At 43.2% G+C, this 50,551-nt stretch overlaps 1 long non-coding RNA gene across 2 annotated transcripts; it reads left to right on the top strand.

The window, feature by feature from the left end:
- The first annotated feature begins 297 nt into the window (after positions 1-297).
- On the top strand, positions 298-36,239 carry LOC139538830 (uncharacterized). 2 transcript variants are annotated; one of them, XR_011667817.1, is made up of 4 exons: positions 298-953; positions 29,198-29,305; positions 29,494-29,651; positions 33,868-36,239. It is a non-coding gene; the product is annotated as an uncharacterized lncRNA (long non-coding RNA). The 2 variants fall into 2 exon arrangements; XR_011667816.1 differs by lacking the exon at positions 33,868-36,239 and adding an exon at positions 32,558-32,624 and having other exon boundaries at positions 313-953.
- The last annotated feature ends 14,312 nt before the right edge of the window (positions 36,240-50,551 follow it).

Raw genomic sequence — 50,551 nt, 5'->3', positions numbered from 1 at the left:
AACTGAACGAATGTTGTTGCTAGCATGAAAAAAAGTATCCTAGCTGTGCGATCTGTTATAATACAATATGATAAACATACAACCCTATTATGTTACTAGCTACTCACAGAGCGAATATATAGCCACAGATATTTCTATAGCCTCGAGTCAAGACAGGACCGTGTTATTATTATCATTATTACCAAGCCCCTCACAGCGTGTGCTGCCTGCTGGTCGCCCTCGGGCACTTTTAACCGAGTTCACCACATGCACGCCTCACGGAGAGGATAGGAATACTAATCAACTGGTTTTCTTTGCGACTCGCTAACAGAGCGCAGCAAGCAGCAACAGCTCGCAACTTGGAGATCCTCCGATTCAAATGTGTTCTGATTGATTTTAGATGTTTTATTTAGTCTTTATCCATCACTATGTTCATTGTTGGATTCATCAGTATTGTTGACTGTGAATTTCATACATGGAGATACCGTTTTGTTTAATAGACAGAGACAGCGGATTCATAACGACTATGTAACAGAGCGGACTTCTGGTGGATTTATGGATTTCTGCCCGAGCTGCTTGCTTGTGTGTGTGTGGGTGTTTAGGTGACTGTGTGAATAATTGTGTGAGGATTCCGCACGTCTATTCTCAACAGTTAATGCTGGCAGAGAGCAGAGAAGTGTGTTATTGAGACACTTAGCGTGGAAACACACACACAGAAACCTACACACACACACTCAGTGCTGTCACACACTGTCTGCCGATGAGCTCTGTCATGCAGTCGTTTCTCTCTCCAGTGAACAAGGCTATTCTAGTAGCTCTGTTCATCTTCGCCATCCTCCTCATCCTCTATGTGATCCTCTGGTACATCTGTAGAGACGTGGACTGCGACCACGGCATCTGATCTGATTAACATCGGGAACACCACCGAATAACCTAACGGTGGAGAGTGACCCGTCTGAAAGAGGGTCACCCTGGTAAGTCAGCGCGTCTCCTCTGCTTCACGTTCCTGTGTTTGTGTGTATGTGTGTGGCTCTGTAGTGTCAGAACAAGTGAAACAGAAACAGACACAGTCCCGCGCATAACCTGGTTCCCGGTTGCGCCTCCAGGTTCCGGTCCGTTATGAAATGTATGTATAATCTTATTTACCAGATCTGTCTTGAGGCTAAAATTCTCTTTTTGGAGATAGAAATCTGGCAAGAAGGTCAGTTGGGAATTATATATATTATATATATTTTTCGGCCATTCACAATACAAAACGAGGAGCATAAATGTGTCTTCGTTTTGGTTTATTGGGGTCTTATTCGCATGTAATGCCCCAAAATAACAGTAACAGTATGTGGGCTGGCCACAGAGCCTAACGTGACACAATGTCCCCCCGACAGGAATGTTCTGTTATATTCTCAAATTTGAGCGGAGAGGTAGCGGATAGAATACCAGATGAGCGCACGAGAACAGGCAATGACACTGCGCGGGAACCGGCGCTGTCCCAGTGGGCAAGTTTGGGCTGTGGCGATACCAATGTATCATCGCTGTGTGTGTGTGTGTGTGTGTGTGTGTGTGTGTGTGTGTGTGTGTGTGTGTGTGTGTGTGTGTGTGTGTGTGTGTGTGTGTGTGTGTGTGTGTGTGTGTGTGTGTGTGTGTTCGCCCGTGCATCCGTGTGTTGAGCATATGAGCTGCATAGTCCTATATGATCTGACATTGGCATTAACATCGAACATTTTTACATTTAGCAGACGCTCTTATTCAGAGCAACGTTCACATAGTCGGCTCGGTATTTAGAACCAGTGACCTTTCGGTTACTGTCTCAACGCTTTTAACTACTAGGCTACCTGCCGCCTAACACGATCAAACAAGAAGATCAAAAAAACAAGATTGTTCTCCACCCTATTGAATCCAATTTCTTACCTGAGCTTTTCTTGTGTCATGCATTAATAATTTGATGTTTGTCGCTGGTACTCTATACCCTGACGCTGACAAGCGCGTTCGTTTGTGACTGCTGCTGCCCAATACAAAATATGTCTTTCAGTGTGGGATTAATATCTTCTATCATATGCCTTTACAACCCTGCACCCAAATACATTTGTTACAAGAATAGCAATGAGCATGCCATTTATTCCTCTAATCATCATAGCCATGCTGAGTCAATGTTGCGTGGTTGTATTCAATACATAATACACCTTTAGGCATATCCACCACTGGCAGTGTGTGTGTCTGAGTGTGTGTGTGTGAGAAGCACCTTTGGCAGCGATTACAGCATCCTAGTCTTCTTGGGTATGATACTACAAGCTTGGCACACCTGTATTTGTGGAGTTTCTCCCATTCTTCTCTGCAGATCGTCTCAAGCTCTGTCAAGTTGGATGGGGAGCTTTGCTGCACATCTATTTTCAGATGTTGGATCACGTTCAAGTCCGGGGTCTGGGTGGGCCACTCGAGGACATTCAGAGACTTGTCCTGAAGCTACTCCTGTGTTGTCTTGTCTGTGTGCTTAGGGTTGTTGTCCTGTTGGAAGGTGAAACTTTGCCCCAGTCAGTTTCATCAGACTAGAGAATCTTGTTTCTCATGGTTTGAGAGTCTTTAGGTGCCTTTTGGCAAACTCCAAGGAGGCTGTCATGTGCTTTTTACTGAGGAGTGGCTTCCGTCTGGCCACTCCTCAGTAAAAGGCCTGATTGGTGGAGCGCTGCAGAGATGGTTGTCCTTCTGGAAGTTTATTTCATCTCCACAGAGGAACTCTAGAGCTCTGTCAGGGTGACCATCAGGTTCTTGGTCACCTCCCTGACCAAGGCCCTTCTCCCCCGATTGCTGCCGGGCGGTCAGCTCTAGGAGGAGTCTTGGTGGTTCCGAACATCTTCCATTTAAGAATGATGGAGGCCACTGTGTTCTTGGGGACATTCAATGCTCAAGATAAATCAATGTGTCTGTAGAAAATTCCTCACACACCCTTGAAATTTTTCTTTGTATTTGTCCATATACTTAAATAATAGGCCAACTTAAAGAAAGTATAAATAGATCAACAGTCCGACAGTGTTCTGATCCAGCTGAACCTGTATAAACTGACTGACAGAATAACGGCTTCTATCCTGCCTGGAAGAAACAGATAAACCATCCAGAATAGCAACATGAGGGGCTGAAGGACACATCAAGGACACAACATATAGCCGCCCTTCTCTGTGTGTGTGGATGTGTGTGCGCGCGTGTGTGTAAGATAGTGTATTTCTAGATTGAGGGTCAGTGAAGCGGTCCATCCTTGTGTGTGTGGAGATAACATGGGCCGAGACTAAGTGTACGTGTCACACAGTGTCACGTTCCTGACCTGTTTTCCTTTGTCTTGTATTTATTTAGTTGGTCAGGGCGTGAGTTGGGTGGGTTTGTCTATGTGTGATTTTCTATGTTGGGATTTTTGTGTTCGGCCTGGTATGATTCTCAATCAGAGGCAGCTGTCAATCGTTGTCCCTGATTGAGAATCATACTTAGGCAGCCTGGGTTTCACGTGTGTTTTGTGGGTGTTTGTTTCCGTGTTTGTGTTTTCACCACACGGTACTGTATAGGTTTCTGCACTTCGTTTATTTGTTTTTGTAATTCAGTGTTCAAGTTTCGTTAAAATAAATAATAAATCAACATGAACACTAACCACTCTGCTTATTGGTCCGATCCGTCTCGCATCTCCTCGTCCGAGGAGGAGGAAGAATATGAAAGCCGTTACACACAGGAAGATGACAGTTTCGGGAACAGATGTCTTTAGATTACTAACACTACAACTAGGTTATGGTATGTGAGACAGTCTGTGAAATATGAAATATTTTTACACAAAAAAACATAGTTTATCAAGTCAACATGGAACAGGCTCCATTATTTTATACAGATGAGCTTCGACATAGACAGTGTTCTGACTGGGCTACGAGTGATTGAAGTTGCTTCTCTAGGAGTCAGGCTGGTCAACCTATCATGGTCAACTATAGATGGTCTAGACATACACACACACAAACACACACACAAACCGTCTGTGTCATCATACTCGAACTCTGTAGTTATTATTATCAAACATTCAGTGGTAGAGTCCTGTACTGTGTGTGACTCATAGTATTTTTTGAGATGTCAGTATAAAGTGGCCCCCCACGGTTTCCTCTTTGTCTGTGCTATGAGCTCAAGGTCCCTGTGATGTGACTTGTCATTATCCTCTCCTTCCCTCCCCCTCTCTCCTTCTGTCACTCCATCTCCTTCTTTACTCCCTTCAAATCAAATCAAGTTGTATTTGTCACACACTTCGTAAACAACAGGTGTAGAATAACAGTAAAATGCTTAGTTATGGGCCCTTCCCAACAATGCAGAGAAAAAATGTTAAATAATAGAAAAAATAATAACACAAGGAATACACAATGAGTAATGATAACTTGGCTATATACAATGTCGATGGCAGGGGTAAGAGGTCATTGAGGTAGATATTCCTTCCTCTCCCTCTGTCCCCCCCTCTCTTTCTCCCTCCTTTCTCCTTCCTTACAGACGGTACCTCCTTCTCAATCTCTTTAACCCAGGCTAAAACTGTCCCAGGGCTAGTTTACCCTCCTTGCACACAGGTATTTGTTAACTCAAGGACTAACGCTGACCAGGGTTAAAGGTCGGCTCACACGTGTTCCCTGAATTTTTAAATGTTTTATGATAAAGAGAGTAGAAACAGCCAGGTAATAGAAAGAGAAGGTTGTGTGTGGGAATAGCGGTGGGACGGTGATTCAATCCAACACTCGATCATATTGATGTACATACACCAAAGGTGTTGGCAGTAACCACTAGACCAAACCACAGGGCCACACTGGTTGTCTTGGGTGATTTCCGGGGAAAGATTCTAAAAGTCGGTACTACTAACCCTAATCTGGAGCAGGTCCGGCTAAGCCCTGGGCTAAGGTTGGGGTTATTCCACTTTCAAACCTCCCTTAGCCCAGGGCTTCGAGGCTCCATTAGCCATTGGAAGTTCTTAGACCTGGGCTAAGCTGAATGTATTCTCTGTGCTGGATAGCACACATACCCTCAAGTCCTGTCATGCTCCATGTCCACTGTACTTATCTTTGAGTTATGCAACATGTAGCACACACACACACACACACACACACACACACACACACACACACACACACACACACACACACACACACACACACACACACACACACACACGCACGCACACACGCACGCACACACACACGCACACACACACACACACACACACACACACACACACACACACACACACACACACACACACACACACACACACACACACACACACACACACACACACACACACACACACACACAGCAACACAGAGCTGTGATAAGTCTGTCTATGATCTTATTAGTACACATTGCTGAATAATAATCACAATCCGAAGGGATGTGTGTGTTTCGTGTTCATTTGTGTGATTGTGTGAAAATGTGGTTGTGTATGTATTCATGTGTGCATGTGTGTATGCGATAGTGTGTGTGTACACGCCCGCGAAGCTATCACAATACTGTCCCATCATCCTAAATAATCCCACAGTCATGCGTGAGATGCGATTTCCAATACAGAGGGGTGGGCCACCTCACTGACCCTCAACCTAGAAGCTCACTTAGTCACTCACTCACTCACTCACTCACACTCTCTCTCTCTTTCTCAATGTATGTAAATTGTAAAGTCTTTTGTCTGTAATGTCTATTTTCGCTAATGGGGATCCTAATAAATAAAATACACACACGCAGGTTAAGTCTTACATAGGAGGAACTTCTTGGTGCAATTAAAGCCTTTAAGTCTGGGAAAAGTCCAGGGCTGAATGGCATACCAGTGGAGAAGGGTTGGGTATGTTACTTTCTAAATGTAATCCATTACAGTTACAAGTTACCTGTATAAAATTGTAATCGGTAACGTAACTTTTGGATTACCCAAACTCAGTAACGTAATCTGATTAAATTCCGCTACTTTTAGATTAGACAGACATCTATTGAGGGATAAATCAATGTTAAAGTTTACATAGTGGCCATATATGGATGTTACATTTTACTTTATGAGTTGTTTATGTAGGCTTCTTCTAACCCATCGCTTTCTACTACGTATAATAATACAATTAAATGATATTTTTACATTAAAACCAAACTCTATCAGAATTCCAGTAATTTCAATAAATGTTATATCCCTTGATCTTCAAGAATAGGACTTGGAAATATGGAAGTATAGATTAGCCAAATTGTTTTACCTGAGCATGACCCCAAAATTAAGGACTTATTAGCCAGCCTTACTCCGTTGTTTATGATTTTGTTGTCATGGAGGACTGATTGGGCTCATTGTTTTGAGTTGAAAAATAAATGCTGCGCTCATGGAATGGCATGCTTTGCAAGCGTGTGTAAAGCTGTCATCAAGGCAAACGATGGCTACTTTGAAGAATCTCAAATCTCAAATATATTTTGATTTGTGCAACACTTTTTTGGTTACTACATGATTCCTTATGTGTTATTTCGTAGTTTTAAGTTATTCACTATTATTCTACAAAGTAGAATATATATAAATGCCTGGAATATTTCAATGTTGGAGAATCTCTTATAAAATGGGTTAAAGTTATGTATAGTAACCCTAGGTGTAAAATAGTAAATAATAGCTACTTCTCATGAAGTTATAAACTGTCAAAGGAGTAAAACAACGTTGTCCACTATTGACATATCTATTTATTATTACCATCAAAATGTTAGCTGTTAAAATCAGATCCAACAATAATATTAAGGGATTAGAAATCCAGGGCTTAAAAACAAAGGTGTCATTGTAAGCTGATGATTCATATTTTCTTTTAAATCCACAATTAGAATCCATCCACAGCCTCAGAGGATCTAGAGGATCAGAGGATCTACTTTTTCTAACCTCTCTGGATTAAACCCAAATTATGATAAATCTATTATATTACGTATTGGATCACAAAAAAATACAACTTTCACATTACCAGATAGTTTACCAATAAAATGGTCTGACGGGATGTGGACATACTCGGTAAACATATCCCGAAAGAAAAAAATGATCTCACTCCAATAAATTTAAAAAGAAAGATACGATCTTGCTACCATGGAAAGGAAAACACCTGTCTATACGTGGAACTCTTTAGTTATGTCACAGTTCACCTATTTTCTTATGGTTTTGCCTACACCTAGAGACCTGTTTTTTTAATTATATGAGCAAACAATATTCAATTTAATTTGGAATGGCAAGCGAGACAAAATTTAAAGGGTACATTTATATTATGAATATGAATTCGGAGGGCATAAATGATAAAATATTAAAGCATTAGACCTCTCATTAAAGACGTCAGTCATACAAAAGTTATACTTAAATTAGTCTCACCCCATGTTCAAGAATGGCCTTTTTCCCTTTATTCAGATTCCAACCGCCCACTTACGGTTATTTGAAAACGAATCTCCAAAATATCGTTATTTTTTTAAACAAGCCGTAGAAAGTTGGTTGCAATTTCATTTTAATCCACCAGTAAAGACAGAACAAATAATACAACAAATATTGTGGTTAAACTCAAATATACTAATTGATAAATACCTAGGTGTCTGGCTACACTGTAAACTCTCCTTCCAGACTCATATTAAGCATCTCCAATCCAAAATTAAATCTAGAATCGGCTTCCAATTTTGCAACAAAGCCTCCTTCACTCATGCTGCCAAACATACCCTCGTAAAACTGACTATCCTGCCGATCCTTGACTTCGGCGATGTAATTTAAAAAATAGCCTCCAACACTCTACTCAGCAAATTGGATGCAGTCTATCACAGTGCCATCCATTTTGTCACCAAAGCCCCATATACTACCCACCATTGTGACCTGCATGTTCACGTTGGCTGGTCCTTGCTACATATTCGTCGCCAAACCCACTGGCTCCAGATCATCTACAAGTCTTTGCTAGGTAAAGCCCCGCCTTATCTCAGCTCACTGGTCACCGTAGCAACACCGTAGCATGCGCTCCAGCAGGTATATTTCACTGGTCATCCCCAAAGCCAACACCTCCTTTGGCCGCCTTTCCTTCCAGTTCTCTGCTGCCAATGACTGGAACAAATTGCAAAAATCACTGAAGTTGGAGACTTATATCTCCCTCACTAACTTCAAGCATCGGCTATCAGAGCAGCTTACCGATCGCTGCAGCTGTACACAGCCCATCTGTAAATAGCCCATCCAACTAACTACCTACCTCATCCCCATATTTGTTTTTGTTTTTTTCTGCTCTTTTGCACTCCAGTATTTCTACTTGCACATCCTCATCTGCACATCTATCACTCCAGTGTAAATTGCTCAATTTTAATTACTTCGCCACTATGGCCTATTTATTGCCTTAACTCCTTACTTCATTTGCACACACTGTATACAGATTTTCTATTGTGTTATTGACTGTACCTTTGTTTATCCCATGTGTAACTCTGTGTTGTTGTTTTTGTCGCACTGCTTTGCTTTATCTTGGCCAGGTCGCAGTTGTAAATGAGAACTTGTTCTCAACTGGCCTACCTGCTTAAATAAAGGTGAAATAAAAATAAATAAATACATTTAAATATATATATTTAATGTTTATAAAAGTTATGATATTTGTAAATTATATCATAAATAGGACTGGTGGAGTTATGTCACACATGCAGCTAACACAAATATATATGGAAACGTCTGCTCTACCCAACATTTCAACCAACTAATTGCAGCATCACCACAAAAATGGAAGAGGCAAGTGGAAGGGGGAAAAAGTAAGGAACTTGTCCGTTGGCCCTGCATTAAAGACCAAAACTGGTTAAAAAAAAATATATATATATATACCAGTTTCATTTAAGGACCAAAACATTGACAGCTGTGCCATAATGTTCTCTGCATCACACTAGGGCCAAAGTCAGAGAGCATCAACGTGGTTCAGGAGAAAACCACAGACCCCAATGGAGCTCTCTTAACAACCATGCTGGGTGACAAAAGTAAGTCAGATTTCAGCTAGATTGTGGTGCTAGTTGTAATGTTATCCCTGCAAACCTCACAAAAGACAGTCACCTAGAGCCCTGCAGTCAGGTATTGGTGATGTATAACAAGAGTACTCTGGGGAAGTGTACACTTAAAGTGATCAATCCACGTAATAAGAAAACCTACAGAGTTCAGTTCATCGTAGTCAATAATAACGTGCACAGGCCCATTCTAGGCAGTAAGGCTATCCATACAATGGAGTTGATTACAGTGCAGCACCACAACATCCTGGCCATCAAGAAAACAACAGGATCCTGGACTAAAGAGCAAATAAAACAGGATTACGCTGATGTATTCCAGGGAGACGGCTGCTTACCCGGCAAACTGAAGCTGGAAATGGATGAGCGAGTGAGGCCTGTCCAGCTGCCAAAGAGAAGTGCCAGTAGCGCTATATAAACCACTCGAAGAGGAGCTTGGTGGTCTAGAGAAAAGAAGGATGATAAAATCAGTTGAAAAAAGCCCAGATTGGATTAGCAGCCTGATTGTAGTGCAGAAACCGTCTGAAAAACTAAGAGTGTGTATTGATCTAAAACCTCTCAAGGCGCTCTAGAGGAGCCATTACCCACTTCCCACTATTGAAGACGTGCTGCCAGACCTGAACAGAGCACCTGTGTTCTCTGTTTGTGATGTGAAAAACTGATTTTGGCATGTGGAACTGGAGTATGAATCCAGCTATCTCACCACGTTCTCTACTCCCATGGGACGCTACAGGTGGCTGCGCATGCCAATGGGAATCAGTCCAGCCCCAGAGATCTTTCAGAGGAAGTTGAACCAGGCAATGGAAGGTCTTCCAGGAGTCAAAATCATTGCAGATGACATCCTGATTGTGGGAGAAGGAGACAATGATGAAGCAGCGACTCTGGACCATGACAAGAACCTGAGAATGCTCCTGGACAGATGCAGGAAGCTCAATATCAAGTTGAATCTGGCGAAGCTGCAGCTCAGGCTGAAGGACGTGCCCTACATTGGCCACCTGCTAACATCAGAGGGGTTGAAAGTGTACCCAGGAAAAGTGACAGCCATCAGACAGATGCCTAGGCCTACAGATGTGCAGGGGGTGCAGCGCTTCCTGGGCATGGTACACTACCTAGCCAAGTTCTGCAGCCACGCCACGGAGTTCTGTGAGCCACTGCTTCAGCTAACACACAAGGACTCACTGTCGGAGTGGTCAGAGAGACACGAGCTGGCTTTCAAGAAAATCAGGGATACCATTGCACAGACCCCTGTGCTGAAATGCTACAACCCAACAGAACAGCTTGTACTACAATGTGATGCTTCAGAAAGTGGGTTAGGAGCAGCCTTGATGCAGGGAGGACAACCAATAGCATATACCAGCAGAGTCCTGACAGACTGAAAAGAGGTATGCACAGATAGAGAAGGAGCTGTTTTCAGTGGTGTTTGGCATGAAGAGGTTCCAAAAATGCACATATGGACGAACTGTGGAAGTGCAGTCAGATCACAAGCCTCTAGAGAGCATCATGACAAAGCCTCTCCTCAACAGACTAAAAAGACTACAACGCATGATCATGAGACTCCAAAACTACAAGGTCAGTCTCCCATACGTTCCTGGAAGACAAGTGGTGCTGCCCGACCTGCCTGTGTCAACCGAGAGAATAAAGGCCATTCAGAGAGACACTGATCTGGACCAGGAGCTCCAGAAACTGAAAATGTTGATCCTGCAGGGGTGCCTGAAGTGAAAGAACATGTACCCTTTGAAGTAGCCATGTAATTTCACAACAGAGATGAGCCGAGTGTGCAAAATGTTGTTATCTTCAGAGGTGAGCGAGTCGTTGTGCCTGCTGCCCTCAGGTCAGAGATAATGCAGAGAATCCATTCCTCACACAGGAATTGAGGGATGTCTGAGAAGAGCTCGCAAGTGTGTCTACTGGCCAGGCATGAATGGAACAATGTAGCACCTGCACAGCATGGGGTGTGAAGCAGCAGAAAGAGATGCTGAGGCCACACGAAGCACCAAAGCTCCATGGGGAAAAATAGGGATTGACCTGTTCCACATCAACGACAGAGACCACATGGTCACAGTTGAATACCTCTCAAACTGTTGGGAAGTGGACCATTTGGAGAACACACAGTCGAAAAAGGTCATTCCAAAACCGAAAACACACTTTGCACGCTATGGGATACCTGACATCCTTTACTCAGACAATGGCCCCCAGTACTCTTTCAGCAAGGCTTACGACTTCAAACACAAAACATAATTGTTACCGGAATTTATATGCTTAAAGTAATGACTAGAATATTCCACCCTGAAACCATATAATTGTATGAAATTGATTAGGATCATACAATATTATTAATGATGTGTGTAGTTTTAGTCAGTAAAAGTATAACTAATGATGTGTGTAGTTTTAGTCAGAATTAGAACAAGGACCTTTTGTTCCTTTTTAGTATGTATACAGGGTGCATGTGGGAAACAAATGATAAGAGGATCTATCGACAGACAAGCTGGACCACTGTGTTCCTTACTGTCACGTTCTGACCTTAGTTCCTTTGTTATGTCTTTATTTTAGTTTGGTCAGGGCGTGAGTTGGGGTGGGCATTCTATGTTGTTTTTCTATGTTTTTGTTCTGTTGGTAGATTTCTATGTGTTGGGCCTAGTATGGTTCTCAATCAGAGGCAGGTGTCAGTCGTTGTCTCTGATTGGGAGCCATATTTAGGTAGCCTGTTTTTCAGTGTGTTTTGTGGGTGATTATTTTCTGTTCTGTGTTTTTGCTTCACCGTACAGGACTGTTCGTTTTTTTTTTTTTGTTCAGTGTTCAGTATTCCTATTAAATCAATATGGACACTTACCACGCTGCGTATTGGTCCTCCTCTTCTTCCACCCACGACGAGTGTTACAGAATCACCCACCAACTAAGGACCAAGCAGCGTGGTATCGGGCAGCAGCGAGTTCTGGACTCCTGGACATGGGAGGAGATTTTGGACGGTAAAGGACCCTGGGCACAGGCTGGGGAATATCGCAGCCCTAAGGCAGAGCTGGAGGAAGCGAAAGCTGAGCGGCGGCGATATGAGGAGGCAGCACGGCAGCGCGACAGGTACGAGAGGCAGCCCCCCCAAAAAATTGTGTGGGGGGTGGAACACGGGGAGTGTGGCAGGTTGGAGACCTGAGCCCACTCCTCGTGCTTATTGTAAGCAGCGCGTTACTGGTCAGGCACCGTGTTATGCGGTTAAGCGCATGGTGTCGCCAGTACGCGCCCATAGCCCGGTGCGCTATAGGACAGCCCCCCGAAAGTGTCATGCGAGTGTGGGCATCCAGCCAGGGCGTATTGTGCCTGCTCAGCGTGTCTGGTCTCCGGTACGCCGTTTCGGTCCAGGGTATCCTGCGACGGCTCTGCGTGCTGTGTCTCCGGGGCGCTGGGAGGGTGCAGTGCGTCCTATGCCTGCGCTCCGCTCGTGCCGGGCGAATGTGGGAATTGAGCCCAAGGGGGAGGTGCGCGTAGTATGCACCAGAACTCCAGTGCTCACCCACAGCCCAGTTCAACCTCTGCCTGCACTCTGGAGGGTCCGGGCTAGAGTAGTCATCCAGCCTGGGGGAGTGGTGCCAAGGCTGTGCACTAGAGCTCCAGTGCTCCCCCACAGCCCGGTCCTTCCGGTGCCTCCTCCAAGCACCAGGCCTCCTGTAGGTCTCCCCAGCCTGGTGGGTCCTGTGGCAGCCCCACGCACCAAGCCGTCTCCTCCCTACAGGTGCTCCCGTCTGTCCTGAGCTGCCTGAGCCGCCCGTCTGTCCTGAGCCGCCTGAGCCGCCCGCCTGTCCTGAGCCGCCTGAGCCGCACGTCTGTCTGGAGCCGCCTGAGTCGCCCGTCAGTCAGGAGCCGCCTGAGTCGCCCGTCAGTCAGGAGCCGCCTGAGTCGCCCGTCAGTCAGGAGCCGCCTGAGTCGCCCATCAGTCAGGAGCCGCCTGAGCCGCCCGTCAGTCAGGAGCCGCCTGAGCCGCCCGTCAGTCAGGAGCCGCCTGAGCCGCACGTCAGTCAGGAGCCGCCTGAGGCGCCCGTCAGTACATAGGCGCCCATCAGTCCAGTGGTGCCCTTTACTAGGGTCTCCAATCCAGGGTCGGTGACGAGGGTTGCCGCTCCTAAGGTGTCACAGAAGTGGGCCGAGACTATGGTGGAGTGGGGTCCGCGTCCCGCTCCAGAGCCGCCACCGCGGTAAATGCCCACCCAGACCCTCCCCTATAGGTTCAGGTTTTGCGGCCGGAGTCCGCACCTTTGGGGGGGTGGGGAAGGGTACTGTCACGTTCTGACCTTAGTTCCTTTGTTATGTCTTTATTTTAGTTTGGTCTGGGCGTGAGTTGGGGTGGGCATTCTATGTTGTTTTTCTATGTTTTTGCTCTGTTGGTTGATTTCTATGTGTTGGGCCTAGTATGGTTCTCAATCAGAGGCAGGTGTCAGTCGTTGTCTCTGATTGGGAGCCATATTTAGGTAGCCTGTTTTTCAGTGTGTTTTGTGGGTGATTATTTTCTGTTCTGTGTTTTTGCTTCACCGTACAGGACTGTTTGTTTTATCGTTTTATTGTTTTTGTTCAGTGTTCAGTATTCCTATTAAATCAATATGGACACTTACCACGCTTCTTCCACCCACGACGAGCGTTACACTTACAGGACATTCTGTCTCCACCCGGGGAGGGGAGAAACTGTTAGGCTTGCAGAGGATTATGAAACATGTTGCAGAATTAGGGTAAAACAATATATCGGTACAATATGTTTTTATAGTATCTTAAACACAGACTGTCTGAGCAAAATTCAGTGCCGACCTGGCTAGGGGCCTCTGAGAGATTGGTGAGAGGACGGGAAGTACTTCCCACGGTCTCCCTATCTTGAGGGAGAACGGGGAGTCATTCTCACGGCCGCCTCCCTAATCTTTGTCGGCTGGGTAGTAGGACAGTATGTGCGTAGGATACCTACTGTTTGTGTGTGTATGTATGTGCGTAGGATACCTAATGTTAGTGTGTGAATGTAAGTAAGGAGCCAGTATAAAATGAATGGTTTTGTACAACGGACTAGCGCTATCGTAAATAACCTTTCTGACTATCGTAGCTGGGCCTCTGTCTGTTTCATTCAACCAGTATCTTACACATTCTGGGATGCAGACCGAGTAGTTAAATTGAATTGAGTTATGAACACTGAGAACATAATTCTCGTGACAATAATCTCCAGAATACCTGCAAAGTAATGAGAAAGTTGAATTGGCTGTGAAAACAGCCAAAAGACTAATGGCAAAAGGAAAGAGAGCAGGTACTGACCCATACCTGGCCATGTTGGATCACAGAAATACCCATCACAAGGAACATACAGCAGCCCTGTAATGGCGCTCATGGGGAGAGATACAAAGACACTACTGGTAATGAGTGAAAATCTACTGAGACCGGTGATGACAAACTGTCAGCAGGAGAAGTTCAAAGAAAGACAGCAGAGACAGGCAAAGTACTACAACACCTCTGCTAAAGATCTAACAGTGCTGCAACAAGATGACAGGGTGAGAGTTCAGCCACTCACAGGACAGAAACAGTGGTGGCAGAGAGCCACAGTAGTCAGACCTGTGGCGCAAAGGTCCTACGAGGTGAAGACAGGACGGGGACAAATCTTCAGGAGGAACAGGAAACACCTTGAGGAAATAGAAATAGAGGATTTCCTCACTGTTGAGGAGCCTGGCACAGAGCCAGTAAACAGAGCACCAGCTGCTGCCCAGCAGGGTGCGGAACACAACCTAGAGGTGGACGCTGCACCTCAACAATAAGATCCAAACATCTCAGGTCAAGCACCTCCTGATGTAATCAACACTCCCCACACAAGGTCTGGTAGGGCCATCCGAAGACCTATACACCTGAAAGACTTTGTGTGAATGTAAATAAAATAAAAACATAATGTAATGTAATGGACAGTCAGACATTAAACAACCGTTCAGTTCAAATTCCAATTTATTGCAGACATGGACTAAAAGCCAAAGTTAGATAGACTCTGCATCTCTTGTAAAAAATAAAAAGAGAACATGTAGCAATATTGATCAAATCGCATTTTATTTGTCACATGCGCCGAATACAACAGTTAGATCTTACCGTGAAATGCTTACTTACAAGCCCTTAATCAACAATGCAGTTTTAATAAAATAGAGTTAAGAAAATATTTACAGTACAAAAGAAACTAAAGTAAAACATTTTAAAAATGTAATCAACCTTCTCTCTCTCTCCCCCGCTACTCCCTCCTCTTCCATCCTATCATCTCTTCCCTCTGCTCAAACCTTCTCCAACCTATCTCCTGATTCTGCCTCCTCAACCCTCCTCTCCTCCCTTTCTGCATCCTTTGACTCTCTATGTCCCCTATCCTCCAGGCCGGCTCGGTCCTCCCCTCCTGCTCCGTGGCTCGACGACTCATTGCGAGCTCACAGAACAGGGCTCCGGGCAGCCGAGCGGAAATGGAGGAAAACTCGCCTCCCTGCGGACCTGGCATCCTTTCACTCCCTCCTCTCTACATTCTCCTCTTCTGTCTCTGCTGCTAAAGCCACTTTCTACCACTCTAAATTCCAAGCATCTGCCTCTAACCCTAGGAAGCTCTTTGCCACCTTCTCCTCCCTCCTGAATCCTCCTCCCCCTCCCCCCCCTCCTCCCTCTCTGCGGATGACTTCGTCAACCATTTTGAAAAGAAGGTCGACGACATCCGATCATCGTTTGCTAAGTCAAACGACACCGCTGGTTCTGCTCACACTGCCCTACCCTGTGCTTTGACCTCTTTCTCCCCTCTCTCTCCAGATGAAATCTCGCGTCTTGTGACGGCCGGCCGCCCAACAACCTGCCCGCTTGACCCTATCCCCTCCTCTCTTCTCCAGACCATTTCCGGAGACCTTCTCCCCTACCTCACCTCGCTCATCAACTCATCCTTGACCGCTGGCTACGTCCCTTCCGCCTTCAAGAGAGCGAGAGTTGCACCCCTTCTGAAAAAACCTACACTCGATCCCTCTGATGTCAACAACTACAGACCAGTATCCCTTCTTTCTTTTCTCTCCAAAACTCTTGAACGTGCCGTCCTTGGCCAGCTCTCCTGCTATCTCTCTCAGAATGACCTTCTTGATCCAAATCAGTCAGGTTTCAAGACTAGTCATTCAACTGAGACTGCTCTTCTCTGTGTCACGGAGGCGCTCCGCACTGCTAAAGCTAACTCTCTCTCCTCTGCTCTCATCCTTCTAGACCTATCGGCTGCCTTTGATACTGTGAACCATCAGATCCTCCTCTCCACCCTCTCCGAGTTGGGCATCTCCGGCGCGGCCCACGCTTGGATTGCGTCCTACCTGACAGGTCGCTCCTACCAGGTGGCGTGGCGAGAATCTGTCTCCGCACCACGTGCTCTCACCACTGGTGTCCCCCAGGGCTCTGTTCTAGGCCCTCTCCTATTCTCGCTATACACTAAGTCACTTGGCTCTGTCATATCCTCACATGGTCTCTCCTATCATTGCTATGCAGACGACACACAATTAATCTTCTCCTTTCCCCCTTCTGATAACCAGGTGGCGAATCGCATCTCTGCATGTCTGGCAGACATATCAGTGTGGATGACGGATCACCACCTCAAGCTGAACCTCGGCAAGACGGAGCTGCTCTTCCTCCCGGGGAAGGACTGCCCGTTCCATGATCTTGCCATCACGGTTGACAACTCCATTGTGTCCTCCTCCCAGAGCGCTAAGAACCTTGGCGTGATCCTGGACAACACCCTGTCGTTCTCAACCAACATCAAGGCGGTGACCCGTTCCTGTAGGTTCATGCTCTACAACATTCGCAGAGTACGACCCTGCCTCACACAGGAAGCGGCGCAGGTCCTAATCCAGGCACTTGTCATCTCCCGTCTGGATTACTGCAACTCGCTGTTGGCTGGGCTCCCTGCCTGTGCGATTAAACCCCTACAACTCATCCAGAACGCCGCAGCCCGTCTGGTGTTCAACCTTCCCAAGTTCTCTCACGTCACCCCGCTCCTCCGCTCTCTCCACTGGCTTCCAGTTGAAGCTCGCATCCGCTACAAGACCATGGTGCTTGCCTACGGAGCTGTGAGGGGAACGGCACCTCCGTACCTTCAGGCTCTGATCAGGCCCTACACCCAAACAAGGGCACTGCGTTCATCCACCTCTGGCCTGCTCGCCTCCCTACCTCTGAGGAAGTACAGCTCCCGCTCAGCCCAGTCAAAACTGTTCGCTGCTCTGGCACCCCAATGGTGGAACAAACTCCCCCACGACGCCAGGTCAGCGGAATCAATCACCACCTTCCGGAGACACCTGAAACCCCACCTCTTTAAGGAATACCTAGGATAGGATAAAGTAATCCTTCTAAAACCCCCCCCCCCCCCCTTAGAGTTAGATGCACTATTGTAAAGTGGTTGTTCCACTGGACATCATAAGGTGAATGCACCAACTTGTAAGTCGCTCTGGATAAGAGCGTCTGCTAAATGACTTAAATGTAAATGTAAATGTAATCAAGTAACACAATAGAATAACAATAATGAGGCTATATACAGGGGGTACCAGTACCGAATCAATGTGCGGGGGTACAGGTTAGTTGAGGTAATTTTACATGTACAGTAGGTAGGGGTAAAGTGACTATGCTTAGATAATAAACAGTGAGTAGCGGCACTGTAAAAACGAATGGGAGGGGTGTCAATGCAAATAGTCCGGGTGGCCATTTGATTAATTGTTCAACAGTCTACGAATTGGGTGACTGGAGTCTTTGACAATTATTTGGGCCTCCCTCTGACACCACCTAGAATGTAGGACTGGATGGCAGGAAGCTTGGCCCCATTGATTTACTGGGCCGTACGCATTACCTTCTGTAGTGCCTTACGGTCTGATGCTGAGCAGTTGCCATACCAGGCAGTGATGTTACTCATATTAATGTTACACAGGGAACTGCAACAATTGTTACTTAGGATCTTGTACTTGAGGTGCTGGTTAACAACATGCATAGAAAAGTTTACTTAACTATACTGTACCAGTAAAACATTTAAACACACCTACTCATTCAAGGGTTTTTCTTTATTTTTTCTAAATTGTAGAATAATAGTGAAAACATCACAATTATGAAATAACACATATGGAATCATGTAGCAACCAAAAAAGTGCCAAATAAATCCAAATATATTTTTGATTTTATATTCTTCAAAGTAGCCACCCTTTGCCTTGATGACAGCTTTGCACACTCTTGGCATTCTCTCAACCAGCTTCACCTGGAATGCTTTTCCAACAGTTTGAAGGAGTTCCCACATATGCTGAACACTTGTTGGCTGCTTTTCCTTCACTCTGTGGTCCAACTCATCCCAAACTATCTCAATTGGGTTGAGGTTTGGTGATTGTGGAGGCTAGGTCATCTGATGCAGCACTCCATCACTCCATTCTTGGTCGAATAGCCCTTGCACAGCCTGGAGGTGTGTTGGGTCATTGTCCTGTTGAAAAACAAATGATAGTCCCACTAAGCACAAACCAGATGGGATGGTGTATCGCTGCAGAATGCTGTGGTAGCCATGCTGGTTAAATTGAATTCTAAATAAATCAGTGTCACCAGCAAAGCACCCCCACACTATCACACCTCCTCCTCCATGCTTCACGGTGTGAACCACAAATGCAGAGAGCATGCGTTTACCTACTCTGCGTCTCACAAAGACACGGCGCTTGGAACCAAAAATCTCACATTTGGACTCATCAGACAAAAGACAGATTTCCACCGGTCTAATGTCCATTGCTCATGTTTCTTGACCCAAGCAAGTCTCTTCTTCTTATTGGTGTCCTTTAGTAGTGGTTTCTTTGCAGTAATTTGACCATGAAGGCCTGATTCACGCAGTCTCCTCTGAACAGTTGATGTTGAGATGTGTCTGTTACTTGAACTCTGTGAAGCATTTATTTGGGCTGCAATTTTTGAGGCTGGTAACTCAAATGAACTTATCTTCTGCAGCAGAGGTAACTCTTCCTTTCATGTGGCGGTCCTGATGAGAGCCAGGTTCATCATAGCGCTTGACGGTTTTTGCGACTGTTTTTGGAATCATCCGGATTGAGTGACCTTCATGTCTTAAAGTAATGATGGACTGTTGTTTTTCTTTGCTTATTTGAGCTGTTCTTGCCATAATATGGACTCGGTCTTTTACCAAATAGGGCTACCTTCTGGATACCAACCCTACCTTGTCACAACACAACTGATTGGCTCAAATGAACTAAGAAGGAAAGAAATTCCACAGATTAACTTTTAACAAGGCACACTTGTTAATTGAAATGCATTCCATGTGACTACCTCAAGAAGCTGGTTGAGAGAATTCCAGGAGTGTGCAAATACTGTATGTCATGGTGGCTACTTTGAAGACTCACAGATTTAAAATATATTTTGATTTGTTTAACACTTTTATGGTTACTATATGATTCCATATGTGCTATTTCATCGTTTTGATTTCTTCACTATTATTTTACAATGTAGAAAATAGTAAAAATAAAGAAAAACCTTGGAATGAGTAGGTGTGTCCAAACGTTTGATTAGTACTGTATACATTTGTCTGTTGTGATTACAACACAAAGCATATTGAAACGGGTTCAAACTGCACACTACTTGCATAGCCCCGATTCATGTGGACAAGATTGGGTTGAAACTAAAGCCTGCACATTGCACACCCTGTGTAAAGGGAATTGTTAAGCCTGTGAGCTAAGGCCTGTCACACACATACTAAACTATCATGTCAATCATGTTGTAAACTACTGTCCAAATCATATAATTATATACTGTAGAATAATTCATGGTTCACTCTAATTATTTTGTCCCAACTCTACTACTGAGCATGCACACACACACAAACACACCATCTCGAGAGGTGGTCTGAGTTCGGTTCGCTTGAATTCCGCGGTCCGGTTCCCTTTTTTAGGGCAATGTGAACACAAAGCTCCCCAGTTTATTCCCTCACCACACACTAGACTACTGCAACACCATTTTCCCTGCCATAACCCCTCACATTGGTGCCACAAATGAGAGAAGAAGATCATGTGTAGGTTCGCAGAAAGAAACGTGTGCTGTTTTTGGATATTGATTAGCAATTGTCAAGGATGCACAGAAATTCCAAAATATGAGTGGAGTTTTCAGTTCAGATTATTTGTTTTCAATATGTGATCTATCGGCTAATAGAGCTTCATAAGCTGTTTATTGATGGTGGGGTTTGAATAGGCTGAGAGACAACATATTTGGTGAGAATCACAACATAGAATAGATTTTGTACACTAACTCAATTCTATTCTAGAGACAGTTGCCTAGATTGGGTGTACAATTTTCAATTACAGCATAATTTATCTGCAGTTATTCTTCTGCTATTTATTCTGTTACTGATAAAATAATTTTTATTTAGTTTATATATAGTTTAAAGAAAATTATTAAATAATTCCACTCTGAAACCATATAATTGTATGAAATGTATTAGAATCATAAAACTATAATCTGATGACGTGTGTAGTTTTAGTCAGAATTAGAACAAGGACCCTTTGTTCCTTTTTAGTATGTAAGCAGGGTGCAAGTGTGAAACAAATGATAAGAGGAGCTATCAACAGACAAGCTGGACTACTGTGTTCCTTGCAGGACATTCTGTCTCCACCCGTGGAGGGGAGAAACTGTTAGGCTTGCAGAAAATTATGAAACATGTTGCAGATTAAAGAATGTACAGTATCTGTATAGTGGAAAAACACAGACGGTCTGAGCAGGGCTTAGTTTAAGAATTGAACTTGTATGTATGTGCGTAGGATATCTACTGTTTGTGTGAAGGTATGTGCGTAAGGAGCCAGTATAAAATGGATGTTTTTGTATTCTGGACTTCAGAACGTTCTCGTGAATAAACATTTTGACTATTGTAAACTGAGACTCTTGTCTGCTTCATTCAACCAGAATCTTACAAACTCTGGGTTGCAGACTGAGTAGATTAATTGAAGTTTATGAACATTGATAACAAAATTCTCATAACAATTTAGTCCTTCGAGCTGGATTCCAATACCTGTCCCTGTCGTCCGAAGGTAACACGCCGAAAACCGTACACGGGCGGGTCGTTGACCCGTAAATTAAAGACCTGTCCCCTGACATTGGGGTTCCATAACAGGCCGGTATATATCTAAGGTCGACAGAGACAGTGACGGAATCCAACCAACATTGCTTTTCCCAGCCTGCAAGACGAACGTCACTAAATCTTTATTCACGAATTTGGGGGAATATTTTAAGACATCTTGGACTTGATATTCTAAACACCTAAACACCTAAACACCTAGAATTAATCAAGGATAGGAACATAGGTATTCTAAACAGATTCACCGTGACGGTTTATACTTTGTGTATAACGAAATCAATCAGGTCCGCGAAGACCTGAGGTACGAAGACCTGAGGTACATGTGCACTACCATAAATAAAACTAGCTTAATAATTGAGGTCTGTGAGAAAAGGCAGAGAGGTTATTAACAAGGGATATAAAATAGGTGCTGTGAGATAGGACGGTGATTTTGGGCAAATAGGATCATTTAAATGGTTAATTAACATGTGGTAAATTAACCATAGATCCGATTCAAAAGACATACCCAAATAAAGTCCTAAATTGAGGAGAGGCGAGGATATAAAATAGGTTTTGTGAGATAGGACGGTAATTCTATGCGAACAAAATAACTCAAATGGTCAATTAACAAGAGTGAATTGACCATAGATCCAATTCAAAAGACAATACTGAAATAAAGTCCAAAAAGGAGGAGAGGCGAGAGATTTGAATTAAACAAAACGAGGTAACCTAATCATAGATCCAAATTAATAGTCATAACACAACAAAACCAGGTTAAAATGGGAAGTAAAGGTTCTAAGGGATGTGGAAAACTTACGGGCGATGAACGATGTATGGGGTTAAAAGATAAACGAAATATCGATTATGGCCTAAAATGGAGAAAGAAATATGGGTTTGAAGGTCGCCTGGACGTGGGGAAATTGGAGTCTATGATTACACAAATGCATTAGGAATGTGGAAAGGATGAGAATAAGCAGAGAGAACAAGGTTTTTACTAATAATGGGAGGTAAATCCTCAAAGGAGGTCCCGGAATTAACCGGAGATGAGAGGTAAATCTAATGCCCAAAATGGAGAAAGAAGTACGAATTTGAGAGACGTCTAGATGTAGAAAAATTTGAATAAATGATAAAGTAGATACATAAGACATGTGTAGATAGTCAAGGGAAACAGCGGGTCGAGGGTTAGATACCTGGCTGTCTGAAGCCCGGAAAAGAAGGTAAGAAGGCAAGTGTAGAGAAAGGGTGAGAGAAAGTTATAAGAAGGATATCAAGTCAATCAATCAATCAAGTTTATTTTATATAGCCCTTCGTACATCAGCTAATATCTCGAAGTGCTGTACAGAAACCCAGCCTAAAACCCCAAACAGCAAGCAATGCAGGTGTAGAAGCACGAGGAAATGTGAGTGTGAGTGTGAGACCTAATAACTTATCAAATGTCACAATAGTAATTATTCCTAAATTCTGAGTAGGAGATAGAGAGAGTGAAAAAGTCAAGAGAGGAAAGGAAGAGAGAGATAGTAAGGAGAATCATTGCTGGAGAAATGCCTGGACCTTTAAATTATGGCTATTTTCTGGGAATTGTCTCGGTAGAACTCGGTAAGATTTTACGACTACAGACAATTATAAATAGGGTTATTTGCGAGGAGTCTTCTGTATTCCAATATCTTTGGTGGACCAGCAGTATAATTCTCACCTACCACAAGGGAGACCCAGGTTCGTATCCCAGCCTATGCACCAATAGACAAACATTTGGGATTCTGATTGTAATTCAACTATTGATATGTTTTGCCTGGAAAGAGGCGGTTGTTAGTGATTGTTTAATATATAAACTGAACGTTTTAATAGCTTGTTTAGGTTAAATTGAAAGACTAATTCATTCTAAATAATAGCGAGGGGATTTCAATGTAATACGTCTGGAATAACGTATTGAGAATGGAGTTGTATTTAAATTACTGAATCATAGAAGAGACAGTTACCTAAATCTAATGAATTCTAAATAATAGCAGAGAGATAATTGCGATAAAGTTGTGCCCACCGAAACTTGTTTTCATTCTTATGGATTGACTGATGTAGGTTATACATTTTGACGATTTACATGTTACTTTTAAGTCTTGGACATTTCAGAAGTGTGAAGCCGAAAGAGAAGAGAAAGTTGAAAAGTTTGGTTTTACTCTTACGATAGAGGTAAGGCAGAACGTTGTTTGAGTAGGGGTTATATTTTCGCCTACTGGAAAGAATAGGTGAGTTAGTTGTGCTCACTGGGCTATATTTGGCTGTAAGGGATTCAGGTCTGAATAGTTGAATCGTAAAAGTTTTGTGATAGTTTCTGGTTGTTGATTCTTGGTTTGATTGTTTAGGTAACACCAGTGAATTTGAACAGGAAGTTAATGTATTCTAACATTATAATCTGTTTCCATTACGTGGAACAATGCCAGGTCAGTAAAGTGGATTGCAGGTTGAGTTAAGTTTATTTTACAGGGACAGCGCACATTAATCACAGTTGTGTGTGTCTAATGGCAGGGTATTCCTATCAAGCACTTTGAGGGACTGTTTGCAGACAGAATGAATGGGTTTTAATGTTGCAAAGCAAGCTTGGGCCAAACTAGTCAAGTAGTATGTTAAGTAGGGGTATTTCATAGATTTGAAGTACAGTATTGTATCCAAGGGTAGCGCATGTTCAATCAAGTACATATAACCATTGAGGAAGTTTAAAACTAATGATTGGAGGGAGTACAATGGAATTATCATTATTATTAGGTTTTGTTTGTAGTCAACGGTTGGGTTTCTGAATCGGTGTACTATAATGAAATGCTGACCAAGTGGGTGTGGGTTTGTTTTTTTTCCTGGGAAAAGGAGTGTTTCATTGTCTCTCTTTGGAATGTTTTCTGGGGCTGTAATCTTGAAGGGAGCGAGTGAGATAGAGGCATATTTCTACCAAATTGAAAAGGCCTGGAAATGTTTTGTTTGTTTTTAACCTAGGGGTTTGAAGAGATTTCCATTTTTTCTAGAGCCACGATATCTTACACACACACACATGGAATTTTAGAAGTTTTATTTTCTGAGTTTTAACACATGAATTCTTTTGATAAGGGAATGTTCTGGGAACCTGGGATACAACATGTAGAAAATGTTTGACGGTTTCTTTAATATGTCTAATAATAGAAAGAAACACTTATTTGAAGGGGTGGTATTACTTTTTACCTCTATCATGGCTTTCCTTTGTGGTCTGATCAGCCTCATGGGAGGGCCATTTGAATAATGAATTTAAGGTAATTTGTAATACTGATTTAAGGTAATTTGTGTAATTGATAATTATGATGGAGTTTATAGTTCTTTGACATATTTGTAATTTGAACCAATGAGAAGAAAGAAGAGGGCATAACCTCTGACTAAGGGTAGACTTCCTTAAGTCTCTCTTCCTATGGCCATAAGGGTACAATAATCTTTGTGGAGAGTTTCAGAGTAGGGATTTTGATCTGATTATGTAATTTGAAACTTTGTTTTATCTTTTGACCAGTAGTAGTATTTTTTATGCAATACTCTCATGGAGAATTATGAGTTAAAAACGGGGCGAAGGTGGGTAAAAAACTGTCAAAAGGTTATTTTGAAACTCCCACTCTTTTGGCTTAACTAATGCTTAGTAATCTAGCAAAGTTTTATTTTCCCTTAGGTAATCAGCTGTTGTTGTTTGCAGTGTAAGAAATTTAACACAACAAGGCTGTGAAATTGATATAATAGTATTATTATATTTTGTTGTTGAACAAGGTTATAAAGTTAGCAAGAATAAGTTTAATAATGGTAGACTTATGTTAAGTATTTAGGACATATTCTAAGCCAACAGGACAGGGATATATGACATCTGTGGTGATTCAGGATCATTGAGAGTAATCCAGATAAACTTTAGCAACTAGGTAAAAATCTTAGAGATTACTACCATGGACATGTTGATTTTTCAAAAAATCCATGAGTGCAGACAGGGAGACAGTGAGACATTTAGTCAATATTTGGAAACAACCCATATTTGATACTGCCTGTTATAAGAAAGAGATAGAAGGAAGGGCAGACGGAGAAGCCCTCCCTCGCACTTCTGAGACCTTGATGGTTTGGGAGTAGCATGAGGAGAGAAGATAGAAGTGACACAGAATGGGTAGATAACAGTTACTGAGTGGAGACCAGCATAGTTAAAATATAAACAGGATTAGATAGCAGAGTGTAAAGCTCTACTGAGAAATAGGGGACAGAAATAGTAGCATTGACTAGAGCCTGCGAAATAAGAAAGGAGAGAAAGGTTACTATTTACACAGACAAGCACATAGGCATTTAAAACAATACAAAGCAGCACAGATAAATCTTAAAGAAGATAAGACACTTGACAGAGAATTGTTACAGGATAGCCAAGAACGAACGCCCCAGGGAGAATTGGACATGTGGAAAATTAAAGGGGCAATCCTACAAGATAAGGTCTGACATAAGGATAATTTACTAATCTTACCAAAGTCATTGTTTAGATATGCAGCAATATTGACACATGGGCAGAGCCAGGTGTCAACAGGGAGGAAGGATGGTAGAGCAGGTTAGGAAACACTGCAGGTTAGAGGAAGGATGGTAGAGCAGGTTAGAGGAAGGATGGTAGAGCAGGTTAGAGGAAGGATGGTAGAGCAGGTTAGAGGAAGGATGGTAGAGCAGGTTAGGAAACACTGCAGGTTAGAGGAAGGATGGTAGAGCAGGTTAGAGGAAGGATGGTAGAGCAGGTTAGAGGAAGGATGGTAGAGCAGGTTAGAGGAAGGATGGTAGAGCAGGTTAGGAAACACTGCAGGTTAGAGGAAGGATGGTAGAGCAGGTTAGAGGAAGGATGGTAGAGCAGGTTAGGAACCCCTGCAAGTTAGAGGAAGGATGGTAGAGCAGGTTAGAGGAAGGATGGTAGAGCAGGTTAGGAAACACTGCAAGTTAGAGGAAGGATGGTAGAGCAGGTTAGAGGAAGGATGGTAGAGCAGGTTAGAGGAAGGATGGTAGAGCAGGTTAGGAAACACTGCAAGTTAGAGGAAGGATGGTAGAGCAGGTTAGAGGAAGGATGGTAGAGCAGGTTAGAGGAAGGATGGTAGAGCAGGTTAGAGGAAGGATGGTAGAGCAGGTTAGAGGAAGGATGGTAGAGCAGGTTAGAGGAAGGATGGTAGAGCAGGTTAGAGGAAGGATGGTAGAGCAGGTTATGAAACACTGCAGGTTAGGAAAGACGTTGTGGCCTATGTGATAACGAACTAGTTAATTTAAAAAAAATTATAATAGATAAATATAGCAAATGAGTAGAAGCGTTCCCAACTTACTTGGCGGACACGATTATGGTAGCTAAAATATTAGGTCAAGATATTATCCCTAGAGTTGGTTTACTACGATCTATCTCTTTAAATGATGGATTACATTTTAGCTAAACAGGTAGACATAGAAGTTGAAGATATACTAGCAGAACACATGAGAAGACTGTTTGTTAACTTCTCTAGGGTAGGGGGCAGCATTCGGAATTTTGGATGAAAAGCATGCCTAAATTAAACTGCCACCTACTCATCCCCAGAAGATAAGGTATGCATATTATTAGTAGCTTTGGATAGAAAACACTCTGAAGTTTCTAAAACTGTTTGAAACATGTCTGTGAGTATAACGGAACTTATTTACCCCGAGGACAAACCATTCAGATTTTTTTTTTAGGTCACTCTCTTTTCAATGAGCTTTCATTGGGAAACTAGATTTCTAAGGGACCTGCTTGCAGTTCCTACCACTTCCACTGGATGTCAACAGTCTTGAGAAATTGGTTGAGGTTATTCCTTTGTGTAATGAAGAAGTTCGGCCATCTTGAACGCCATCTTGAACGAGAGTCACTTGAAGTGTCCTGCTAGATAGAAGCGCGTGACAAGAAAGCTAGCTATAGTTGGTTTTAATCCTGTATTGAACACAGATCATCCCGTCTTCAATTTTATGGATTATTAACGTTAAAAAATACCTAAAGTTGTATTACATAAGTAGTTTGACATTTTTTGGCAAAGTTTACAGGTAACCTTTGATATATTTTGTAGTCACGTTTGAGCAAGTTGGAACCGGTGTTTTTCTGGGTCAAACACGCCAAATAAATTGACATTTTGGACATATATCGACGGAATTATGTTTATGGGACATATTGGAGTGCCAACAACAGAAACTCGTCAAAGGTAAGGCATGAATTATATTTTTATTCTGCGTTTTGTCCCACATACCCTAGAGAGGTTAATAGTATCTTCTGATTACAATTACTGTCTTTTAACTAAATGCAATCTATTAACTTCCAAAATGTACAGTTGAAGTCGGAAGTTTACATACACCTTAGCCAAATACATTTAAACTCAGTTTTCACAATTCCTGACATTTAATCCAAGTAAAAATTCCCTTTCTTATGTCAGTTAGGATCACCACTTTATTTTAAGAATGTGAAATGTCAGAATAATAGTAGAGAGAATTATTTATTTCAGCTTTAATTTATTTCATCACATTCCCAGTGGGTCAGAAGTTTACATACACTCAATTAGTATTTGGTAGCATTGCCTTTAAACTGTTTAACTTAGGTCAAATGTTTCAGGTAGCCTTCCACAAGCTTCCCACAATAAGTTGGGTGGATTTTGGCCCATTCCTCCTGACAGAGCTGGTGTAACTGAATCAGGTTTGTAGGCCTCCTTGCTCGCACACACTTTTTCAGTTCTGCCCACAAATTTTCTATGGGATTGAGGTCAGGGCTTTGTGATGGCCACTCCAATACCTTGACTTTGTTGTCCTTAAGCCATTTTGCCACAACTTTGGAAGTATGCTTGGGGTCATTGTCCATTTGGAAAACCCATTTGCGACCAAGCTTTAACTTCCTGACTGATGTCTTGAGATGTTGCTTCAATATATCCACATAATTTTCCATCCTCATGATGCCATCTATTTTGTGAAGTGCACCAGTCCCTCCTGCAGCAAAGCACCCCCACAACATGATGCTGCCACCCCCGTGCTTCACGGTTGGGATGGTGTTCTTCGGCTTGCAAGCATCCCCCTTTTTCCTCCTAACATAACGATGGTCATTATGGCCAAACAGTTCTATTTTTGTTTCATCAGACCAGAGGACATTTCTCCAAAAAGTACAATCTTTGTCCTCATGTGCAGATGCAAACCATAGTCTGGCTTTTATATGGCGGTTTTGGAGCAGTGGCTTCTTTCTTGCTGACTGGCCTTCCAGGTTATGTCGATATAGGACTCGTTTTACTGTGGATATAGATACTTTTGTACCTGCTTCCTCCAGTATCTTCACAGGGTCCTTTGCTGTTGTTCTGGGATTGATTTGCACTTTTCGCACCAAAGTACGTTCATCTATATGAGACAGAACGCGTCTCCTTCCTGAGAGTTATGACGACTGCGTGGTTCCATGGTGTTTATAATTGCGTACTATTGTTTGTACAGATGAACATGGTACCTTCAGGCGTTTGGAAATTGCTCCCAAGGATGAACCAGACTTGTGGAGGTCTACAATTAATTTTCTGAGGTCTTGGCTGATTTCTTTTGATTTTCCCATGTTGTCAAGCAAAGAGGCACTGAGTTTGAAGGTAGGCCTTGAAATAAGAAATCCACAGTTACACCTCCAATTGACTCAAATTATGTCAATTAGCCTATCAGAAGCTTCTGAAGCCATGACATATTTTTCTGGAATTTTCCAAGCTGTTTAAAGGCACAGTCAACTTAGCGTATGTAAACTTCTGACCCACCGGAATTGTGATACAGTGAATTATAAGTGAAATAATCTGTCTGTAAACAATTGTTTCGATAAATGACTTGTGTCATGCACAAAGTAGATGTCCTAACCGACTTGCCAAAACTGTAGTTTGTTAACAAGAAATTTGTGGAGTGGTTGAAATAAGTTTTAATGACTACAACCTAAGTGTATGTAAACTTCCGACTGTGATTTTCTGGATTTTTGTTTTAGATTCCGTCTCTCACAGTTGAAGTGTACCTATGATAAAAATTACAGACCTCTACATGCTTTGTAAGTAAGAAAACCTGCAAAATCGGCAGTGTATCAAAAACTTGTTCTCCCCACTGTATATAAAAACACCCTAAGATTTGCACCATGTTTATTGCTCCATTCTATTTGCACTTTTATTTATTTCCTTTCTCCAGAGCTACCCAGACAACATGGCAGAGGTGGTATAGTGACGGGAGGCATCAGGGGAAACTGCTTTGAGACCGCAAGACACATGGCCAGACTGGGGGCACACATTATCATAGGTAGGTCTACAGTAACACACCATACTGTACTCTATAGGCCTACTTGTGTGAATGTATTATTCCTAACATAGTTCAGGTGCATGTTTGTGTGTGTGTGTCTCTCCCTCTCTCTCTGAGTGTTTACTGGGTGTGTTTAATTAGGAGTTTAAATACATCAGTATCCTCTCTTCCCTCTTCTCTCTCTCTAGCTGGACAGCATGAGCGGGAGGGTGTGTCTACTGTGAAGACGATTCGTGAGGAGAACAGAGAGGCCAAAGGTCACAGTCCACACAACCCTGTTTGGTTTTGTATCTCCTTGGCTCTGGATATTACTGATTGGCTGGAGAGTGAACACACCTTTTCAAAGGTAGAAATCATTCCCTAGTTATAAGACAGAATTACCCTCTGCTCTAGTGCGTCACGTCAGTTAAGGTAGAGAGGGCGTCATTGAAGTAGATTTCCAGGCTGGGACTGTTGCAGGATCGATTTCTCTTCGTTAAGACTAAGAGGATGGCGTTGAGGGGTGTTAGGGAATGGGAGGGCAGTGTGACAGTGCTCTGATTGATGGGGGTGAGTTGGTAGGGGGAGGGAGTGGGGGGAAGTGAGCAGCATCTAGCTCTGTCCTCTGAATGACAATGTGCCGATGGGGCGAAGAGGTGGGGGTAGGGAGGAGTGTATGCACTTGCATGCGCGTGCGTGTTTCTGAATGACAATCTGACAGAAGGTTTATTATTATGTGAGGCAAGAGCTTCTCACCAAACTTCCTCTAGCTCCTGGTGTGTGTGTGTGTGTGTGTGTGTGTGTGTGTGTGTGTGTGTGTGTGTGTGTGTGTGTGTGTGTGTGTGTGTGTGTGTGTGTGTGTGTGTGTGTGTGTGTGTGTGTGTGTGTGTGTGTGTGTGCGCGCATGCATGCATGCACCCTCCCTTACAAAAAAACATTAAAAAATCATGTCACTAGTGAAGTTTCACATGTACATTTTTCATGTGTTTTTCCCTCAAGACCTTGATGGAATTAATGTGGCAAAACTTGCAACTGGTAAAAAGGCAGTGACATTAAAGGCCAGGGTAACATAACCAAAGATGGGAGAAATTGCAGGAAAAAGAGAGGCGTTTTATATAATTGCATTATAAAAATATTTTACCATTACAGTGGCAAGAAAAAGTATGTGAACCCTTTGGAATTACCTGGATTTCTGCATAAATTGGTCATCAAATTTGATCTGATCTTTATCTAAGTCACAACAATAGACAAACATAGTGTGCTTAAACTAATAACACACAAAGGATTGTATTTTTATTGTCTATATTGAATACATCATTTAAACATTCACAGTGTAAGTTAGGAAAAGTATGTGAACCCTGGAGTCTGGAGTCCGAGATTGGAGATGTTGGTTAGAGCTGCCTTGCCCTATAAAAAACTCACAAAATTTGAGTTTGCTATTCACAAGAAGCATTGCCTGATGTGAACCATGCCTCGAACAAAAGAGATCTCAGAAGACCTAAGATTAAGAAGTGTTGACTTGCATAAAGCTGGAAAGGTTTACAAAAGTATCTCTAAAAGCCTTGATGTTCATCAGTCCACGGTAAGACAAATTGTCTGTAAATGGAGAAAGTTCAGCACTGTTGCTACTCTCCCTAGGAGTGGCCGTCCTGCAAAGATGACTGCAAGAGCACAGTGCAGAATGCTCAATGAGGTTAAGAAGAATCCTGGAGTGTCAGCTAAAGACTTACAGAAATCTCTGGAAGATGCTAACATCTCTTGTGATGAGTCTACGATACGTAAAACACTAAACAATAATGGTGTTCAAGGGATGACACCATGGAAGAAGCCACTGCTGTCCAAAAAAAACATTGCTGCACGTCTGAAGTTTGCAAAAGTGCACCTGGATGTTCCACAGCACTATTGGCAAAATATTCTGTGGACAGATGAAACTAAAGTTGAGTTGTTTGGAAGGAACACACAACACTATGTGGAGAAAAAAAGGCACAGCACAGCAACACCAAAACCTCATCCCAACTGTAAAGTATGGTGGAGGGAGCATCATGGTTGGGGGCTGCTTTGCTGCCTCAGGGCCTGGACAGCTTGCTATCATCGACGGAAAAATGAATTCCCAAGTTTATCAAGACATTTTGAAGGAGAATGTTAGGCTGAGAGACGTTATGACTAATCTATGCAGATATCCAGGTATTTCCTGGGTTTACATACTTTTTCTTGCCACTTGCCACTGCCATTGGCTCTCATATTTAATGATTTCCTTCTAATGTTTTCTTATCATTACTTTTGGGTTTATGTTTTGCTTTTAATATCATTATTTTTGTTTGCAATACTAAGAACGTTGTTCCGGACTTCAGTTGTTTTGCTTGATATTAATGGCACAAAAGTAACTCACGCTAGAGGATTGCACCATATAATAACACTATGACTCTATTAAAGGTGTTTAAAGCAGCAATCCTTTAACAAAGTGTTATCCCCGCCACAGTTCTGTAAACAGCTGAGGGATGAGGCTGTAGAAATGCAACCACTCTCAAATCCATAGACTATGCTATGAATGCAAGGACTGACAAGTCATGATATCAAAATTATAGTTTTAATCATGTTTTTAGGCTATAAAGTTTTTTGCTTTTTTACATTACTTTGTTTACAAACATTGGAGTAAATGTGGAGTTTTCTTACATATGACACTGCAAATGTGATTTTCATTTTCACATGTGGAATTGCAAGTTCACATGTGAAAATCAATCACGTGAAAGTTTTTCACATATGAATCTGAAAATTAGATTATATCACGTGATTGATTTTCAAATGGGAATTTGCAATTACATTTTCCCATGTGAAAGATTTTCACGTGAAACTGCATATCCGATTCTCACACGTGAAACGGCAATTTACATGTGAGGTTGAAAACATGTTATTCTCCTTACATGTGAAATGGTGGTGTTAATGTGTGAATTCAAAATGTAATACATGTGAAAATATGGTTTCACGTGAAATTTAAGCTCGACATGTGAAAACAGCTATTTGACATGTTTTTTTTTGTAAGGGTCTGTGTGCGTGAGTGTGCGTGAGTGTTTATGTGTGAGCTCAGATGATCTGCCCAAAGGACAATCTATTCGTGTGTACAGTATATGTATATACTGTTGAATATACTGTTGAAAATTAGATGGTGCATCTCAAGAGATTTCATCCTGCAACATTTCTAATAAATAAATAAATATGTGTATGTCCTGTGTAGTGTATTTAAGTGACTGCTGTGTGCGTGTTTTCTGTACTCAGTGGAGTTTGAGCAGTTGGATTTGGCGTCTTTGCTGTCAGTCAGGCAATTCATCCAGACCTTCAAGAGGTGGGGCCTACTGCTGCACATGACACTCATATGCACACGCGCACACACGCATGCGCACACACGCACGCGCACACACACATAAACACACTCCACCTCTCCTTATTTCTCCCCACTCCCACTTTTCTCAACATCTTTCTCTCTTTAGACATTATTATTTGTCCCAAGCTGGCGCAGGTCTTATTTTTGTCCCACCTGCAACAGAGGCTGAATAGAAGAGGGTTTCCAGTGAGCTCATGTGCAGTGGACCCTGGGATGGTCGACACGTGGCTCTACCGCCACCTCTTCCCCCCGGTCGTCTTGCACAGACAGCCATCACACGCCTGCTCTTTAGGGTACACACATTACTAATCCAGTATCTAAATAAAGAGAGGACTTAAGTGATAATTCCCCAAACTAACTTGAGCATCACTGACACTACTGTCACAGTTTTCAGAAGAAATCTGAATGATTTATTCAAGAAGCTAATTACAGAATAAGTATCTTAAAATGTGTCCTGTGGCATTTCACTAAGTCAGTATATAGGCAAAGTTAGACGGAGAGAGAGAAGTTGTCAAGATTAAGAGGGAAAATTCTGAATGCATAAATCATTATCCCATGACTCTCAAACACACACACACGTGTTTCATCTGAAAAACATTTGATGGTTTGCTTAATAAGCAGTGGTTGTTTATTTTAGTGGGGTTATTTTAGAATGTGTTGCATTTTTTACATTATTACTTGGCTTGGAGACACTGTTAATGTCTGGAGGATGGGATGGAAGGAGGCAGCTGTGTGTGTGTGTGTGTGTGTGTGTGTGTGTGTGTGTGTGTGTGTGTGTGTGTGTGTGTGTGTGTGTGTGTGTGTGTGTGTGTGTGTGTGTGTGTGTGTGTGTGTGTGTGTGTGTGTGTGTGTGTGTGTGTGTGTGTGTGTGTGTGTGTGTGTGTGTGTGAGAGAGAGAGAGAGGGAGAGTGTAATCACTATAGGCAGTTGCCTCAGTAAATTACCTTTGGGAAGCCTCTGCCCTGCAACTACAAATGTGACATTAATTACAGGCTTCTCAGCGCTATCAAATTAACACACACACACTGTAGAATTAGGTTAAAAAGTAATGTTTTTGTAGAAAAACTGTAGGCTTTTGGTGTGAGTCTGCATATCTAGCTGTATCTTTATGCCAGTGAAGCACTGCTGGTTGTGTGTTTGTTTGTATAACAGCCTCTTTGTGTGTGTGTGTGTAACATTCTGACAGTGTTTGTTGTGTCCCCAGAGCCCGTCCCAGGGAGCGTCTACGGTCCTCTACACTGCTCTGTCTCCGTCTCTGGAAGGGGAGAGAGGGGGCTACAGGAGCAACGGACACACAGAAATGTCATCACCAAACACCTACAAACCCAGGCTCTAGCTTGGCCTCTGGGACTCCAGCTGCAGACTAGTGAGCTTGCAGGAGCAGCACCAACCATGACCCCTGAGCTCTTACTCCATGACCCTGACCCCAACCCTGTATGGCTGAGACCCAACACTTCATCTGTCATCCTGCCATTATCTTTGTTTTCACAATCTCCTCACTGCCAGACTGTGATTGGATAAAGACTGATGACCAAGGCTGGACTGTGATTGGTTAGTGAAGCGATAAGACCTGTTGCATACTCTTCAGATGAATGGGCTGATGAAAATGAACGAACCTTCTCCCTTTGGCACTGTGAACCCACACACACTGTGTTATGAGTGTTTATAGTGCTGCTATGAGTGTCTGTAGCACCGCTATGAGTGTTCATAGTGACCTCTTGAAAATGTATAGCAACCTTATGCCGGTTGGTACACAGATCAGAACAGAAAGAACCTTCCCTCCATGGGAAAACTTTATTTAATCATAAACAAGTGTCATCAGTGTGTGTATGTGTCCGTATCAGTTATCAGTGTGTGTGAGTGATTTTGTCAGTAGCATCCAGTAGCATCCTGTGTCTGTGAAACATATCCTGATCCCTGCCTGACTGGATGGTCCAGGACCAAGGAAAAAGCCTGCATGGCAATAACATCAGTAAATCACAGCCTGAAACTGATATTTTCAGTTCTTGGGAAAGCAAGCAAAAGGTATTTTGTGGAATTCTCCCCAACGCTGTGGGTTACTTCCCCAGGGAGCAGACACCATCTGAGAGAATGAATGCTTTTAGATTGTGTCCCACCTGCTGGGCTGTGAGTCACACACTATTTCATGGTGTTTGTCCGCCTTTGTTACTGTTAGAGGTGAGTCATGTTTTATCAATACATACATATCACCTCTCTCAATACGTCATGTTGCTGTATGTGTTTCTGGGCACAGTATGTGTGTGTGTTTCTTACAGTCATTGGTTTGTATGCATCAGTGGCGGTTCTAGCTTGTATGGCTCCCTGGGCAAACCCCCCTTCAGCCCCCCTTGATTTTACTAATTGCATTAGTACTGTACAAAGTTAGAGGTGCGCTATTTGATAGATTCCCTGCTCCCCCTACCTCAGGATTCCAGTGGGGAGAGCTGAGGTCAACCTACCCCCACCCTCCTCCCCGTCTCGTACTTCTGAGTGGGAGACCTTCCCAGGCAGTAGCCTGCCTGGCTCACAAACTAGAATCAGGGCGGCCACTCCGACAAGGTTAATTGTCCCACACGGTGACATGATATCATTGACGTGACGTGCAAATGAGCGATAGAAAACCGATCGCACAAATGTCACCATTCCGTTTTTATTTTTTGTGCGGGCGCCCCATGCCGCCCTCGGCAAGATGCCAGCCTGGGCGGCTGCCCATGTCACTTATACCTAAATCCGCCACTGGTATGCATCAATAAAACGGCTGTACAACTGAAACCAATACTGATGAATGTGGCGGTGAGAGCGGGTAAGAGAGACAGAGAGTGAGAGAGATTCTTCCTCTGTGGTGTTTCATCTTCTCTCGCTGCTGCTACCTCGTTTTCCCTTGCTCCCAGTGCATGTGGGAGGTAGATTTCCCAGTGGAAATTATGCAAAGTGAAGACAAAGACAAACAGATGCACACACACAAACATGACCACCTGTGCAACCAAGCACAGACTTATCGAAACAATCAACACACACTCTCATGGCCAGGGGCGGACTGGGACCAGAAATCGGCCCTGGCACATCAAACACAATGACTCATTTTATTAATTGAGGCCCCCATTCTTAGCCAGATAATGATAATTTTGCCCCAAAAAACCAAGTTAGCCCAATGTGCTAAAAACAGACCAGCCAGTCTGCCCCTGCTCATGGCCAAACCATACCCACTGTGATGTATCTACCAACAGTGCTCTGATTTACTGGCTTATATCAAACTAGCTTCCTTTATATGACACACACATTCCCACAGAGACTAGTATATCAGGACAGGGGATAACTACAGACTCTGTGTGTAACCTTCCTTTAGTTTACCCTCCCAGTCTCCTAAGGACTCATTCCAACATAGGAAGTGTACGCCTTTCTTACGCACGCCTTTCAGACTTTTTTAAAACATTTTTTATTATTTTTTATTTTACCTTTATTTAACTAGGCAAGTCAGTTAAGAACAAATTACCGTATGAAGGTGTGTAACAGGCTTTGCAGGTGTGGTTCCCTTGCACCTGCTGAATAAATATAATTAAACTGCTGAAAAATCTCTCAATTGCTGGCCAACAGAATTTCTCGTGGTGTTTTCATAGGGTTTTCAGTACATTTATCTAAAGACATTCTTTTAAATGTGTTTTTTTTCTCAATATGCTCACTAGAATATATGGAGAGAATGGTTCAGTATATTAGGGATCAATAGAAGAAAGCTACGTAGGCCTAAATGCATTCGTCTCCTTTTCAGCACCAATTAGTAAATAAAAAAATACTCTTGTATATTATTTAGGGTTAGGAAAGTATTTATGAATAATAAAATAACATTTGGAGAGCTTTACACACTAAATATATTTGTTGATTCATCCTGAAAGTTGCCATATATTTAATTGTTCAATTCATGAAATATTGTTCAGGAACAACCGCACAAACGTGACAGAGTAAAGAAAAGTAAACTAACGATGTCATGGAATGATGCAAAATGTAAGGAAACGAACACAAGTGAAAGTTATACATGTATGTGGGTATAACTGACGGTGGCTACCGATAGTGGCTAATATTTAACATGAAACAAATCGGAAAAAAATACAGTAAAAAGTCTGACCATATAATTCAAACTCTAGACATCATAAATCAACTTTGTAGGTTTGGCGCTATACGTTCATTTGCACATGGCTACAGAAGCCTATAGTTTGGGTCTCCAAATGTCATCCCTGTAAAATATCATATAAGGCCAGCATTTCATAAACTGCACTGTGGAAGAGGTGACATGTTGATATGCTTCAGTTTGCTGCCACACTGTAGTACTGGTTTCACATTTGTTTTCAGCAATCATAAGGTAAAATAGATCTAAAACAATTGTCATTTATACACTGCTCAAAAAAATAAAGGGAACACTTAAACAACACAATGTAACTCCAAGTCAATCACACTTCTGTGAAATCAAACTGTCCACTTAGGAAGCAACACTGATTGACTATAAATTGCACATGCTGTTGTGCAAATGGAATAGACAAAAGATGGAAATTATAGGCAATTAGCAAGACACCCCCAATAAAGGAGTGATTCTGCAGGTGGTGACCACAGACCACTTCTCAGTTCCTATGCTTCCTGGCTGATGTTTTGGTCACTTTTGAATGCTGGCGGTGCTCTCACTCTAGTGGTAGCATGAGACGGAGTCTACAACCCACACAAGTGGCTCAGGTAGTGCAGCTCATCCAGGATGGCACATCAATGCGAGCTGTGGCAAGAAGGTTTGCTGTGTCTGTCAGCGTAGTGTCCAGAGCATGGAGGCGCTACCAGGAGACAGGCCAGTACATCAGGAGACGTGGAGGAGGCCGTAGGAGGGCAACAACCCAGCAGCAGGACCGCTACCTCCGCCTTTGAGCAGGAGGAGCACTGCCAAAGCCCTGCAAAATGATCTCCAGCAGGCCACAAATGTGCATGTGTCAGCATATGGTCTCACAAGGGCTCTGAGGATCTCATCTCGGTACCTAATGGCAGTCAGGCTACCTCTGGCGAGCACATGGAGGGCTGTGCGGCCCCACAAAGAAATGCCACCCCACACCATGACTGACACACCGCCAAACCGGTCATGCTGGAGGATGTTGCAGGCAGCAGAACGTTCTCCACGGCGTCTCCAGACTCTGTCACGTCTGTCACATGTGCTCATGTGCTCAGTGTGAACCTGCTTTCATCTGTGAAGAGCACAGGGCGCCAGTGGCGAATTTGCCAATCTTGGTGTTCTCTGGCAAATGCCAAACGTCCTGCACGGTGTTGGGCTGTAAGCACAACCCCCACCTGTGGACGTCGGGCCCTCATACCACCCTCATGGAGTCTGTTTCTGACCGTTTGAGCAGACACATGCACATTTGTGGCCTGCTGGAGGTCATTTTGCAGGGCTCTGGCAGTGCTCCTCCTGCTCAAAGGCGGAGGTAGCGGTCCTGCTGCTGGGTTGTTGCCCTCCTACGGCCTCCTCCACGTCTCCTGATGTACTGGCCTGTCTCCTGGTAGCGCCTCCATGCTCTGGACACTACGCTGACAGACACAGCAAACCTTCTTGCCACAGCTCGCATTGATGTGCCATCCTGGATGAGCTGCACTACCTGAGCCACTTGTGTGGGTTGTAGACTCCGTCTCATGCTACCACTAGAGTGAGAGCACCGCCAGCATTCAAAAGTGACCAAAACATCAGCCAGGAAGCATAGGAACTGAGAAGTGGTCTGTGGTCACCACCTGCAGAATCACTCCTTTATTGGGGGTGTCTTGCTAATTGCCTATAATTTCCACCTTTTGTCTATTCCATTTGCACAACAGCATGTGCAATTTATAGTCAATCAGTGTTGCTTCCTAAGTGGACAGTTTGATTTCACAGAAGTGTGATTGACTTGGAGTTACATTGTGTTGTTTAAGTGTTCCCTTTATTTTTTTGAGCAGTGTATTTACTCGTTTACCTACATTTCTTTTAAATACAGTGCATGGAGAATGGCGTTATTTCGATTTTAAAAAATAAAGTTGTTTCTCGACCTTAATCGTCGTTTCATCACTCGTAAAGTTGTTTCTCGACCTTAATCGTCGTTTCATCACTCGTAAAGTTGTTTCTCGACCTTAATCGTCGTTTCATCACTCGTAAAGGTGGGGGAATTATGAGGGAATTAAGTCAAGAATACGGCGTATCTGTAGACACACCTCCGCCACACTTTCATTTCTTTCATCTCCAACCCAAAGGAATGGTGGGTGAATAGCATGATATTTTCAAGCTTAAATTCAAGGTCAGAATAATCGTGAAGAGAAAAGTGCATAACAAGAGAATAAGGGTCCATTTACGCACGCTTAGCTCGGTCGGAATCCCTCCTACTGAACACAAGGTTCATGTTTTCCAGAGAGGTGTGTGAGTGTGTAGCTGTCAGACTGCATGTGGTTTGTGTTGATTATTCTGGGTAGGGTCAGGTTAGTTTGGACTAAACCAAGGTTATCTGCTGTATAGGGTCCACATACCTCATTGGGCCAACAGAGTACTTTGCAATAGGGTGCCATTTTGTACACATCCCATATAATACACCCTTAGGGTTTGTATTAAATGGTTCTGTCCCAGGCGGATGGGAAAACACACAGGGCTCCACTCAATCAAACACACATTGCAGTATCTAGCCTACACAGTAGCTCTACAGTCCATGGTCAAATGAATCACAAAATGGTTTTGGTTTCTGAAAACATAACTTTATTCCCAGCTTTGAGACTCCCATCACAGGTACATGTAGATGATTCCAGATTTCAAAATAAGAAGTGTGTTTTTGCAGTAGTTTGTAGGAACATCACCATGACGTGTTTGATTGAATTCCAGACTGTCGACATACAGAGGGGGCTACAGGAGAATAGACAAGATATAGATCATATTGATTTAAAATGTGCAAAATATATTTTGGTTGAAAATGTATCTCTTGCTTTGCTGTGCCTGAACTCCCTCAAATGTAGAATTCGACTGAATTTCCATGTCATTTAGCTGTAGTAAAACTGAACTGTCTTGTCTTGTTATTGTCATATTTATGTAAAAAACCTTTGATAAATGGGGGTGGTCTGCTGTTTGAGCAATATGAAGACATCTAGCCCTTATACCTGCAGGAGAAAGACTTCTGTTCACTATGAAGACTGTGTCATATGGAGATTATGGTTAGTGTGAATATGGAGGTCAGTGTTTGTCAATATGAAGAGTATTTTTATGTGGTTGTGATGTTCTCCTCCTTTTCTACCACCCAAAACCTCAATAAACATTTCATTGTGCCACTCCACTGTTGAGCCTGCTCTTTACTGCTGTGTGTGTGTGTGTGTGTGTGTGTGTGTGTGTGTGTGTGTGTGTGTGTGTGTGTGTGTGTGTGTGTGTGTGTGTGTGTGTGTGTGTGTGTGTGTGTGTGTGTGTGTGTGTGTGCGCGTGCGTGCGTGCGTGCGTGCGTGCGTGCGTGCGTGCGTGCGTGCGTGCGTGCGTGCGTGCGTGCGTGCGTGCGTGCGTGCGTGCGTGCAAGAATGTCTAATGTTCACCATGAGAGACATCTATTCAATCCGTATTGAGGAAGTTCAACGTTACAGCGTGATTTAAATTTAAAGTTAAGTCAATGTTCCCGCATTAGCGGAGACTGCCTTCATGGTAAATGCTGTATACAGCTGTAGGATCCTTTAATTTTTTAAATTTTATTTCACCTTTATTTAAGCAGGTAGGCAAGTTGAGAACAAGTTCTCATTTACAATTGCGACCTGGCCAAGATAAAGCAAAGCAGTTCGACACGTACAAGAACACAGAGTTACACATGGAGTAAAACAAACATACAGTCAATAATACAGTAGAAAAATAAGTCTATATACAATGTGAGCAAATGAGGTGAGATAAGGGAGGTAAAGGCAAAAAAAAGGCCATGGTGGCGAAGTAAATACAATATAGCAAGTAAAAACCCTGGAATGGTAGATTTGCAGTGGAGGCATGTGCAAAGTAGAGATAGAAATAATGGGGTGCAAAGGAGCAAAATAAATAAATAAATAAATAAATACAGTAGGGGGAGAGGTAGTTGTTTGGGCTAAATTATAGATGGGCTATGTACAGGTGCAGTAATCTGTGAGCTGCTCTGACAGCTGGTGCTTAAAGCTAGTGAGGGAGATAAGTGTTTTCAGTTTCAGAGATTTTTGTAGTTCGTTCCAGTCTTTGGCAGCAGAGAACTGGAAGGAGAGGCGGCCAAAGGAAGAATTGGTTTTGGGGGTGACCAGAGAGATATACCTGCTGGAGCGTGTGCTACAGGTGGGTGCTGCTATGGTGACCAGCGAGGTGAGATAAGGGGGGACTTTACCTAGCAGGGTCTTGTAGATGACCTGGAGCCAGTGGGTTTGGCGACGAGTATGAAGCGAGGGCCAGCCAACGAGAGCGTACAGGTTGCAGTGGTGGGTAGTATATGGGGCTTTGGTTATTAAACGGATGGCACTGTGATAGACTGCATCCAATTTATTAAGTAGGGTATTGGAGGCTATTTTGTAAATGACATCGCCGAAGTCGAGGATCGGTAGGATGGTCAGTTTTACAAGGGTATGTTTGGCAGCATGAGTGAACGATGCTTTGTTGTGAAATAGGAAGCCAATTCTAGATTTAACTTTGGATTGGAGATGTTTGATGTGAGTCTGGAAGGAGAGTTTACAGTCTAACCAGACACCTAGGTATTTGTAGTTGTCCACATATTCTAAGTCAGAACCGTCCAGAGTAGTGATGTTGGACGGGCGGGCAGGTGCAAGCAGCGATCGGTTGAAGAGCATGCATTTAGTTTTACTTGTATTTAAGAGCAATTGGAGGCCACGGAAGGAGAGTTGTATGGCATTGAAGCTCGTCTGGAGGGTTGTTAACAAAGTGCCCAAAGAAGGGCCAGAAGTATACAGAATGGTGTCGTCTGCGTAGAGGTGGATCAGAGACTCACCAGCAGCAAGAGCGACATCATTGATGTATACAGAGAAAAGAGTCGGTCCAAGAATTGAACCCTGTGGCACCCCATAGAGACTGCCAGAGGCCCGGACAACAGGCCCTCCGATTTGACACACTGAACTCTATTAGAGAAGTAGTTGGTGAACCAGGCGAGGCAATCATTTGAGAAACCAAGGCTATCGAGTCTGCCGATGAGGATGTGGTGATTGACAGAGTCGAAAGCCTTGGCCAGGTCAATGAATACGGCTGCACAGTATTCTTTCTTATCGATGGCGGTTAAGATATCATTTCGGACCTTGAGCATGGCTGCGGTGCACCCATGACCAGCTCTGAAACCAGATTGCATAGCGGAGAAGGTATGGTGGGATTTGAAATGGTCGGTAATCTGTTTGATGACTTGGCTTTCGAAGACCTTAGAAAGGCAGGGTAGGATAGATATAGGTCTGTAGCAGTTTGGGTCAAGAGTGTCCCCCCCTTTGAAGATGGGGATGACCGCAGCTGCTTTCCAATCTTTGGGAATCACAGACGACACGAAAGAGAGGTTGAACAGGCTAGTAATAGGGGTTGCAACAATTTAGGCAGATCATTTTAGAAAGAACGGGTCCAGATTGTCTAGCCCGGCTAATTTGTAGGGGTCCAGATTTTGCAGCTCTTTCAGAACATCGGCTGACTGGATTTGGGAGAAGGAGAAATGGGGAAGGCTTGGGCGAGTTGCTGTGGGGGATGCAGTGCTGTTGACCAGGGTAGGGGTAGCCAGGTGGAAAGCATGGCCAGCTGTAGAAAAATGCTTATTGAAAGTCTCAATTATAGTGGATTTATCGGTGGTGACAGTGTTTCCTATCCTCAGTGCAGTGGGCAGCTTTACAGTGTCCCAGAACTTTTTTGAGTTTGTGTTGCAGGAAGCAAATTTCTGCTTGAAAAAGCTAGCCTTGGCTTTTCTAACTGCCTGTGTATATTGGTTTCTAGCTTCCCTGAAAAGTTGCATATCACGGGGGCTGTTCGATGCTAATGCAGAACGCCATAGGATGTTTTTGTGTTGGTTAAGGGCAGTCAGGTCTGGAGAGAACCAAGGGCTATATCTGTTCCTGGTTCTACATTTCTTGAATGGGGCATGCTTATTTAAGATGGTGAGGAAGGCATTTAAAAAAATAACCAGGCATCCTCTACTGACGGGATGAGGTCAATATCCTTCCAGGATTCCCCGGCCAGGTCGATTAGAAAGGCCTGCTCGCTGAAGTGTTTCAGGGAGCGTTTGACAGTGATGAGTGGAGGTCGTTTGACCGCTGACCCATTACGGATGCAGGCAATGAGGCAGTGATCGCTGAGATCTTGGTTTAAAACAGCAGAGGTGTATTTAGAGGGGAAGTTGGTTTGGATGATATCTATGAGGGTTCCCGTGTTTACGGCTTTGGGGTGGTACCTGGTAGGTTCATTGATAATTTGTGTGAGATTGAGGGCATCAAGCTTAGATTGTAGGATGGCTGGGGTGTTAAGCTGATGGATAACACTTGTATCTTTTATGTATGTTTATTATGAGAATTTCTGTTTTGTTGAGTTTCACGCTCTGCAATTTCACCGAAAGCTGTTTGAGACAGTGTATTACTGAACAAAACGCGCTAACAAAACAGAGGTTTTTGGATATAAAGAGGGACTTTATCGAACAAAACAAACATTTATTGAGTAACTGGGAGTCTTGTGAGTGCAACCATATGAAGATCAAAGGTAAGTGATTAATTTTATCGCTATTTCTGACTTTTGTTACTCCTCTACTTGGCTGGTTACTGTTTGTAATGATTTGTCTGCTGGGCGCTGTCCTCAGATAATCGCATGGTATGCTTTCGCCGTAAAGTATTTTTGAAATCTGACACTGTGGTTGGATTAACAAGAAGTTTATCTTTAAGCCGACGTATAACACTTGTATGTTTTAGAAATTTTTATTATGAGTATTTCTGTTTTTGAATTTGGCGCTCTGCAATTTCACTGGCTGTTGTCGAGGTGGGACGCTACCGCCCCACCTATCCCCTTCTCTAGCATGCCCAAATTAAACCGCCTGCTTCTCGGGCCCAGAAGATATGATATGCATGTAACTGGTGGATTTGGATAGAAAACACTCTAAAGTTTCCAAAACTGTTAAAATAGTGTCTGTGAGTAAAACAGAATTGAATTGGCAGGCGAAAACCTGAGAAAAATCCATTCGGGAAGTAGTTTTTTTTGTTGGTTTTGTAGTTTTCTATTCAATGCCATTACAGTATCCATTGACTTAGGACTCAAATTGCAGTTCCTATGCCTTCCACTAGATGTCAACAGTCTTTAGAAATTGTTTCAGGCTTGTATTCTGAAAAATGAGGAATGAAGAGCAGTCTGAATGAGTGGACCCTAAAGTGTCACAGAGCTTTTTCATGCGCACGACCGAGAGAGTGCCTTTCTTGTTTACCTTTTATATTGACGACGTTATTGTCCGGTTGAAATATTATCGATTATTTAGGCTAAAAACAACCTGAGGATTGAATATAAACATCGTTTGACATGTTTCTATGAACTTTACGGATACAATTTTGATTTTTTGTCTGCCTGTTTTGACTGCGTTTGAGCCTGTGGATTACTGAAGAAAACGCGTAAACAAAAAGGTTTTTGGATATAAAGAGACTTTATCGAACAAAAGGAACATTTATTGAGTAAATGAATGTCTGCTGAGTGCAACCATATGAAGATAATCAAAGGTAAGGGATTAATTGTATCTCTATTTCTGACTTGTGTTACTCTTCTACTTGGCTGGTTACTGTTTGTAATGATTTGTCTGCTGGGCTATGTTCTCAAATAATCATACGGTATGCTATCGCCGTAAAGCATTTTTAAAATCTGACACCGTGGTTGGATTCACAAGAAGTTCATCTTTAAACCTATGTAAAATATGTTTTGTTTTCTGAATTTTTATAATGACTATTTCTGTATTTGAATTTGGCGCCCAGCAGTTTCACTGGCTGTTGAAGAGGTGGGACGCTAACGTCTCACGTACCCTAGAGAGGAGAGGCATGCTTAGTCGAGTGATCATAAGGGTCCAGTTAGTAGTGAGGTTGGTTGGGGTAACGATTCAGACAGCTAGCCGGGCCATCGGTAGCAAGCTAGCAAGCTAGTTTTTAGCCACCTCGTGCGTTTACGTCGGTAGATTAGTGGGGTTCTTAATGTGAGACAGTTTGCGACAGCAGGAAAAGAATCCTGCAGCACCAGGAAATGTGAATGATTATGTGGATTATAATTAATGGGCATTTTCTGTAGTGGTTGATACATTTTTCGTTAGGGCAAATCAATTCTGACATACTAAAGTGCAAATTAAGAATTTTGGAAGCCTTTTTAAACCTTGAACAAACAACAAGTTTGCATTTCCTGATGTGCAGGGAAATTCTCAGCCACAAAAGAGTGATCAAATTAAGATCCATTTGTAGGTCGGCTCAATTGGAAATGATTTTTACATTTCTGTAACGCTTCAGTGACAGAGCGTCTGAACTCTGGATCCTTCAACTGCACCACACACACCCTCCTTTTCCACATTTTGTTACGTTACAGCCTTATTCTAAAATTGATTAAATGTTTTTTCCCCTCATCAATCTACACACAATATCCCATAATGACAAAGCAAAAACAGATTTTATAAATAATTTATAAATAAATTAAAAACTGAAATATCACATTTACATAAGTATTCAGACCCTTTACTTACTACTTTGTTGAAGCACATTTGGTAGCGATTACAGCATTGAGGCACACCTGTATTTGGGGAGTTTCTCCCATTCTTCTCTGCAGATCCTCTCAAGCTCTGTCAGGGTGGATGGGGAGCGTTGCTGCACAGCTATTTTCAGGTCTCTCAACAGATGTTAGATCAGGTTCAAGTCCGGGCTCTGGCTGGGCCACTCAAGGACATTCAGAGACTTGTCCCGAAGCCTCTCCTGTGTTGTTTTGGCTGTGTGCTTTGGGTCGTTGTCCTGTTGGAAGGTGAACCTTTGCCCCAGTCTGATGTCCTGAGCACTCTGGAGCAGGTTTTCATTAAGGATCTCTCTGTACTTTGCTCCGTTCATCTTTGCCTCGATCCTGACTAGTCTCCCAGTCCCTGCCACTGAAAAACATCCCCGCAGCATGATGCTGCCACCACCATACTTCACTGTATGGATGGTGCCAGGTTTCCTCCAGATGTGACGCTTGGCATTCAGGCCAAAATAGTTCAATCTTGGTTTCATCAGACCAGAGAATCTTGTTTGGTTTTTACTCTGACATAAACTGTCAACTGTGGGACCTTACGTAGACAAGTGTGTGCCTTTCCAAATCATGTCCAATCAATTGAATTTACCACAGGTGGACTCCAATCAAGTTGTAGAAACATCTCAAGGAGGATCAACGTAGGATTCACCTGAGGATGTAGGATGCACCTCAGGATGTAGGATGCACCTCAGGATGCACCTGAGCTCAATTTCGGGTCTCATAGCAAAGAGTCTGAATGAATAAGGTATTTTTTTTATTTTTTTTTAATACATTTGCAAAAATGAATACAAACCTGTTTTCACTTTGTCATTATGGGGTATTGTGTGTAGATTGATGAGGATTTATTTTTATTTAATCCATTTTAGAATAAGACTGTAAAGTACCAAAATGTGGAAAAAGTCAAGGGGTCTGAATACTTTCCGAAGGCACTGTATACACACACTAGCATATTGAGAGATGTTAGTTAGCTGTTCATCATAGTTAGTCTCCTGAGTCCTGTGTTGCTCTCATACCAGAGTATTGGCAGCAGCCATTACCCTGCCCTCAGACACACAGTCATTACCTTTCCCCTCTGTAATTAACGACCATCTCCCCTCTGCCATCAACAATACCAAATGCCTAATTCAGAATCTCTAGACTGCTGGTGTGTGTGTCGGCACCAGAGGAGGGAAGAAGCTGAAAGTCGTAGAGGACATCAGTGACATGAGCATGCACACACACATACACATAATCCTGTTCCCTCCTGCTATGAGTCATCTCTCTCCTATTTGAGCTGCCTCCTCCAAATGTTCCAATTAGACAACAACAAATATGTTCCACAAGGGCAGAATAAAACGGAAGAGGAGAATAACAAAAGAAGAAAGCATATGAGTGTGGAGGAACAGCAACACAGCAGGAAGTCACATCTAGAATGATTCATTCAGTAACTGATCGTTTCATTCGCTGATTCATCTTAATGTATTTATGTCCCAGCAGAGGCCGGATCCTCTCCTAGAAATACTAACAATCACAGCTTACATTTCAGATGGTAATTTCAGGTCACACAGTGTGTGTGGAGGGATGTTATCGCTATTCCGCCTTGGTATTGGAAGACAGATCATTTGTCTTATTTATAAGGCTCTCTCTCTCTCTCTCACACACACACACACACACACACACACACACACACACACACACACACACACACACACACACACACACACACACACACACACACACACACACACACACACACACACACACACACACACACACACACACACACACACACACACACACACACACACAGCTCCCAGAGCATATGGTTTCCCTCTGCCCACTCATTCCTGCTGTGTCATACCTCCATCCTCTCCTCCACCTTCTTCTCCCTAAATTCCTTCCATACTCTCTTTCAAGTACTCATCCCGACATTCTCTCTATCCTGTGTGTGTACTCGTGTGTGCCAGGTGTCAACTGGGCTTTAGCACGTCCTTAAGATCTGCTGAAATGACTCCTTCTGATCTGAGCTTTTAATAATCTCTATCAATGATGAGCGCACACACACACACACACACACACACACACACACACACACACACACACACACACACACACACACACACACACACACACACACACACACACACACACACACACACACACACACACACACACACACACACACACACACACCTGTATAAGAGTGCTACCATGAGAAAAGCACTAGAGAAATGGCTGAGGAGGAGCTGACGTGACAGATATCTAAAGGCTGAGAATCTCCATCTCTGTGAGATCACAGTTAAGACCAGAAGAAAGTCTGACTTTATCCCTCCCCACCTCTTCACTTCTACAGAGTAAAGACTTATACATCTAGCTATCTATATTCAGACTGCTGGCAGAGGGAAATACCTGCACAGCCTCTAAAACACATCAGTGAGCAAAACCATCCTCCCTACACAGGCACAAATACACACACCAATACCAACACACCTCCCCTGCCTCCTTTGTTTCATCCACAACAGTGTCAAGACTCTCCATTTCAGATCTAATGGAGAGGCACTCCTCCTGAGAGAGGGGGGAAGAGAGACGGAGGTGTGGAGTCAGAGACATGTAATGGGTCTGTAGACGAGTGGGGGGATGAGGGTCATATATGAGAGTCCTCCATTAACACACATGCACGTGTGCACACACTGACACTGACACGCACACTGACACACACACATTCAAGCAGCATGTTCCACTGCTAAAGGCCAACATACACACCCACACCAGATTTATCAAATGTTTCTATCTCGGAAATTGTTTGTTTGTGAACAGTCTATGCAAACAGAGTTTGTGGGGAGTCTTGCCCTTCAGGTTTCTAGCTGCTTACTACGTTTTCCTGTAGCCTATATAATTGATTCAGGGATGACTGCAGCTGATGGTCGCTGTCTTGTGGTTCTGAAAGGTCAGATCACAGGATTCTGATTACCGGTGTGTGTGGAGCTGAATCTCTGATAGCCGCTGTCCGTGGATCCGAATCTCTGATTGCCGCTGTCCGTGTCGCTGAATCTCTGATAGTCGTTGTCCGTGGTGCTGAATCTCTGATTGCCGTTGTCCGTGGTGCTGAATCTCTGATAGCCGTTGTCCGTGGTGCTGAATCTCTGATAGCCGTTGTCCGTGGTGCTGAATCTCTGATAGCCGTTGTCCGTGGTGCTGAATCTCTGATTGTCGTTGATATTAGCTAGTTTCTTTACTTTAGCGCCTTTCCAAGATGGCTGCCAGTCCAATATGGCTGCCAATGAACAGATTGGGTTACAGATTGCTACTGTTATTTCTCACTTTCAAGTGTTGTAAGTCTACAGTTAAAAGAAACAGAAGCCTCCAATACTCCGTGCTCTTCCTGGCAAGTCACTATACACGTCTGCTATATCTGCTGTAATACTGAGTGAATCATCTCTTTCTCATCCAACAGGCTTATTTCTCTCTAGACTGCATCCTGTCACTAAAGACAGATACATGTATCAAACACAGGCATGCACGCAGATGAGTGTCATTCTATAAAGCTATAGATGGTTTAAACAGACAGAATCTGTGTCATAATGACAGTCCTGCATTATATCTGGCTCTACTGTCCCTCTGCTGTCACTGTGGATCAGTGTTTCTCCTGCTGTCTGACACAGATACACACACACACACTCATACACACGTACGCACGCACACACAAAAAAACACACACACAGGAGTCCAGATTAAAACAGGCTGTTTATGCCACGGGCCTCAGCTCTTTCCAGCCTGCTGGTAACAGGCTGCCACCTTGATGGATGTGAGAGCAGTGTGTGTCCAGCCCCCTGTAGTGCCATAATGAGTCAGATCCAGCAGACAGACAGACGAACCGACCCTGGGGAAGGAATGGTTGAACAGAGGCTTGAGAGAAGGGAAGGTGGGTAGGACTGTGTGTGTGTGTGTGTGTGTGTGTGTGTGTGTATCAGGCTGGAAATAAAAGTGTGTTTACTATGATTCTGGCTGGACTAGAGGCTGGAATGACTAATCTGTTAGCATGAGTGACTAAACAAGCTCTATGTTTTAACAAGGACAGGATGAGAGGAGAGGACAGTAGGGAAGCATTTTTCCTGCCTCATTGCCAACAAGACTGAGTACTCATAGATTGTTATTTACCTCATACATACATAATACACAGTCACTCAGTCACCCACAACTATGTATGTCATAGGAACCTTGCCTGAGACCTGAAGACTTGGCTTATCTCCCTGAGTGCCTAGGCTTTAACTCAGTAATACAGTCTCCAGAAAGTCCTGGTTAGTATTCTGTGTGTTCCAGCAGGTGTTTCCTGTGTGTAGCAGAGACTGAACCAATCATTATGGTAAAGCCTCAGACACCTATCAGATGGGCTTTCCTGCTGCTGCATGGGAATAAGCTACTAATATCTTATTCTGACACTGGAGGTGTGTATAAGGCCAGTGTGTGTAGTATGTGTCTGTGTGTGCGTGCGTCCGTCCGTCCATGCATGCTTGCGTGTGCGTATGTGTGTGCGTATGTATGTGTGTGTGTGTGTGTGTTGTATAAATCATAAGGCATAAGGATAACATTTTGAACATGCTGATTTGCCGCAAATTATATAGACAGAAAAGCATAATTTTGTGCGTATGATTACAGAGAGAAAAGCAGCATTGTGTGTGTGTGTGTGTGTGTGTGTGTGTGTTTGTGTGTGTGTGTGTGTGTGTGTGTGTGTGTGTGTGTGTGTGTGTGTGTGTGTGTGTGTGTGTGTGTGTGTGTGTGTGTGTGTGTGTGTGTGTGTGTGTGTGTGTGTGTGTGTGTGTGTGTGTGTGTGTATGTGTGTGTGTGTGTGTGTGTGTGATTACAGAGAGAAAGAAAAGCAGAGTTGTGTGTGTGATTACAGAGAAAAGCAGCATTGTGTGTGTGTGTGTGATTACAGAGAGAAAGGCAGTGTGTGAAGATCGCTGCAGTCTTCAGAGGCTGTATAGCTCAGAGCTGATGGTGACAGGAGAGACGAATAATGAATCGATTAGACATTTATATTATCAAAACACAAACTTTACACATATAAATAATAAAAACTCTGAAACTTGAGATTTTTTCACCATTTCATTATAACTTGTTAGGATGAGTCACTGACAGCTTGCAGCCATTTGAACTCTCTCTCTCTCTTTCTCCCTCTCTGCTCCTC

The sequence above is a fragment of the Salvelinus alpinus genome, chromosome 14 (genome assembly GCF_045679555.1).
Source record: "Salvelinus alpinus chromosome 14, SLU_Salpinus.1, whole genome shotgun sequence".
Lineage (NCBI taxonomy): Eukaryota > Metazoa > Chordata > Actinopteri > Salmoniformes > Salmonidae > Salvelinus > Salvelinus alpinus.
This window is presented reverse-complemented; position numbering and strand designations above follow the sequence as displayed.